The sequence below is a fragment of the Dermacentor silvarum genome, chromosome 7 (genome assembly GCF_013339745.2).
Source record: "Dermacentor silvarum isolate Dsil-2018 chromosome 7, BIME_Dsil_1.4, whole genome shotgun sequence".
In the NCBI taxonomy this organism is placed as follows: domain Eukaryota; kingdom Metazoa; phylum Arthropoda; class Arachnida; order Ixodida; family Ixodidae; genus Dermacentor; species Dermacentor silvarum.
In genome coordinates, this window is record NC_051160.1 from 86208989 (window position 1) to 86281077 (window position 72089).

The 72089-nt window shown below is 46.8% G+C and overlaps 1 long non-coding RNA gene across 1 annotated transcript; it reads right to left on the bottom strand.

The window, feature by feature from the left end:
* Positions 1-18714: 18714 nt before the first annotated feature.
* Positions 18715-35140, bottom strand: LOC125946848 (uncharacterized). Its single transcript, XR_007467923.1, has 2 exons — positions 34974-35140; positions 18715-18951 (listed from the first exon to the last, which is right to left on the bottom strand). It is a non-coding gene; the product is annotated as an uncharacterized LOC125946848 (long non-coding RNA).
* Positions 35141-72089: the final 36949 nt, after the last annotated feature.

Below are 72089 nucleotides of genomic sequence, written 5' to 3' on the forward strand. Positions count from 1 at the left end.
AACACAAAATAACAGCACTAATTACACAAATGGCATACAGATCACGGGCGCGGGGGGAATGCTTCAGTTAGTTTATTCCAGTCAGCTATTGTTTGTGGAAAAAAAGAGTACCGAAAATTGTCAGTTCTTGCGAAAACTGGTGTTAGCGAATGAGAGTAGTGGTGTCGAGTGGGTCTGCTTATCAAGGGGGATACGTATGTTGCGGTGTCTAAGGGTAGCCTATGATTAATTAAGTTTGATAGAAACTCTAGACTACTTTTCTTTCTTCGAATTTGTAATAGTTCAATGCCGTTTGCGGTTAGTAATGCAGTGGGGGAGTCAGTAGTCCTAAATTTATTGTAAATAAATCGGACCGCTTTTCTTTGAATTCTTTCAAGGTTCTTAATGTTAATTTTTGTGTGAGGGTCCCAAACTATAGAAGCGTACTCAAGTTTTGGCCTAATTAAGGAAAAGTAAGAGAGTAGTTTAACACTAGGTGGGGCAGTTTTTAGTTTGTGGCGTAGAAGGCATAGTTTCCGGAAAGCAGCAGAGCAGATGTTATTTATGTGTAAGCGCCACATGAGCATGTAGCACTATTAGTTTTTCTTATCCTATACAGGAAGCTTTTAGTATAGGCAGTGCCTAGCCGAAGCCTATGTACTGTTGTTTCAACCGATCGGTTAATTTTAAACGGAATATTGAATTCTATTCCAAGATCAATATTATATAATCGAGAGTTCTGCGCATCATTTATGAACCAAGTTTCCTTGGACAATTTACCGCATAGTTTGTTCAATAAACAACGCGCGTCACTCATTGTTAGAGGAACTAGTGATAATTCATTCTTTTGATGAGCCTCACGTGCCATTTGATCAGCCGTTACATTTCCTATAATTTCACAGTGACTTGGAATCCACTGGAAAGCTATGTCATGTTGCAGATCTTTCGCTATGGCATATGTCTTCTGTATTTCATATGCCAATGTGCTGTTTCTTTTTCTTAAGCTGATTTCATTTAGGCTCAGCAATGAGGGTTGCGAATCACTCAGAATTACCCAGCGAAGAGGTCCTGAATGCTGACATATGTAACGTAAAGCAGAAAGTATTGCGTAAAGTTCTGCCGTTGTGGACGTTGTAAATTGGCAAAGCTTATAAGATCTTTTCTCTTGGTATGTAGGTATATAAAACGCTGATGTAGAGCTTTGTTTCCAGCATGATCCATCGGTATATACGTGAATGCGATCTACGTAGTTAGTGTAAAGATGTGATAAAGTTAATTGCTTTATCGCAACTATGGGCATATCACATTTACGACCTACTCCAGGAATTGAAGTGACTATTTCTGGAATTGTAAGTCGCCATGGGGGATGAGTTGCGCATGCAGGCCGGTATTCGTAAGCAGGTAGTAAGTTTTTGCACCGCCGTATTTCATCATGTATGCGTGCAGCGGTTCTACCTTGAAGGTTTTGGCATAATGGATGATTAGCGTGTTGTGTTGCTAAACGAAAAAAGTGACGACAAGTTTCCGTAAATCTTAGTGCATGAAAGTTGGTTGGCGGGACTCAGCAATTACCAAAGCACTGGCAGATGCACGGGGAACACCAAGACATATGCGAAGGCCTCTGGCCATTAATCTTTGAATGGTTTCCTCTAGATTACGGGATATTCCATGTAGTACAGGAGCAGAGTATGCTATTCTTTGTCTAATGATCGCCGAGTGAATGCGTAATAAAGAAGAGGTTGAACTACCCCATCTCACTCCAACAAATCGACGAAGAATGTTGATTAGGGAGTTGACTTTCTCCTCTAATGCTTTTATTTGGGGAGCCCATGATAACCGTCTGTCTATAATAATACCTAAGAACTTGTGTTGTCGCACAAGTTGCAAACGCTGAGAGTCTAGCACAAGTTGGAATCTCTTGAGGCATTTCCTTGTAAAAGGAAGTACAGCAGTTTTCTCGAGTGAAATAATCATACCTCTACCTTTCAAAAAATCATTAATCACTGTTAGGCCAGCTTGTAACGTTTGCTGAACGGCTTGAGTACTCGTGTCAGAAGTCCATATGCACAAGTCGTCTGCATATAGTGAATAATTCAAGGTAGCAGGCAAGATATGGGGTAATTCAGCCATAACACAGTTAAATAAAAATGGACTGAGTACACTACCTTGTGGAACGCCTTGATTCACTTTATGCTCTGTGCTTTTGCCATCAGCAGTTTCAATATAGATTTTCCTGTCTCTTAAGAATTCCGCAATCCATCTCAGTGTTCGGCCAACTATGCCCAACTGAATTAACCCATGCAGTACGTGAGTGTGGCTGGCTGTGTCAAATGCACGCTTTATGTCTAGAAACACTGCAATGGTGATTCTTCCACAGCTCCTCTCGTGATCTACGTATGTAACAAGATCTAAATTGCATCCATCGTACACCGGCGCCTGCGGAAGCCCACCATATTTTCGGGCACTGAGTTGGTGCATTCTGTCCACTACTGAAGCCTAGCCTCAATCATCGTTTTCATAAGTTTACAAACGCAACATGTCAGGCTACAGGGCGGAAAGAATCTAACGATAAAGGAGTTTTACCCGGTTTTAGTATCGGAACTACTCGCGCAATTTTCCAAGAAGGAGGAAGACATTCCGATATCCACGCATCATTCAGTAATTTTAATAAAGTATTTGTGGCTACAGGACCCAAGTTTTGGCTGTTCGTGAGCCACCGTGCGGAGAGCAGAGGTCACCTGGGGGTGACCAGAGGCCTAGAGCGACGCTGGTGAGAGGCGCCAGGGCGAAGCCGCGAGCCAAGGAACCAGCACGTGCGCCGCTCAGCTGTAGCGGTCGCACTTGAACGGCCTTCGACTCTCACAGCCTGGGATTCTCATGCCCCGGGTTGGCTCTACCGTGCGCCCGCGTCCCTCGTATGCCACTGCCCGCCACAGCACTACCGCCGACAACGCAAGTGCCGGTGTACGCCGTCAACGCAAGTGCCCGAGTAAATAAGACTCGATGATTTTTGTTTATTTGTTTAAGATTGAGGCTCTACTCGCGTGAACTATAACGTAGCTCGTTTTACTTTTGTTTGTTTTTATGTACTTTCTGTGTGCTCTTTAGTGTTCTCTTGTGTTTTTTTTTTTTTCTTGTAATGAAAATTAATCTTGTTTTGGAGAAAAAATGGCTTCGTCTTTACTGAACTGAGGCTTTGCCTCAGTTAAACAATTCACACCCGTGGAACCTGACATCACACAATATTAGTGCGATTTTCTCCGCACACAAGTTATCGTTGTTGATATGGCGCCGTCGTTACGTTGTCGTCGTGGATGTCACCACTTAGTTGTTTCATAAAAAGCTGAAAAATCTGAACAGTTGGTTCATGTGACCAGGTGAGGGAAGCATGTTCTCTGGTGGTTGGATTGCTATATGGCGTTGCAGTGTACTATAAATAACTGTTCAGGGATCTTCCCTCAGTGAATATGTACAATAAAATTTTCCTTAGTCTCTGCTGTTGTCTTTTTCTAAACGCCTCATATCGCACTGTTTCTAATTATTTTTCTGTAGACACATATGTACATTATACTTATGCCCCCCCCCCCTTTTTTTTCTGTGTAACTATATGCTCTCTTCTAACTGGTGTTCATTCCCAAAACCAATTCACAATTGTATACAAAAGGTGGACGCTTTGACTGCGATATCAAATATCTTGTTTTGCAATCAACCTCCGGCAAAGGTACATATGTCCTCTGTGGCTTCATGTTTTCGCGATACCGTACGCAAGCGAATAGGCTGATGCGCAGTGAAAACAGCGCCCCGGCAGCTACCCGGCTTCTAACACCAATGCTGTGATGAATCGCGCCACCGCCGGCGTGGATCGACACGGGACGAGCGAAAAGCCGCTAACGTTAGTCGAAACAAAATAAAATATTTACATAGCTTTACAGGGACGCGTTCTCATCGTCCTACTCAAACTAATCTTGCTGCTAGGATGGGTAGCTATGCATTATCCGCACCATATTATTGAGAGCAGTCGAAGGCACAACGCTACAAGAGCTTCGCTATCATGATTAACGTTCGTAATTTGCGTAATTAAATATGAGAAACCATGTAGTTGAAAGGTTCTGGATTAATTTTAACCACTTGGCACGATCTTAAATATGGTTTGGTTCCAAGAATAAATTAGTAACCTAGGGAGATTGTGCTGAGCAAAGCCATGCCTCCGAAACTCAGCATCCGCTGCAGTAAGAAAATGAAAGGACAAGAACAGTATAATAATATGCTGAATCCCTTGTCATGAAGGCCCTTTGAATTCTTCAAAACGGTCCCCTAAAGTCTGGCTGTATACGCCATTTCTTTAGTGAAGGATAGCTCTTTATGAACGGCTTTCGAAATCTCCCAAGCGCTTTCATTAACATAAGGTATTTAAGTCTTTACGGACGTAGAGTGTATATACATTGACATTTCTCATCGTGCTCAGCGGCCAAAGGCCAATTGTTGAGCACTGAACTAGAGCTGCACTTTATGAAGCCACACGGTGTGATATATTTGATTTCTAGCCGCTTATCTTTCGTATTACACTATCGCTGCCCGAGGCTCGTTGTTCGAATGTGTTTTTGCAGATAAATAATATTCAGGTGTCAAAGGAGTCTCATATAATGAGATAGATAGCCGGTTGCAATGTAAACAGAGAAGAAAGATCCCGATCTTCAGTCTGCTTGTTATTCAAAAAGTAGAATGGTGCTGCTCAACTTTTTTTAGCACTGCCACAACCTTGAAAACCTTCCAGCCAAACACACTAGATTTATGCTTACGTAAATGATAATTCATTTCGAAAAAACCAAACAAATGACACGTATGTGCTGTTCCGTGCATTAAAAACGCGGGCTTTGGTGACGAAGATATTCTGGTGTAAAATCTTTCTTTTTTTGCACACATTTCTTCCTTAGGATTGTGCAACTCTAAAGTGACATTAACAATAGAAAGGTAGGCCTTGAAAGTGTGCTAGTCAAACGAAAAATATAAAGGAAGCGTTAATACTCTTATTGTACTGCGTAAATATGGAATAAACAATGTGCAATTTGCAACAAGTAACTTTATGCTGAACACTCATTATTACAGCCCACGGGAAAGTTTAGGAGACATGTCTAATATCAATAGGGACAATGCAAAGAAGCGTCATTGCTTAACGAATCCCTCAGTACCCCGCAAATTCGACGGAACCCAGCTTACGATTTCTATCCACGGTAATGCGTATAGCATTTAATCGATATATGCATACAATGTATTGCCCCCGTGAAAACGTGTTACGTATGAGGCATGTGCCGTGTGTTCTTTTGGAAGCGCATAAATGAAATCCTGCAACAGTATATAACTAGTTGCCACGATAGCACTACATTAGGTCACTCTATTGATTTACGGCTTAATGCATTTCGCTTGAGAATCACCGTGACATGGGTCCTGCTGACAGATGCTAACAGATGCACATACTACGCGCTACATGCATCTGTCGCAGAACGTGACAGTCACAGAAGATAGATGCAGGATACATGGACATTCCCTTACCCGCTCATCTCATTAAAAAATTAAAAAATACCGCTGTTTCGTTCAGGAAGGCAAAACACTGGTCATGTTATCAAACTAGTTGACCCCTATACTAAGTAAGGTGCGCTGTTTTAGCCACAGTATACAGTTAAAGTCAACATTCGCATACTAATCAAATGACAATCCTGGTACCAAGCGCTCAGAGGAACACACAATCAGATCTCACTCGATAACCGCCAATACTCGCTGTCACAACCCAGGCGAGATGAACACCGCCACCCTCGGGCTGCGTCTTGCTTCATCACTACGCTTAAGATTATGCGACCTCCAACACTAGGCGCCCTAAGACAGTGCAGCTGAAGCGACCGGTTATCATGGCTCACCACATCTTTGCACCGCTGCATAATTACCTCGAAGATACTGCTCGTGGGGCACGTGTGTGCTCATCTGCACGTACAGTCATGCGCAACCATAGCCGTGGTAAAAGGAAGACGCGTGCTCCCTTGCCTCCTCCGGTCCCCATCCTAATGTGCGTTTGATGACAATACCTCTAGCATTCGCGTACGCCGAATGCTAGAGGTATGGTACTAGCTAGAGGTATGCGAATGCTAGAGGTATGCTAGAAGTATGGTGCCCATGAAGCCACCATTGCTTTCATGCTCACCCTGACACGTTTCCCTTAGCACCCACTGCAATCGGCGTGTGAGGCGCAATCATATCGCACTTGCACATTATAAGAAACTTCACAGTGACACTGATTATGACACGACGGCGAAAAGTCCTCACAATCTCATGTAACTGCTCTGGCAATAAAATTGCATTAAAGGATAACAAGGTCGAGTGTCAGTTAAGAGCCATGGCTATTGAATTGCACACGCAATATAATTTCACTTTGAGGGCGCATCAATGATCGATCATATGCAACTTTGCTGCGCTTAACAATTTGTGAAACAAAAATTTTCTCAGCGTTAACAATCTTTCGCTGCGGAGAAGTTAAACAAACCTGATTATTTAAACTATGTGTACACAGACTTGAAGCAGCTCTTGAACACAAAATAAATTTAATGGCAGAAGCAACGTGCTGTGGCGCAACAAAATAGAAAGAAACCTCGAGGAACAAAATTACGACACCGAAAGAGCGCAGAAAAAAGTGACACGGCACTCTTTAATTACCACCGACTTTTTTTTTTCATTGCTTTCATGTTACTTTGTGCCATAGTAGCTGGATAAGATATGTGCCAAGTTACCCAAAATAGTACTCGGATAATGGCAGACACAGCTACCTAAATTAGCTACCTAAACAGCTACACTTACCTAAATGTACGTAAATTTGACATAAGTACTTACACATACCTCAGTTTTCAATCCATCGGTGAGAACCTATATCTTCAGGGGATCTTTTTATTTTGCTTGGAAAAATAAGCACCATAATTAACCAAATTCCTTTGCTAGAGGTGCCCGTATACTTGAGCAATTTGCGTCTCAACAAGAAAATACAGTAAGCAACGCGAACTGTCACACCATATTGCTATAGCAATACGCGCAACAAGACAGACTTGTTAGATAGCATTGCCGTCTACCCGGAAAAAAGAGGAATGAAAATAAAAATACAACTCTAAAGGATAAGCTAACAAAGTACACTAAATACGAAGGTAACGGTGTGCGGGGTCCGTATCCTGTATGCAACTTTTGTAGATGTGATAGGCTAGAGACGGGGTCCAGCCTTGTTCGACGTTCCGACAGGCCCCTCGCGAGTCGGTGATTATGTATTTTGAATCGGAATGTGAGGCCACGAGAGCGATGGCGACTTCTTCCGCGTGTGTTGCATTGCGGGCTCTAAAGGTGAGGCCGTTAACTGTGCTGTTGTTGTGAACTACCGCCACCAGTGTACCATCCCCCGTGGTGAGGACCGGAGGCGTTCACGTAGTAGACACCTATTTTGTTGCCATAATGTCGGGCTAGAGCTTCCGCGCGCGCCAGGCGCCGGCCATTATGATCCTAATGTGACATGTTAGTTGGAACAGGTCGCACGTGGAGGGCGCGTCTCCACAGTTCTGGGATGCGAAACCTATCATCCATGGGAATGGTGTGTTGGATATGGAGTCGAGAAAGAAGGTGGCGACCTGACTCCGTTTGCGACAGGCGTGTGTATTGGTTTGTGAGGTGCGCTTCCCGGAGCTCCCGGAAAGTGTTCACCACCCCAAGGGCCATAAGACGGCTGTTGGACTTGGTGACGGGGAGGATAGGGCACGCTTAACAATTTTGCGGAGGATGACCTCAAGGGCCTCCTCCTCTTGTTTCCGTAGGTGAAGGTAAGGAGTCGAATAGAGAATTCGACTGGTCACGAAGGCGTTTGCCAGCCGCAAGGCATCCTTACTTCGTAACCCCCCGCGTTTGTTGGAAACCCGGCGGACCATGCGGCTTACCTGGTCCCCCACCTTACGGAGTTTGGCCAATGTAGTATCTGGCCGTCTGTGTTTGTGGATGTAGAGTCCGAGTACCCGGATCTCTTCAGCTTCGTGTATGGGACCACTATCAATAGACAGAGAGATTTTAGTTTTGCACTTCGGCGAGGGTCGGAGGGGCACAAATTCTGATTTTTGGGGGGAACATTAAAAGACCGCAGCGGTGAGCATAGTGGTCTACTATCGTCGCCACTGTTTGCAGGCTGGTTTCAATGTCCGCTATGCTACCCTGCGTGGCCCACAGGGTGATGTCATCGGCGTACAGGGCGTGCTGTACGCCGGCGACACCACCCAGCTGGGCCGGCAGGTGCATCATGGCCAGATTGAAAAGTAGTGGGGAAAGTACCGCGCCCTGGGGTGTTCCCCGCGTGCCGAGTAGGTAAGGACCGTGCTCTCTGTCTTCAATGCGGATGTAGGAATTTCGATCTGTGAGAAATTGGTGTATGTATCGGAATGTGTTGAGGCCACAGTCGGTCTGATTTAGGTGAGTGAGTATGATCTCGTGTGTTACGTTGTCGAATGCCCCCTTAAGATCCAAGGCGAGTACTGCTCGGTCATTATGGGGGCATTCGAGGGGGTCAAGGACTTCCCGATTGAGTTGCAGGAGGACATCCTGTGCGGATCTGTGTGGGCGAAATCCGAACATGGTGTCCGCAAACACATTTTTGTGTTCAAGATATGCAGATAGCCGGTCCCGCACCATTGTCTCCATTAGTTTGCCCACACAGGAGGTGAGAGAGATGGGGCGGAGGTTATCTGTGTCAATTGGTTTGCCTGCTTTAGGAATAAAGGTTACCAGAACCGTTTTCCAGTCTATTGGCAGTGGGGTGTCCCCGCGCCAAATTGCATTGATGTAGTCGAGGAGGGACTGGTATGCCGTGTCGGGCAGGTTCGCCAGAAGCTTCACGGTGACCTTATCCCTTCCCGGGGCAGTGCCTCGTTTCATTTTGGCAAGGGCCGCCCGCAGATCATGGAGCTGGAACGGTTGATCCAGTTCCGTGTTCTCTCTGCCTGCATAAGAGTACGCAGACCCACGGGAGTCTTGGGCTGTGCACAAATACTGGTCCCGGAGTTTCTGTGCCAGTTGAGTTGTGTTGCCAGGGAAAGCGTGCACGGCTCTCTGCAAATGTTTCTGTGTTTCGGTTCGTGTTTGAGTTGGGTCGATGAGGGCTCGAAAGAGGCGCCATGTGTTGCGGCTGGACATTTGTCGCGCGGCCGTGTTGCATCTATCTACCCAGTTGGAGTCAGCGAGTTGGGCCGCGTACTCGGCCGCTCTCTGGGTGAGCTCGGAAATTCGAGCTTTAAGCTTTGTGTTATGTTTCTGGCGTCGCCAGCGGCGGACGAGGCTGCGACGGGCTTTCCAGAGGTGTAGGAGGTGGTTATCCACGTCCGTGACTGCCTCTGACAGCTGGATTTGAGTTTCATGTGAGCGAAGGTGTTTCAATAGGTGTTGGGACTATGCTGAGTAACCCTGCTAGGAAATGGGTGTGTTATCTAGTGTGTCAAAGTTTTGCCTAAATGTGGTCCAATCTGGGATACGGGCTTGTGTTTTGGAACGCTTAAGGGGGCGTGGGTAGAGTGTAGTGTTAAGGATGCAGTGGTCGCTACCGAGGGTTTCCTCGGTGTTGAGCCAGTCTGCGTGTCTTATGTTGCGAGTGAAGGTCGAGTCCAGGCACGTATCTCGTGTCACGGAGTTTCCTAGCCGGGTTGGGTGGACGGGGTCCGTGTGGAGGGTGAGGCCCAACGTAGACGCAAGATCCGCCAGCTTACGTCCGCGCAACTCCTCTCTGCGATACCCCCACAGCTGACTGGGAGCGTTAAAGTCGCCCACAATCAAGAGGGGGTCGCGACCCGTTACTCTTAGCGCGCGGCAAAAGAGGTCCGCAAAAGTCACTCGCTTGAGTTTGGGAGAGCAATACACGTTGAGCACATGCAGTGGATGGTCCCTACGACGGAGTGGTAGGATAGTCACCACTACATAGGAGTACTCGAGCTGTAGGTCGAGATCCACTAAGTTGGCTGTGTATGCTTTGTGTACGAGAAGACAAGACGCAGGATCCTGTTGGAACGTCGTGTAGTTTGGAAGTGCGGCGCCCAGTCCTGGCTCCTGGAGGGCAATCACTGCTGGTAAAGACTCGAAGGTTTCAAGGTATAGGCGGTAATTGGCCCGCTTAGTACGGTTCTTAAAACCTCTACAATTCCATTGTGTTATTGATGTTGAAATGGCCGAATTGGAGGAGGGGGAACGCCTTTGATTAAGGTGTCTCGCCATGGTTAGAATTTTGTAAGGGGGAGGAGGAGGGAGTGGCTGCCCCAGAGCCAGCTCTCTCCGCCACCAAGGCGGTGATGACAGAATGAGCGGGGCAGTTGTCCTCATTCTCCGACTCATTGATCAGACAGTTGAATTTTGAAGGACGGGATACGTCCTTAACGGGCCCCAACCGGCGGAGGAGGCGGGGGTTGTCCATGATGTGTTTTGAGATCATCGCGGGGACGGCAGTCATGACCTTGATCAAGATCTGGTCCATGGCGGTCTCGATCATAGATCCCAGTTTGGAGGTAAGGCGCTCCTCCATCGCGGAGATGGTTGCCACGAGGGCAGGCGAGAGCTCCGCGTCGCTCTCCATGGCGTCCGAGTTCTGCGGGCTCGGAGCAGCGGGCGCCAATTTTGATTCTAAATTTTGAATTTTGTTGAGCAAAAGCTCATTTTGTGCCCGGAGCACGTCGATCTGTTTTTTCTATTCCGCGTCGAGCTGGGAGACGGTGGGAGGGGAGGAGGAAGGGCGGGGGGAGGAGGAGACAACACTAGCCCAGCTGCTCACCTGTTTGCCGTGTTGAGGCGTTGATGCCCGGGCGCCGGCAGCGCCATCTGTCTTGAGGGCCGGGAAGTGGCTGGTGTCCTTGCCGCTGGGCGGCGGCGGTGGGGGCGCCGTCTTCTTCCCGTGCGCTGACGTCACCGACAGGGGAGGAGGTGACCGTGTTTTGGGGTCAGCGCCGTGAGCACCACGCTGCGCTCCGCCATTGGCTTCTGGAGTCGGATGACTTGGTGGCTTCTTAGGTCGCCGGGTTGTTCGGCGTTTATGGCGTTTGGCCTTGTGGCCGGGCAACTTGAGTTGGCGGAATTTTCCCGTGCAGTCGGGGGAGTTGGTTGCATGGGCTTGCCCACCGACTGCACCGGACGGAGTGCATTCATGAGGTGCCTTCACTCCGTCGGCGGTCGGCACCATATGGCCACACAGGCCACATTTCTCGTTGTCCGGGCAGGGGCATGTGTCCGCCCGATGGCCCACAGTGCCGCACCGCCCACAGGCCGGGATGGTTCTCTTGTACGCATGCACAAGGGTCACCTCTGAGTTATAATGCACAAATCGCGGCACCACTTTGCCCACGAAAGTGAGCGCCGCAACGTTGGAATTGCCAAGCTTGCGGATATCGGCAAGCTCTCGAGCACGCCACTGGATCTTGTTTTGGAGAGACTCACTAGTCTCGTGGTTGGCTACGGTGATGACGCCGCGGCACACCTCGCCGGTGAGTTTCAGGTGGCCGTGCATGAGGAGCTGGTCTTTTGATGAGTCAAGTTGAAAGTCACGCAGAAGCTTGTCCGCGACGTGCGGGTTTCGGGTGCCTGCGACAATGAGATTTTGCTCCCATGTGGGGAGCAAGCTGAGCGACGCTGCGGCCTGGGTGCCCAAGTAGGCCGCGAACGCTGCTCCTAGCTCGCCATGTTGGTATACATCCTTAAGAGCGACGGTCACCCGGGGCTTCAGGATGATAACAATGTCTTCGCGGTGAAGCCGCGGAAGCGGCTTTGGTTTCCAAACGGGTCCGGGTTTACGTGGGAGCCCGTCGTGAAGCGCTGAAACGCGCGCACTAGCGTTTTGCAGTGTTGAGTGGTCTGCCGACGTGGCGGCTGGACTCTTGGACTTGGCGTTCCTCTTGCGGGAGCGGCGTTCGACTAACTTGAAAAGTCCCTCGTTCTCGATGGGCGTAGAATCAGGGCTATCAGGCACTGAAGTTGCAGGAATCTCGGACCAGGCCATGGTGTCCGAGGCGGGGCCGCATTGTAGCTCTTGGGAAGCCATCTTGTCGCTGTAGGGCGACTCACTCGCGACCGAGCGTCGGCGCAGCCGTCAGGCCCAGCGCCGCCGCCACGAGACGCAAATTAAAATCGGCCCTAAAAAGCCGAAAAATAGTCCCACCTGGGTGCGAGTGGTGTCCCCAGGTAGCTCTCAATTTCAGGAAAGAAGTTGCAGCTGTTTTGGTAGGGTTCCAGTCGAAATTCCGTGGCTTCAGCCAAACTTGGCGGAGCCGATGCACTGCAAGTCCGCTCGCTCCGTGCGCTGCGTCTCTTCTGTCAGGTTCCGTATGACGTCAACGGCGATGAAATCGTCGCCGCGCTCTGGACGCTGTATGTGCGAGTGAAAGGGCGCGAACGCCCGTCGAGCGCCGTGCTCTCTGAAAGGTTGCAGAATTAAGCGACTCTTTCCTCCTTTCCATATATAGAGAGCAAACGCGACTTTTTCCGTCACGCGAAAGGCTGTGGGGGGACGGGAGGGAGAGAGGAATATGCGGCACCAAATGCATATTTTTGCGATAGCAATTATATGGACACTCTAAAGCGGATTTCTGCCGTCGGCGTCGCCGTCTTCGTCGCCGTCGCCGTCGACGTGAGGTTCCGTATGACGTCAGCGGCGATGAAATCGTCGCCGCGCTCTGGACGCTATATGTGCGAGTGAAAGGGCGCTAACGCACGTCGAAGAGCAAACGCGCGTTCTGCGCCGTGCTCCCTGAAGGGCTGCAGAATTAAGCGTCTCTTTCCTCTATTCCATATATAGAGAGCAAACGCGACTTTTTCCGTCGCGCGGAAGGCTGTGGGAGACAGGAGGGAGAGAGGGAGCTGCGGCACCAAATACATATTTATATACGAACGCCGCGCGCGGTCCGTGCGAACGCGGGCAAAACGCCGACGGCGTCGACAACAGTTCTGCCGTTGCTGGTGCTGCTGCATTTCCAAGTTTATACAGCGGATAAAACTACTATCCTTACTCCGTATAGCTCTCTACTAATATGCTATCGCAATTGATGTTTCGCCTTTCGGGTGAAACTGCGACAATTTTTTAAAATTTGCTTATCAATTGCTATTATACCTGACAAACTTGCCCTATGCTACCCTAAGGTTTATTTTCCGCTGTATATTCACGTGCCAAGACAAAAAAAAATTCGCTCCACGGTTTCCGTTCTTTCACACAATGTAACAGTATCATGCGCTATAAAACAAGAATATGAAACCATAACATTTTGTGCTACGTGTAAGGTTATTAGTTCTGCAAAATAAGCAAATTAAGCAAACGTGATGTTTACAACATTTACCAACATCTCAAAGTGGCAGATTGTTTTACGTGCAACATTCCCAGGAATGCGTTGTCGTTACATTACTGTAGAACACGCTTTCTTTTTCACCAGATAATGGGCAGTTTATGAAATTCCTCTTTCTTGTGAATTTGTTCGCGGTGGCTCGCTAGCCAGGATGTTGTCTAAATCTAAGATTTAAGGCTCAAATGCTCACAAGAATAATGTTCACAAGGAACAAGATCTTACGCTGGCTCGGTACTGCAGAAGGCGTGCTTGCAGTGATTAGTGATTTATTTTTAATTGATGATCAGTGATTAAAGATCGATATTGATTGGTTATTCGTGACCAATAGCGGGTGATTAAATGCGTTTTGTAGGGGAATTGTAGGGGACCCTTAATTGTAGAACCTTAACGCTTGAGCCTAAACCTTCGAGTAGATTGTCGGATTGTCAAGTAGCAATACTTTGACTTTACTCTGGTGATCTGTTCGATACTTGCCCCTGTGGTATTCATGAGAGCGTCAACACCTTCGGTTGACAGATCTGATTCAAAGTAGAAAGCCGCGGAGAGGCCGTCGAACAGACCGCCACGTACTGCCATTACGCCTAACGCAGCTGCAGGATCGGAAAGATTCTGCTTCTCGCGGAGGCCGCGAGGGGAGCTGTGATCGTTGACGTCATCATTCATCGTCGAGCATTGCGAAGCCCACCACGTGGCCCGCGCTTTGCTGCCGAGGGCGCCGCAGCTGTACAAGCGCATGTGCGCGTCTCTTGAAAAAGGTGTGCATTGCTTTCGTTTCTCGCGGGGTCCGCCATTGGGCATTGCGAAGTAAAGACGTGAGCGGTAGGTACAGCCAGAGTGCGCCCTCGCTCTTGAGACGCGTCTGATGGGTGCGTCAGAAAAGTGTCCTCAAATTGATTGGGTGTTTGCAAGCCACAAATCGAGCTGAAGCCTGAAACTTTCTGTGCATGAGCGAACAATAAATAGACTTCGTAGTGTGCACAGACACTGTGTCGTCCATATAGCGTCGTACAAAGTGAAATGAATCAATGTATGCAACAAAGAATTCTATAAAGTGGCGCAGGATGTTGAAGGCAATGAGCACGCCATGGTTGCTTAGTGGCCAAGGTGTTGTGCTGCTAAGCACGATGTCGCGGGAACAAATCGGGACCACGGCGGCCGCATTTCGATGGGGGCGAAATGTAAAAATACTTTTGTACTTCGATTTAGGGGCAGGTTAAAGAACCCCTGGTGGTCGAAATTAATCTGGAGTCCCCCACTACAGCGTGCCTCATTGTCAGATGGTTGCTGTGGCACGTAAAACCCCATCTTGAATGTAATTGTTAAGACAATGGACGTATCGGAGACAACGTATCGGAGACAATATTTAGGAGACAATGACGTATCGAAGAAAAAAATAGTGAAATTCTTTATATCAAAGTATATAAAGTTAACAGCGATGCGATGAGAAGCGAATAGTGGGGTTAACTAAACAACGTTTAGTTAACACCACTATTGATTGTGAGTGATTGTGATTGTAATCGCAAGTGATTGTGAGAAATAAAAGTGATGTACGATACGAAGCAGGTGGTTCTTTGCGTCGAGAAGATTCTTAGGATACTTTGCGCACTTTGCGAGGGCTATCTATCTATCTATCTATCTATCTATCTATCTATCTATCTATCTATCTATCTATCTGTCTATCTGTATATCTGTGTATCTATGTCGTATGTTTATAAGTTTCATTTCTATAGCAATGATATGGAAACTCCAAGCGCATTTCTGATGTCGTCGTCATCGTCGTGAGTTTCCGCCTAAAGTCCAAAACGTCGTCGCCGCGCGCTGTACGCCGTATGTGCGGGTGAAACCTTGCGAGGGCCAGCCGATGATCGCGGCTTAGTTCGCTTTGAAGAGAGAGACAGGACCAAGGTGAATTCGCTCGCCTATGCTGCCGCGCCGCCCCACTCCAGCGTCTTGACAGCAAGTTTTCGCGGTCAGCTGCTATATATATTTTTGATTACAAGTGCGCGCGTGACACCATGCTTGTTAATTCGTTAGTAAGTGAATGTTTACAAGTTTATACGGTCTATAAAGTATTATCCATAGTTCGTATAGCTGTCTGCTAATTAGCAATCGCAATCGATTTTTTGCCTTTCGTGCAAAACTGCGACACTTTTTTATCAAATCGTTTTCCTGCCTACCTGGGTCCTCCGGTAGTGTGTGGTGGAATGGTAAGCGCATCGGGCTGCTGTGCAAGTATAACAGGGTTCGAAAATAAGCACGAGACCAGGTTGGGGGCCAGTGTGTATGAACTATCGACCAAAATATTTACGGACCACGGGACCTCGGAAAACGACAAATATGCGAGCAGCCTTTATAAGTAGCCAGTAATACCTTACATCACAATGTTGTTCGTATATACCAGTAGGGACTGGAAATGGAAACACCAGGCTGCGTTTTGAGGCTGCGGAGATATTCAGCTTTATGTCAGATCCCTTAGTCCATAAACTTTTTTGGTCGGTAGTACGTGCCGCTCTGCAACAAACCTCTTTCACGCAGCCATGAGTCGTAAATGCGGAACTTGATAGGCACCGCTTTTCGAAGAAACTGGTTTACGCCTGGGTGTGTGCCATAGGGTCTGTGCTGGTTTTCAATGAACTTCTTTGATGCCAACTTGCTTGTTAACTACACTGTTAACAAAACTTTGCCGCGATTGGGGTTTTGCTGCTCATATGCTTTGAAAACTCTCTTGCTCTAAAAAAACTACTCTCGAATGCTGGAGTATAATAACGCTACATTACATCGTTTTACTACCACTCTTAAGAAACGTATTAAAGGGTGGCATTACCCGATTGTAAATTTACCCGTTGCCAGGCATGATGGATCGATCATTCATCGTCATGGTAGTTTATGGCAATGGGCATGCTGGGTAATGGGCATGGGCGTTGGGTGGCATGCTGGTTGCCGGATGGCATGTTGGGTGATGGATATGACAGTGGGAAAAGCAGCTGAAGAGCAATCTGTGCGATTAATTGATGCAGCAGATTACACTTGAGCTCATGATGAGCTATATTCATGCCTTCTTGAGCCTCAAAACAGCCTCAAAACGCAGCCTCAAATCGCAGCCTGGTATTCCCATTTCCAGCCTCTGCTGGTATATGTGAACAACATTGTGATGTATGGTTTTACTGGCTACATTTAAGGCTGCACGGATATTTAGCGTTTTCTGAGATCCATTGCGTACGACTGTATAACACTTATTCGCAGATCACATCTAACAAACACCTTGGTGTTTGTTTAAACCACAAACAATGCTGGATGGTCAACTAGCGCCGAGATATTTCGCATAGCATCGAGTCCAATATGCGGGCTCTGAGCAATTATTTAGTTTTCCGTCGGATAAACGTAGAACCTGTTCCAATGTTAGAGTAATCGGGAAGGCCGTACAATGTGACACTGCACCTACCTAGCACTAGCTACTACGATGAAAGCGTGAGGTAGCTGGCGGTAATCGCCACGGCTCGCTACAGTGGCAAAGTCTAACAACGCACTCGAAATTGGCAAGTTCCATGAGGGACGACTAGGAGAAAGTTGCTTGCTCTCACCTTTTTAGGTGACTTCTTGCTTTTAATAGAGACTGGTGAGATTGGGCATTACAATCTCGTTAAATCTATGTGTTTGTGCCCCGAACAAAACGAAACATGTGCCCGTACTCTGCGAGTGCTTGCTCTAACTGTTGCTATGCAATGAGGTGAAATTACCAGCTGTATTAACGAGCTAGTTGTCATAGGTACGAGCGATGTATGGAGGGAAGTGTGGTCTTTATATTTAATTGTTAGGGTATCGAGCTGTTGCGCTTGAAGACCGGGTTCAATCTGAGCAATGGCAAAATAGTATTTTACATCGACAGCATTTAAGTGTAGGAATGCGTCAGTAGCACGCCACGTGCATCAAAAAGCGCCTCCACTTCAATCACGGGCAAGAAGCGTTTTTTTTTTTTTTAAATAGGGGCGCTCTATTTCGCAGCCGCAGATTGAGGGCTCACAAGCTGCATGTAAACGCTTGTGCATTGCATTGCGAGGATGCACGAGGCCAGTGGTTGCGGTAGTGTTGCATTACGGGAATGAAATGCTCAGAAAATCTCTGCTACTGTCCCGCTGCAGTGTGCATAGAAAACATCTTTACTGCTCTATATTGACTGCATGAATGCGTTTTTCAAGAGGATGTGATGATAAGAGAGTGATTTAGTCTGTTAACAGATAAAGCCTTCAAATTCGTTACAGGGTTTTCTGACACATTTAGGGTTCACGTACTGCGTTTTCTTCTGTATACAATATTATCTGACTTCTTTTGCCATCACGTATTACTTTCGATCGCCTTTGTTTTCTATAGCCTTTTCTCTTGATTGATTTACACTGCCTAAATTTTGTTTAAACTGTTCTTGTGCCTATGTTTCTTCCTTCCGGTCCTCTTGAAAAAAATGTTTCAAATAACCTTCCTTAAGCGAAGACTCATTCATTAGCATGATTAGCATGTTCGGTATTCCAAAGCAAGCATCTCCTCGCTGTATATTTTGTGCAGAGAAGCTGGTCATGAAAATTAAGCTACTTCGTTTCGCAATGTTCTAGCGCAGCTTCGGACATTGACAAAACCCAAGAGAACAGTGGTGCGGTTCCTACCGATACCTTTTTTACATTTTACATGCACAAGCGTGTAATTTTTCGTTTATAATGATGATTCTCAGTCAAAAGCGAGCGCTTGTATTTCTGTGCTCTTGTTTTTTTTTTCATGTTTCATGTGGCACATTACGGTAATGTGGACTGAGGTGCCTATGTTTCTTCCTTCCGGTCCTCTTGAAAAAATGTTTCAAATAACCTTCCTTAAGCGAAGACTCATTCATTAGCATGATTAGCATGTTCGGTATTCCAAAGCAAGCATCTCCTCGCTGTATATTTTGTGCAGAGAAGCTGGTCATGAAAATTAAGCTGGTGCATGGTGGGGATAAGATGGCTCCAGCAGGTGAAAAAAAGCATAAATAAAAAGAAGCTCACACATAAGCCCACCAAGAATGACGAGGGTTGAGGAACCCACTAACTCCTTCCTTCAGCTTAGCGCCTACGCCAGGAGAGCTGACACTACGGTGCAGTCGCTGCGTGAATGACCCCGTGAGCTGAGGCGGAAGACAGCTTTGCACAAAGGCACAGCATGGTTGCCGATGGACTTTGATAAACAATCCAGGAACACCACAACACCGCTTCGTCGTTGTGACGAAGAGCCAACTGAAGCTTGCAATTTCTCCATTCCGATGTTATCTTGGTTTTCGGAGATCACCTGCGACATGCAATTACTATTGTTTCAACGAAGCCAGTCAAAAAACGGCAGGTGACAAAAAAAATACTTTTTATTGGTCTCAGATTCCTGTGTGTAACTATTAGCCTATGTCTACAGATGCCCTTCTTTTTTCATTATCGTAAACTAACTTGCGTGAACAGAGGTACAACTTTTTTTTTCTGAAGCAGTTGTGTCACAGAGTGCGTTGAATGCCCATTCTAACGCTTCCCATGCCCACGCACTTTCCGCGCAGCATCCGGAGCTTGCGTCGTCATTTCTACGGCACACACGCTAGCTGTAAAAAAACAACAAAGACGTTGTTTTAATTTACATTTTGATAGAAATGACCTTCATGGCTTAAAAAAGTATAACCACAGCCAATAAAACTGAATATTTACTTTACCTTTATTGTTAATGCTTCAAGAAGTATGGTGTTGCTAGTTTATAGCGACTGTATTCGCAGCCTTTTCTGTGTTTCTATCATACGTTATACGTACGTGATTTACGATATAAATACGGACATTTTTATCAATTCCTATGAAGATGTTGTGTTGAAAGACATGGCTTGTGTTTGTTTGGTTGTCGGTTCTCGTACTTGTCTCAAGTGGCGCTGTTCTTTTTTGAAACCGGCGCAGCATGTCGCCTGATCGTGCACGACGCAAGCTTTCCCACCTGTTACGTCTGTGCAGCAGGTTGTGGCTGCCGACGATTTATTACAAACAAGGGAACATGAACAGGTTAAGCGGCATAGCTTAGGCGTTGGACTACAACAAGATAGCGTTCGATGCCAAGCTCGCGCTCGAGCCATCTCGTCCCGTGCATTCACGTGCGCACTTCGTTGTCGTCTTCTTCTAGCGCGACTTGTCAATTCTTTCTCCCTTAGACGAAGTCTCCATAGCGGTCTGGAGGACGTCTAAGTTCAGGTGGTCGCAGTTTCCGGGTGGTTCCTGCTTGTGACGTCGTGGTCGACGGCTGCAAGGAAGAATTGTCTCGCCTGTCGAGTGAGTCAGGCCGTTGAACCACAGAACTCGACGGTGTCTCTTCTGACGTGTTGCCTGAGAGATCGTCTGCTATCCTCCAATCTATCGGTTATTGGGTGCTTGTCCGGTCTGGCTCGTCTTCTTCATGTGGTTGAGGTGACGCCGAACCTTTCCTTGGTCGCTTTTTACCAGCCAGGATCGTGGTCCGACGCGGCACATTATTTCGCCTTCAATCCAATCAGGCTTTTTCAAAAATTTACGAATGAGTACTCTCTTTCCTATAGTGAAGCGACGTGATTTCGGTAATGTCTCCTGGCTTTCAGGAATTTGTATCTGCGTCTCCCATATGAGCAGATCAGGAGGGCATAGAAGTTCTCGCCCGAACGTGGCTTGCGCAGGTGTCATCCCTGTGGCAGTGTGTATAGTTGTGTGTTGTCGATGCAGGAATCTTGCAAGTCGGCACTGTATGGACTTGTCTGTATCCCTCAGGAGTGCTCTCTTCAGCTCTGCTACATAGCGTTCTGCCTGGCCGTTTGTTGCAGGGTGGTACGCTGGTGATGTTATAGCCTGAATGCCATTTGCCGTGTAGAACTGCTTTATCTCGGTGGAAATAAAGGTTTTTCCGTTGTAGGAGACGACCCTTCGGGGAATGCCAAACGTTGCAAAGAGGCTTCGGAGCACATCGATGACAACCGCGGATGTTGCTTGCGTCACGTGCCGAACTTCTACCCACTTTGTGTGTGCGTCCACAACAACCAAATAGGTGCGCCCGAGTAGTGGCCCTGCGAAGTCAACGTCCACCGTGTGCCATGCTGTCTGGGGACGGTCCCAGGTGGGAATAGGAGCTTTGCGTTGGCTCCTTCTGCGTTGAACGGCATTCACGGCACTGTTGCACCGTTTCTTCGATCACCTTGTCGATTACGGGCCACCATACGTAGCTCCTTGCGCCCTTTTTCATGGCTACCATGCCTCGGTGACTAGCATGTAGAAGTGCCAGGACGTGAGATCGTGCTGCGTTTGGTATGATCACCCGTGATCCAAGTGTGATGCACTCACGATGAAATGGTAGTGCGGTCGCTCTTCATCGCTAAGGAGCGAAGTTATCTCCAGTGAGTTTGCTACTGTGCCATCCTGCACTGCCTTGTGCAACCTCTGCAGGATGATGTGTTGTTTTGTCAGACGTGTTATTCATATAGCAGTAAACGGAGGTCTCGAAAGAGCTTCAAACAACAGTACGTCGACTAGTTGCCAGGGTTCATCGAGACGTTCTGGTAATGGTAATCGGCTCAACGCATCTGCATTTTGATGGTTCTTGCCATGCCGGTAGACGATGTTGTAGTCGTACGCCGATAACTTGATACACCATGTGGTCATCCGTGGTGAGAGGACTTGAGTCGTTGGCTTTCCTGGACCTAATATGCCGAGCAGCGGTTGATGGTCCGTGATGCAAGTCACCTTTCTTCCCGCAATATTGCGGGAAGAAAGGTGACTTGCATCACGGACCATCAACCGGAACTTGTGGAACATTTGTGGAACTTGTGCGCTGCAAACACTACAGCGAGGCCTTCTCTGTGGGCTATGGAACGAAAAATCTTAGGACCAACGTTAAGAGACAGGAAGAGAGTGGTGCGGATCAGAGAACAAACGGGGATAGCCGATACTCTAGTTAAAGTTAGGCGGAAAAAATGGAGCTGGGCAGGCCATGTGTAATGCGTAGCATGGATAACCGGTGGACCATTAGGGTTACAGAATAGATACCAAGAGAAGGGAAGCGCGGTCGAGGTTGCGAGAAAACCAGATGGGATGATGAAGTTAGGAAATTTGCAGGCGCAAGTTGGAATACGCTAGCGCAAGACAGGGGTAATTGGAGATCGCAGGGAGAGGCCTTCGTCCTCCAGTGGACACAAAACATAGGCTGATGATGATGAGTGGCATAGGAAACGGAAACAGGTCTGCTTGCTTATTAATCAAACGATAATCTGTAGAAAACCTGAATGTTCCATCTTCCTTTGGCACTATTGTAATGGGGGAAGCATAGGCCGAAGTTGATTCTCTGGTAATTCCAGCTGCAAGCATTTGCTGCAGTTCCTTCAGCCACATCTTTTTCTCGTGTGATAGGCTGTAAGGTTTCGTGCGGACAACAGTTGTGTCTGGTAGGTTAAATGGTACTTCAATAAATTAATTTGCAGGAGGGTAAGGCCCAAACTTTGCAGGAGGGTAAGGCCTAATACATACCAGTTCTGCGAAAGTACTGGGAACATCCTCTGGCGTTTTCACAACTCGGAGACTACTGCTATCTTCATCTAGCTCGTGATCGATAGTCAGTTCGTCCTACCAAGAGATGTTCACCCTCAAAAGTTTCATATCTGGCCTTGACAATAGGAACTTGAATTCGACGTCGCTCATTACTATTGCATCAGTAGGGATAGTCACACCTTTAAATTCAACTTTAATTGTTGCCCAGTCCTGTATGATGATTGATGATTATTGTGTTTTTTTGGCGCAAGGGCCAGATGTGGCCAAAGAGCGCCAAGACGATGGTAATGATTTGTTAGTAGTATATAAATAGTCAATTATATGAACATTAGGTGTCGCATGGCTGTAAAGGGGCCTAAAAACAGTCGCTGTAAAGTGCGTAAAATCTATACGTAATAAGATTATGGCAATGACTAATGATGTGTACTATAGACATGAACAATACATTGGAAAAGAATGATATGACTTAGAAAAAATATTACAGATGCAAGAATTGGCCCGAAGCACAAGTGCCTAAACAGAGCCCTTGAGACACAAGAGCCTGGAGCTCTTGTGTCTCAAAAAAACTATCACCGCAACATCCTCTGGAGAGAGGATGCGCTACGAACTTATTGGGCGAATAACATGTAGCACAACATCTTTCAAGATAGCGAGGACTGCTTTGGTCTTAAAGAGGTTCTTTACCAAGAAACATGGCGGGATGTAGAGGGACACAATAGCGATATGCTAGAGGAAAGTGTTTCTTCTTTCCCTTTCGGCTTCCCGACACTCCAGGAGGACGTGGAGGACGGTGAGCCTCTCGCCACATCTACCACAGGTTGGAGGGTCATCACCATTCAATAGAAAATTGTGAGTACCATATGTGTGTCCTATTCCGAGACGACAGAATAGGACATCAGTTCGTCGTGTCTTAGTTGTACAGGGCCAGAACCCTAACTGTGGCTTAATCAAGTGGAGCTTATTGTTTGCTTCGCCGTCCCACAAGCGTTGCCAGTGGCTTCGCAGTTTCTTTCGCAAGAAAGGTTTCAAATCTGTTGCGGGAGCAGCAGCTGTAGGGTTAATAGCGGGTGATGTGACTGATGTGGCCATTTGGTCGGCAAGAACATTGCCCTCGATGCCTCTATGCCCAGGCACCCAGCATATAATGACATGCTGGTTAGTTGCGTATGCTCTTCAAAGAACAGAATAGAGCTCAATGAGAACAGGATTTTTCTGTTTACAGGGTGACTTCAAGGCTTTTACGACGCTTTGGGAGTCTGTAAATATAATAGTTTTTTGAAGTTTTGATTTCTTGATATGCTTTACAGCTGACAATATTGCGTATGCCGTAAAGATGCTTGTATCGGGGTGGAGTACGCCGGATTCCGAGAAGGACGGACCGACGGCTGCATAAGATACTCCGACATGCGATTTAGAAGCGTCTGTGTAAAATTCTATGCACGAGTACTTGGACTGTAATTCTAGGAAATGCATTCGGATTTCGACCTCTGAAGCGTGCTTTGTAACCTCTACAAATGATATAACACATGCTACTACCTGCCACTCCCAAGGTGGTAACAGCTTGGCTGAAGGCATTAAGCGATGTTCGAGGAGTGGGATATCCATTTCTTCGCTAAGCTCCCTGACACGCAGTGAGAAAGGCTGTCTTACAGAGGGACGATTACGGAAAAGTGTAGCACACGTCATATCGTTAACGGTATTAAAACACGGATGCTGATGATTAGAGTGGACTTTAAGGAAATATGTGAGGCTGGTGTATGTTCTCTGCAGATGTAGTGACCACTCATTTGATTCGACGTATAAACTTTCAATGGGGCTTGTTCTGAAAGCGCCGGTGGCCAGGCGGATACCTAAATGATGAACGGGATCTAACATCTTTAGCGCGCTTGGGACAGCAGAGTGATATACTACAGCGCCATAATCCAGTCGCGATCTAATGAGGCTCTTGTAAAGATTCATTAAACATTTCCTGTCGCTGCCCCATGCTGTGTGAGATAGAATCTTCATTAGGTTCGTTGTTTTTAGGCATTTTCCTTTGAGATATTTTAATTTTATGTGGGGAATGAAAGTTAGCCTAAAGTCAAGTATGATGCCTAAAAACTTGTGTTCTTTGTTCACAGGTATTTGCTGTCCATGCAGTTCTACACAGGGATCTGGGATCAGGCCTCTCTTTCTTGTGAAAAGAACACAAGAACTTTTGTGGGGGTTAACTTTGAACCCGTTTTCGTCTGCCCACTTGGACACCTTGTTCAAGCCCTGCTGTACCTGTCTCTCGCACACTGCGAGGTTACATGACTTGAAGCCTATTTGTATGTCGTCTACGTAGACGGAATAAAAAATAGCCGGTGGTAAAGAGGCACGGAGTGTGTTCATCTTAACGATAAAGAGTGTGCAGCTGAGCACACCTCCTTGGGGTACACCAGTTTCCTGTATAAATGGACGTGACAATACATTGCCGATTCTGACACGGAATGTATGATTAGACAAATAGCTTTCTATTAGGCTTAGCATATTGCCATGGATGCCCATTCGCGACAGGTCTCTCAGGATTCCGTAACGCCATGTTGTGTCGTACGCCTTCTCCATATCGAGGAATACCGATAAGAAAAACTGTTTATGCACAAATGCGTCCCGGATATTTTCTTCAATGCGCACAAGGTGATCAGTTGTGGATCGCCCTTCTCTAAAGCCACACTGATAGGGATCATGCATTTTGTTGAGTTCAAGGAAATGTATGAGTCGTCGACTAACCATTTTTCAAATAGCTTACATACGCAACTTGTGAGAGCTATAGGACGGTAACTTGCCACCGAGGAAGGATCTTTACCTTGCTTCAATACAGGGACCACAATCGCTTCTTTCCATGCGGACGGAAGGTATCCGGAAGCCCAAATAGTGTTGAAAAGTGCGAGTAGTGTTAGTTGTGTATCAGGGTGTACGTTCTTAATCATGTCATACATGACTCTGTCGGGTCCCGGTGCAGAGCTCTTACATGCGATCAAGGCAGCTCTCAACTCGGCAATACTGAAAGGACGGTTATGCGGTTCATTCTGTCGACATTTGCGAACGAAGGGCTTACATTCTTCTTTCTCTTTAAATTTAAGAAAGGGTTGCGAATAGTGGATTGAGCTTGAAACACGCTCAAAGTGCTCCCTAAGAAAGTCTGCCTGGTCCTGCAAGGTATTCCCTTGGTCATTCACCAGAGGCAATGGATCAATTTGGTGACCCTTTAGCTTTCTTAAGCCGTTCCATACTTTCGCCTCCTGTGTGTATGAATTTATACACGATAGAAACCTCACCCAGCTTTCTCTCTTTGCCTGACGTCGTGTCCGCCTTCCCTGTGATTTAATGCGTTTAAATTCAATTAGATTTTCTGCACTTGGCGATCTACGCAATATGCCCCATGCCTTATTCTGTCTCTTTCGCGCCTCTCTGCAGTCTTCGTTCCACCAGGGGACACGTCTTTTAAGTGAACCACCATTCGTTTGTGGGATACCCTTTTCAGCAGCATTGATAATAAAAGCAGTAAAATATGCAACAGCATCGTCGATACTAAAATTGTTTATAAAATCTCGTGGTAAATAAGTTAAATCTTTAAAATGCTCCCAGTCAGCGGATGCTAATTTCCATCGAGGAATATTGGGAGGGTTATCGTGCTGCGTTATTAAGTTTAAAATTACAGGGAAGTGGTCATTTCCAAAAGGATTGTTAATGACATTCCATTCAAGGTCAGGCATAAAAGAAGCAGATCCAATTGCTAGATCTATTGATGAGTACGAATCGTGTTGGGCGTTATAGTAGGTCGGCTTCTTCTTATTAAAAAGGCATGAACCAGAGGTCAGAAGAAAATTTTCGATGAGTCGACCTCTCGCGTCGCATCGCGAGTCTCCCCACAACGTGTTGTGAGCGTTAAAATCTCCCACGAGAATGTAAGGTTCGGGAAGCTGGTCAATGAGGTTATGAAATTCAGTTTTTCCGAGAATATAATTTGGGGGTATGTATATACAACATACAGTGACCAATTTATTAAAAAGAATTGCCCGAATTGACACTGCCTCAAGGGCCGTCTGAAGGGGCACATGTTGACAAGCTACAGACTTGTCTACAACTATTGCTACACCACCGGACGACGCAAGAGCGTCATCTCGATATTTCCGGAAAATGGCGTATTGCCGGAGAAGGTGGGATTGTGTAGATTTGAGGTGTGTCTCTTGAACACACAGCACCTTAGGATTAAACCTGTGTAGGATTTCTTTGACGTCATCGAGGTTGTGTAGGAGTCCTCTGACGTTCCATTGTATTATTTGTGTATTCATGTTGAAAGTGTTTTTGTGCTGTGTATTAAAGAGACTAACTTAACTTACAGAGCCCTCGTCGGGCCCTGTGATGCGGGCTTTTTCTTTTTTGGAGCGATCGCGAGACTCTCGCCGCTTCTTAGGCGCTGACGGCGCCGTCTGGCCAGTTGTTGTGTCCATCGCCTCTTGCGAGGCGCTGGACACGCGCTCTTGCGAGCGGTTGGTTTGAAGGGAAGGCCTCGTCTCGAGGGACGAGGCCCTGGTGGCCACCTACCCGGAGGTCGATGGCCCCTCCTTGTGAGTTGGCGGAGCAGTGCTGGCTGCAGCCGCCGAGGGGGCGGATGGCGTCGCTGGCGGCTCACTGCGTGCGGGCCGGACAGCTGCCGGAAACCGTTGTGTCGCTGCCCCCTGACGCGCCACATCGGTGAAGGTGTTCTTGGGCAGGGATAATACCCGCCTTCGTGCCTCCTTGAATGAGATGTTTTCTTTTACTTTGATTGCGACAATTTCTTTTTCTTTTTTCCATGACGGGCACGACCGCGAGTACGCGGCGGGGTGCCCGTCACAGTTCACACAGTGGAGGGTGTTTTCACATGATTCAGAGAGGTGTTCCTTGGCACTACATTTCGCACATGTTTGTCGGCCTCGGCAGTTTTGTGAACTGTGGCCGAATCGCTGGCACTTAAAACATCGCAGAGGGTTCGGGACATATGGTCTTACCCGGAGCTTCACGTACCCTGTCTCAATACTTTCAGGAAGCACACTTGAACCAAATGTAAGTATTAAATGCTTTGTTCTCATCTCTTTTCCATCGCGCCTTAGCATAATTCTCTTCACAATGATTACCTTTTGTTCACACCAGCCTTCTAATAGTTCACTTTCTTCCAGTTGCATCAGGTCGTCATCGGAGACAACACCACGGGTAGTGTTCATCGTGCGGTGCGGGGTAATTGTCACTGGGATGTCCCCAAATGAGGCTAGGTTATGGAGCTTGTCATGTTGCTTCTTATCGCGGAGTTCCAATAGGAGATCACCGCTAGCCATCTTTGATGCTTTGTAGCCTGCGCCAAATGTTTGTTAGACGTTTTGAAACTAGAAAAGGTGAGATCATTCTCACCGTCTTTTCGGGTTTTTCACAATGGATTATGTGGAATCGAGGAAAGTTTTCAGTTTGCCGGCCAAAAAAATTTGAAGACGTCTTCGGTGCGCCCACGCTTGAGGGGGCGATCGGGTAACGCGGGGAAAGAAAAAGTCATTAAAACTAACGATCTTTCGGCAGGAACGCCAGCCACCCACCATGGAGCCCAACGAGGGGATGCTGTAGGACCTGTTAAACACAAGCCCCCCAAACGGCAGTTGTAAGTTCCCGCTATAACCAAATACGTATAACCAAGGGCGGTTATGACACACAAGGTTAACCCTTGCTGCCAGGAATGTTGGAAGTAAATGGAAGGGAGAAGAAGACAGGAAAGATTGAAAGTGAGAGGGAAAGACGAAGATTGCAGAGGGAGACAGGAAAAGGCAACTACCGATTTCCCCCGGGTGGGTCAGTCCGGGGGTGCCGTCTACGTGAAGCAGAGGCCAAAGAAGTGTGTTGCCTCCGTCGGGGGGCCATAAAGGTCTAAACTCCCGGCGTCGGCTCAACCCCCAGGATCCCCTTTTCCCCGGACACGGCTAAGCCACGCACGGTTAAGCGTGGGAGGGTCCGACCCTCGTGTGCTCGGGTCCGTGGTGTCGCAACACACCAAACGCCTGCTGACACAGACGCCCCTGCGGGGGCCCAGTCCTGTAGGAGCCTCGCTTTTCTATCATGTCTGCGCACCTCAATAATCCAATAATCTTGTCTTTGCGGACTTGACGTTTCTCCGCCAAACTTGAGTTTATCAAGCTCACAGACGCTCCTGTATCCACAAGAACACCTACGTCCATTCTATTTACTATCATTCTCGCACGGAGATTGTTGTTCTTCATCAGATATACAGTCCCATATTTTTCAGGTACTGCGGGTCGCTGAGATGCACCATGGTTCGGCATATTCGGCGGTTCCACACTCGGACTTTAGGCCTATGTAGTGCATTTGGTGGAGTTATGCGATATCTGTTTGGCTGTCTGATGGCCAGCTTTCCACGCTGACTACCGCATGATGTGGTTTATACAACAATGTCTTTTAGACAGCAAAGAATAACTTCTGCAGTCTTCACTTGTCGGGCCTGTAGTTGTGTTTGACGCTCTCTACTCATCCCAACCAACAGAAGAGGAACGACTGATGTTTCTGGTAAACTGAGATCGGCGAGTTGAACTAGTCTCCTTTCTTTCAAAATAATAGTCACGGACACTGCCACTAGTGTGCTTATGTGTTATTGGCTTATCCCATTGCTGAATATATTTATAGCAAAACAGGACAGCAGGCACTTCTTCCATTCACTCCACTTCTCGCTAACCAGTTCCACAATTCGAATGTCGTACCACTTCCTTGAGTGCCATATAGAAAGAAGCGTAAGTTAAATATCTTCTCTTCGTCAGTCACCCACTGGTTCTACACACAAGCGTACTGATAAAAGTCCCGCCACGAAGTTGGAACTGCTGATGTGCCATCGAACATGTCTGGTTTTATGGTGTCACCTCACTGATAATTCTTACGCTGCATCGTTTGTACTATAGCAGAGCTAAACTGTGTCTGGGTTTCTAACTGTTTGCGTTGAGTCTGGATGAGCTGCAGAATTACTGCGGTGAAGTCTGGTTGACGATATATAGCCCCTCTTAGGTGAGCTGGTTGGAAGAACTTAATGTACTCTTCCATCTTGACAAAAATCTTCATGGTACTTTGGATGAGCTGCAGAATTACTGCGGTGAAGTCTGGTTGACGATCATAGCCCCTCTTAGGTGAGCTGATTGGAAAAACTTAATCTACTCTTCCATCTTGACAAATATCTTCACGGTACCTTGCTCAAGAAGTCCGGCCACAGTTGTACCCGACATGGTCGCGACCCAAGCAAGGAACTCCGTTGAGCTGGCTCCAGGTTCCCAGGTGACTGGTTCTTCAGCCGTCGATCTGTAGCTCTGGACGTATCCGTGTCCATCATGATGTCGGCCGTTTTTAATCTGGACCCACATCAGCTTCAGGTTGTAGCAGCTGCGCCAAAAATGTAAGGAAATAATAATGAGACGGTCTGTTTATTCCGCCATTTCAATGAACTTCTTCTTCCTCTCAGCCCCCAGCCCCAGTCTCGGTCGTCTCCTTCCTTATCTTCAGAAAGGTTCCGCTTCAAGCTCTTGACATGAGTTATGATGGAGATTGTAATACGTGGGTTCCTTGTTATTGAAGAGGTACGCAACAGAGTTCACAAGAAAGTTTTCTATAAGTCGACCTCTCGGCTCACATCTCGAATCTCTCCACAACGTGTTGTGAGCGTGAAAATCACGCACAAGTATTTAGGGTTCCGGAAGCTCATCAACGAGATTTTAAAAATCGGTTTTTCGGAGGTGACAGTTTGGGGGTATGTATGTAGAACACAGTAAGCAATTTTTACAAAGGATTCCCCGAATTGACACTGCCTCAACGACCGTCTGAAGGGCTACATGCAGACTAGCTACGGACTTGACTACAACTATTGCTATACCACCGGACGAGGCAACAGCGTCGTCTCGGTCTTTCTGGAACATGGCGTATTGCCTGAGAAAGTTGGATTGTGTAGATTTACGGTGTGTCTCTTGGACACACAGCGCCTTAGAATTAAACCTGTGTAGGATTTATTTGACGTCATCAAGGTTCTGGAGGAGTCCTACGACGTTCCACTGTATAATTTGTGTATTCATCTTGAAAGTGTTTTTGTACTGTGTGTTTTAAAGAGGCTAGTTAGATCACAGAGGCCTTGTCGGGCCCAGTGATGCGCGGTTTTTATTTTTTGAACCGATCGCGATAATTTCGCCGCTCCTTAGGCGCTGGCAGCGCCGTCTGGCAGGTTATATCCATGGGCTCTTGCAAGGCGCTGGACCAGCGCTCTTGCGAGCGCATTGTTTCACGTGAAGGCCTCGTCTCCAGAGACGAGACCCTCGAGGCCACCAGCCCGGAGGTCGATGGCCCCTTCTTCTGGGACAACGGAGCAGCGCGAGCCGCACCCTCCGAGTGGGCGGATGGTCTCACCGCCGGCTCACTACGTGTGAGCCGGACAGCAGCCGGAAGCCGTTGTGACACTGCCCCCTCACGCACCACATCGGCAAAGCTGGTTTTAGACGGGTAGGTCTTCGTGCCTCCTTAAATGCAATATTTTCTTTCTCTTTTATAGTTACAATTTCCTTTTCTTTTTTCCAGGATGGGCAGGACCACGAGTATGCGGCGTGCTCCTCATCACAGTTCACACAGCGGACAGAGTTTTCACACGATTGAGATCTGTGGTCCGGGGCACACAACACTTAGCACAAGTCAGTCGGCCTCGACAGATCTGCGAGCTGTGGTCGAATCCTTTGCACTTGAAGCATCGGAGCGGGTTTGGCACGTATGGCCTGACACGTATATTGACGTACCCGGCCTCAATGGTCTCGGGTAGAACACTTGAACGAAAAGTAAGAATGATGTGTTTTGTCTGAATCTCCTTACCATCGCGCCTCATTTTGATTCGTTTTACAGTCAAAAGATTTTTTCCTTGAATCCTTCCAGAAGTTCACCTTCAGTGAGCTCCAACATGTCGTCATCAGAAATAACACCGCGGGTGGTGTTCATGGTGCAGTGCGGGGTTACAGACACAGGAAAATATCCAAACGACACTAGATTCTGGAGTTTATCATGTTGTTTCTTATCCCGGAGTTCCAGAAGGGGGTCACCGCTGGCCATCTTTGTCGCCTTGAAAGCTGGTCCTATAGTCTCTGTCAGAGTCTCTGCAAATAAAGGGTGAGATCACTCTCATGGTCTCGTCAGTTTTCTCTCTATGTACCACGTGGTAGCGTGGAAAGTTCTCAATTTGATGGCCAAAAAAATTTAAATAGTTCTTCGAATCGCCCCCTCCTTTGGGGGCGATCAGAAAGGGCGGGTAAATAACTAGCCATGCGAATGTTAGTATTTCAGCAGGAACGCCAGCCACCTACCATGGAGTCCAACAAGAGGATGCTGCAGTGCCTGTAAACACAGGTCCTGCTGATGCCAGCTGTACGTCACCACTATAACCGAATGCTGGCTACTCACACAAGGTTAACCCTCGCTGCCAAGATGATCGGAAGTAATATAAAAGAGATGAGAAGACAGGAAAGATTGAAAGCGAGAGAGAAAGACGAAGGTTGAGAGGAGGATAGGAAAAGGCAACTACCGATTTCCCCCGGGTTGGTCAGTCCGGGGGTACCGTTCTATGTGAAGCCGAAGCCAAAGGGGTGTGTCGCCTCCGCCGAGGCGCCATAAAGGTCCAAGCACTCAGCCTTGGCTCAACCCCCAGGATTCCCTTTTCTCCGCACACGGCTAAGCCGTGCACGGCGACACGCGGGACGGTCCAACCCTCATGTGCTCGGGTACGTGGTGTCGCAACACACCAAACGCCTGCGTGAACGAGATTCGTCGTTAGATTTGAAAGATCCAGGCGGTTTACCCTCAACACGCAGAGCAATCTCACAAGCGGCATGCTGGGACTCACGTCATAGCAACGCTCATGAAGTGCACGCGTATTCCGCTTAGGTGATGTTTAAAGCCTCCTAACAAAAAAAAAACAATGCAATTACCAGACCAGTAACTATACCGAAATTCCTATAGGGATACATACTAGTCATATAAAACACTTTCTGCCAAGGTAACTTTTTTGCAAATGAACTTCATACAGATATTTCAGGAGAACAGAAAGAGCTTTAAAGCATACTGTCGAAAACAAAGTAACACCAGTATTTTAGGTTTACACAATCTGAAAATACGACGAGAAGGAACAACACCCAGGGTCACTATATTGGTCAAATCCAGGAAAGAAAAGACGGCCACTGCAACTATACGTGTTTCGCAAGAAGGCTTATATTTCAGTTACGTTCGCGTTACTACAGCTTGGCACACTAACCTCCTTTGTTCAATAATGTTATGAGGAGCCCCGCTTTAACAATAGCCAACGCCAAGTAAAGGTATTGGGTTATAACAGTCACAGGCCTGCGCGGAACACGCAGCCAGTCACAGCGTAAGCTGGGGGAGCGGCTCAAGAGTAGCTCCAATTTGGGCACCACGTACAACAGGGTCTTCGCGGCAGTCTGTTCGCCTCGTTTTGATGAGAACAATATGAACTGTCTGCGCGGCGTTGACGGCAAGCTGCGGCTTGTAGTGCTATCTGCACAGCAGTCTGCTGAGCCTAATCGAACTTTACAAGTGTAACTTACATGTCGAGCGCGCCGCGTTTGCAGGCACCTTAGCTAGATGGCGCCACCATACTGGCGGAGGCTCGGCAGCTCGGGAGCGCGATGATTGAACGCCTCGTCCGAATCGCATATCGTCGTCTGTGCCTGCGGACGCTGCGTTTGCAGGCATCTTACCTAGATGGCGCCACCACACTGGCGGAGGCTCGAGTCGTCTCCCCCAGCGTTTGCCTTATAGGGTATTTTCCGCGGCCCGATAACAAGAGCTTTTCGTGGCTCAGTGGTAGAGTATCCGGCTCCCACGCAGCGGGCGCAGTTTAGATCCCGGCGGGAATATTACTTTCTTCGCGTTTCCGGCGATAGCGGTTACATGGCGGACGCCGCCGGCAGCGGCATCATCGCGACCCGAAACGGCTATTGGAATGAGCCCATAACAGCTTACGCTGTAATAACAGTAAAAACGGAAATAACGAGTCTTGCTACAACATTTGAGTGTTGCCCCTGCATCTGTTGCAACATAGCACTCAGAGCGTTGCATTGCTCGTATGCGTATGTACTTCCAGCAATACCGCAAACGCATTAGATTTACTTGCGCCGTCTCCAATTTATCGGGTGCTTGCTACTGGTGTTGGTTACAGAACAATGTCCACTAGGTAGTTTAACTGAGTGTCTGCATGAGTGAACAACTTTGGCAGCAGGGTAAGGTGGAGCTGTGCCACTGGGAACCTGTGAATTCTCGACCAATATCCCAGAACGGGTAATGAGACTGCGTGTGTGCCGGATTAGATAAGTAGAAAGGAAAGAGAAGAACTCGGCAGCGAAAACACTTGAGCGTAGAAAATGAAGTGACGGGGACAAAATGGGTTGAGAGCGTGCATTCAGCATGAAGCGAAACAGCAAGGAGGACGCGGGGAAGAACGCGACAATGAAGTGGTTCACTGCTAAAAAGTCAAGAAGTCGCCAACGGATGCAACTGAGCGAGAATATACTCAACCCAAATGAAACCAGCGCGCGCACTGCCACGTTGCAGTGAATGTAGAAGGAAAGCAGTAACTAATTCATGCTTTATTGGTCAAACTTCTGTCCAGTGGACACAAATCACAACGACAGCCGCGAGCTCAGTCGTCGATTGTCGTAACCTTATCCAAGGTTCAAACGCGGCAGCTATTATTGCATGACTGTATTTCAACTCATAGGTAATTTTTGGTGCACGCGTTAAGTTCCAGAATGAACACCACTACTGGCGTCCCGCATGCGATATGACTCCAAACAAGATTACTTTGCTATCGAATCAGTGACATTCAAGTGCGTTCGCATGTATGAAGCAACGTCTCGCACCAAGCGATAAATTTGTAACAGCGGCTAGCCAGTGAAAAGCGGTCACCGGAAAACTGGTGACCACGAAAGAATGCATCGTGTGAATGCGCGATTATGAGCAATATCAGAGGAAAAATGAGAGCGTTTATCATTAGGGCTCAAACCCTTTCACGGGTGATGTGTGCAGGCCCACCCCCCGGAATGGGGGTGGGCGCTCATGTACTAACAGCTGGCCGTGCCAACGTGCGTTTACTTCCTAGAAGTGCTTAAGTTCAGAGGTCCCATGCACAGGGATAACACTGAAGAGATCTTCGCTTTAGCTGCACTTTCTGCACTAGTTCAAGGAGTACAGCCTCTTCGTTTTGATTTTACCAGTGTAGCACGCGCAGTTGGCACATTCCTATTTATTTTTTTTTCTTTTGCAACAGTTCACGCTGAATTCTCGGTGAGCTCGTGAGCAACCTACCCTCACTCAATAGGAAGGGCAGCCCAAGTGCACTAGGCTGTTCACGTGGCAGCCAAGTTCACGTGGCAGACCACAGTCGCCAGTTTGCGGCTTCGGGTGAAAGGGCCCCTTACTGAGATCCATTGCAAATTTTACTTACTAATAATAATTTTTAACTTGACACTGTGTTCATCCATACACAAATAAGCTGGTCCCTGCTCTGCATTTTAGTAACATAACGAAACGTTTGCTGATTCAACACTAGTGAATAATAAAATAGGGCGGGCAGTGGACGTTGTTGGTTTGGTGTGATAAGGGCAGCCAGAACACAGAATTAAGAGGTAGTTTTTAAGTTACACTTTTTTGCGCGGTGTTAAATATTGATAAAACTAGCCACACGACAAAATGAACAATGGAAACGACAGCACCATTAAACAGAAAACAAGTTTAGTGTTATCAGACACGACTACGTTTCAAAGCAGGTGTTTGTAATACATCAGTCTTTCAGTTCACTGTCTTTGTCGATACGTGAAGACCCGAGGCAATCAATCTGCAGCACCATGGAGCCAGAGCAGAAGCAGAAATATTTTTGTGGCACAATAAATTTGAGCATAATGCAGTGACAAGTTTCTTCACTGGATGGATTCGTTCATGTAGGTAATTTCTGAATTATAAATCATAGGCTTTGTGATAGAACCAATATTTGACTTACTGTTGCACTTTTGGTTGCATTCCTCACAGCTCTGAAAATCGTTCTTAACACCACCACAATGTGTGTTGTCATTAGGAAGGCACAATCTCAAGTGCCCATTGAAGTGCCAACCACCGTATGAGGCAGAGCCAAAGCACTGATCGGTGCATGTTAAATTACCGCAGGCCAAGGAACCTGTAAAAAATAAAAAAGAAGATGTATATTACCTTATGACCTTATTTTTCGCTGACTGAGTGCAAAACACGTTTTTCGTGATGGCAATGAAATGCATTGATTTCCTTGCCATGTGTTAATGTAGGAGAGAGTTGAATAATCCAAGTACAGCCCCATCAAAAATTCTTTAAGTAGCACAATACCCGTCGAGCGGCAAAAGCAAGGAAAGTGTGTTCGTGCTAATGAGTATTATGGTTCTAATGTTTATTGATGAAATATTTTTCTAATCCAAAATACTGTACTTGGTAAGGCATGGTCAGATTACAGCAATTTTGAGCCCGTGTGTGAACAAACACATTTAAAGCCCCTTAGTTCGCTGAATCCAGTTTAAGCGAAGCATTTTACAGGTTGCTGGCAACAAAGCATCGTTAGTCCTTCCCCAAAGCATTACCAGATATGCCAAAATGTTCGCATCAGGCGAGCAATTAGATGAGTTACGTGTTGGTGTATGTGACCTTAGAAGCAAGCCGACAACAGCGACGAAGTTATTGAGACGTTTTTGGTGCTGCAACTGCTTGATGCGAGACAGTTTTTCTTTTTTAAGGCACTTTGCAATAGCCATGCAGGTTCCTGTCTCGCGTGGTTTGATGACGCTTTAAAAAAATGTGTAACTGATCTGCCTTCGATAAAAACAGCCCTATGAACTAAATATTCCGTGGTAATAGTGGGCATCCTTTCTCGTGCGAAAAGTGACTAGGCCATTGAGACGTTTGGCGGTATCGTCAGTTGTCAGTTTATGGCAAATTTCTATTGTGACTGGTCATGCTTTGCAGTGCTTCCCTAATCATCAACGTCTGCAGAACCAGCCACATTCCTCAGTTGTTTCCTTGTTAGCAGCTAACGCTATGCAGAAACTATGCGACATTCTAACGCGTTCTTTTCCTCGCCGGTGTACGAATATCGTAGTTGTTTTAACGTGCAGCATATCGTCATGTTTTAGTGACGGCGAAGAACCACAGTGGCACAATCCCAGTCCCGAAATGAGCTGTTTAATGGGCGAACCTGTAAAACCAGCAAAACAAGTAACACTCAAGCACAACAGTATTATGGTTTTGGGCTCCTGAGCACGAGGTCGCGGGATCGAATCCCGGCCAGGGCAGCCGCATTTCAATGGGGGTGAAATGCGAAAACACCCGTGTACATAGATTTAGGTGCACGTTAAAGAACACCAGGTGGTACAAATTTCCAGAGTCCCCACTACGGCGTGCCTCATAATCAGATCGTGGTTTTGGCACGTAAAACTCCATAATATGTAACTTATATGTCACTATAATATAACTTATAGTATATGTCTTGTTATTTATCTCTGATGTTTCCTCCTACAATAATGCCCTAGAGGGCGCTGTAGGTATTGTATATAAATATAAATAAATAAATAAATAAATAAATAAATTTTTAACCACTACCGTAGCGGTGAGCACATGTGGCTATCGCTAAGATATTATCTTCGCGTCAAGTACGTCGGTTTTTATAAAAGACTCGTCAAAGGGTTCAGCCTAATCGCTAGAGCCCACGTGCCTTCCAGAATGTACTACGCAGTTCGTGGCGCGCATAAAGTCAGGATACAGAGTACCATGACAGCGGAGAACGGATAGAACCGGTGATAACCTTTGTCATACTTCTAATACAGAAGGTGAGGCTTGTGCTGTGCGACAAGTTTGTAACAAAGATTGGCCCGGAAAATGGTAACCGTAAACATGCGCAATGTATGCGCATGTCAATATGATAGAAATATAGGTACTATCTACCAAAATTATTTACGGACCAAGGGATCTGACAAAAAGCTGAACATCTCCGCAGCCTCAAAACGCAGCCTGGTATTCCCATTTCCATCCTCTACTAGTGTATGCGAACAACCTTGTGATGTACGGTTTTACTGGCTACTTTTAAAGGCTGGTCGAATATCTAGCGTTTTCTGAGATCCCGTGGTCCGTACACTTTTTTGTTCTACAGTACTTACGATTGTATGACACTTAGTCGCAGATCACATCTAAAAACACCTTGGTGTTTGTTAGATGATCTGCGACTAAGTGTGATATGTGTTTGTTTAACCACAAACAGTGCTGGATGGTGAGCTAGCGCCAAAATATTTCAATTAGCATCAAGTGCTACCATGTGTGATTTGCGCAATTATTTTGTTTTGCGTCGGAAAACCGTAGAACGAGTTCCAATATTAGAGTGATCGGGAAGGCCGTACAATGTCTCACTGTGCCTACCTTGCGGTAGCTATTACGATGAAAGCACGAGGTAGTTGGCGCCGATCGCCATGGCTGCGAAGTCTAACAAAGCATTCAAAATTGGCTAGTGCCATGAGGGGAGAATAAAGTTGAAACTGGCTAGCTCTCAATTTTTAGGTAACTTCTTGCTTTTAAATGAGACTGGTGAGATTATATATTACTATCTGGTTAAGTCACTGTGTTTGTGCCACAAACAAGACGAAAACGTGTGCCCGTGCTCTGCGAGGGCTTGCTCTAAGTGATGTTATGCAACGAGATGCATTTGCCAGCTGTATTAACGAGCTAGTTTAGTTGGCATAGGTATGAGCGATGTGTGGATGGAAGTGTGGCCTGATTATTTATTTGTCAGGTTATTGAGCTGCTGCGCTTGAAGACCGGGTTCAATGTGAGCAATGGTAAAATAGTATTCTACGTCGACAGCAGTTAAGTGCAGGAAACAATTTTCGTTGTGTGTCCGTTCATTTGTTTACGCTGGCGGTAATTGCTGTTGTGATTGATTTGTTTTTGTCCTCGTCACACAGCCTCTATATTCCCAGCTTTGCAAGAGCCAACGGACGAAGAAAAAATTGGTCTCGCCAATAAGATAAACTATCCAGTACGATTCCAAAGTATTACACAACTCCCCGAAGGGAGGTCGGTAGTTTTATCGGCCGTTTAATTGCGGTAAACATTGCCTTGCCAATTAAATAAGCAGGCATCATGTCCAGCGTGCAAAGAACAAGCATCAACCGAACTCACTTGCTGACTGCGAACACACGCTATCACAACGCTGACGTGAGGAAGAGCGAACGCTTCTCTGCCGCCCTCTTCAACGCGGCTCCGAAATATTAAATGACGCAAACTCCATGCACTGTGCGGATGTGAAGACAGCGCTCATTTAGCCACCAGCCACCTCTGCTCCCTTTGGCCCCGCTGGAGATTACCTCCAAATAGGATGCAGTGGGGCATAGCTTGGGTAAAGGAGAGATGCGCGCTACGCGGTGCGTTGCCACAAACTAGAAATATATTGCACGCAGCGTTTTGCGTTACGAATAGAAGCAAAACAAAGTGCCACGTCTACAGTTGTTTAACCTAAGCAGGAAAAACTGACATATTATCTAGGGTTGGGTATTAAAGGAGGCGGCGCTTTGTTTATGCGTGTAAGAGCAGTTTTCTGAATGATTACGAGTGATTCAAGAAAAAAATTCATTCTCGGCATCAGCCGTTAGTACCCACTTCATTGCATATATATATAGGAGATTCACTTCGCAACATATCCCAGTGAGTACTATGTATTTGAAACTTCCGGAAGCATCTTTTTTAAGCTTTAAAAGGGATGTTCATGAGATAACGAAATTTATCGTTGCATGAAAGTAAAACGTCAGCCGTTAACGTGGCCGGATGAAAACACTAATGAATGGCACGCACATCTGCTGAACAGCAATAAACTATCATTTATTTCATACAGCTAACAATCTGTGTAGCAGAACAAACATGTAGAAGTACATGTACAACCGCATCTACTGTAATTTCTGTGCGAGGGGAAATGCGGCTTAAGAAGAAAAAGAGCATGCACCTCAACAAGTGAGTGAGTGACTAAAGAGTATATTGAAAAACGAGGCTTAGACGATAGAAACATTTAATTGTCACTGCTTCTGGATCAAATGATTCGTTAAGGCATGCTACATTTGAAGCACAAGAGAGAGATAATGACAGTCATGCTCTTTTAGTAAGATTCGGGGTGTTCTTGGTCCATGATGAGAGAAAAAGCACATTTTTACAAAACACGCCATGATATCTTAACAAGCAAAACACAGCTCAACGTGTAACAGTTTGAAATGTTCGCTATGCATTTGTAGCAGGCAACTTGTCGTTTGCCATTTTGCATAAATTGTTTTAAGCGTGCGTCCCCTACACTCAAAACTTACTGCGTGACTACTTCAGGTACATGCCTAAAAAGAAAACATGCAGGTCATCAATATGATCGATAATGCCATCAACAGCGACCACTGCTATTTGCTGCTTAGGAAGAGAGAACTGAGTAGCGATGTGTGGGCTCCTAAGCTTGTAAAGCACTTTTCCTGTTTTAAGTACAGCATTTAAAAATTCACGCGGAAACTTCAGCCCGGTCTGGGTCATGTTCGTAATAAGGACATTTTACCAATGTCTGCATCTGACATCCATCACAAGGTTTTCTTTGCACGATTGACTCTACAGCTTCTTTAGTGGTGCTTTAGCACAGTAACCTGCAACATAGGTTACAGCTGGAAGCCTTGCTACTTTTTTTCATTATCACTATCAGTAACTGTGGCATTAAACTAGCTTAGCTTCGAGTTAGTACTAATGGAAGGGACGCTGCGCAACACTTCAGTGTCTGGCAAGTTGAGGTCTTTCTGTAGCCGATGTTTTCTCTCTGGCTCATAAATCTGTCTGATTACCACATGATAGTCGGCACCAGAGAGCTGACGGTACCGAAAAAAAAAACCTCCGCACAATCTGTCCGGAACCTGGCTAGCAAACGGTCGTATTGCATACCGAACCATTCAAGGCAGTAGATAGTGATCTCTCACAGATCATGTGTTGTGTGGCACAAAGCTGGGTGCCTTTTCTTTGTGAAATGTCCTGCGTCGTGTTTGAAACTTTCCCAATAGTCCAGCCTCGCCTCTATTTTGTGTAAAACACATAACTTGGGACGAGATTACAGGCTATAGGTCTTTGCACCTCGTCTGAGAGCCCTTGCGTGGAGTCCTAATGTTCACAGTATTCCAACATGTTAGCAGCGTGCAGAAATTCTGCGCTGTTGCAGCAGCATGCTGATTGTTGATATTTTGAAGTGCTCCCAACGTAAGAGCTTGTAATATTCGTACCGATAAATTTACATTTCGCCTCTCCATGTTAGAAGGATTGGATGCCTTCAATAAAAATGTCGGAGCAATATTCAAGGGGCCATATTCTTCTTTCTGGGGTTTTACGTGCCAGAACCAGTTCTGATTATTAAGAAGCCATTGTTCGAGCTCATGCTGCTAACATTATGTGTTGAACGTTATCATTAGAACTTTAGTTCTGAGGTATGCATTTGTTGGATCTGGTACGCACACACATCTGTTGTTGATTTACGCAAGTATTTCCGACATATGGAAATAAATGGACAGGCTCAACGGCTAAAGACAAAGGCTGCTATAGGTCAGCTGAATATTGCTAAGCTGTCTTTAGCCTTGGGGAGGGGGGGGGGTGCAAAATACCAGCACGTCGTCTTTCTGTTGATATATTTGTTGTCAGAGATGATGGCAATCATTTGAAACCCACTATTCTCATGATCAACAACAAGCATTCGCAAAAATTTGCGCAAGGCGTTTCCATCAATTGTCGCCACTTTGAAAATATTTACACGTTTGCGATTAGAAAGGAGGCTCGGAGTCACAGACACATGCTGTTTGTAAAGCGAAGCTGTTAGCGTCTGCTTGCTCGTGATCTTTCGTGGAGTGCTTGCGCAAAAAACGGCAGCTGGAAAGGGGGTTTGTGTTCTAGTTTCCCTGTAATATAATTATGTTTTATTGTAGAGATGCTATCGTGTCTGTACGTTGTGTGTAAGTCGTACTTTGCCAGTTTTCTGCAAGATTTTACTTCGAGGAGTTCAGTCACTTCAATAACGCCCTGGCGCTAGCCAGCGGGCCTACAAGAATGATGGGTGGATGGACGGATGGATGGATGGATGCTATGAGCGTCCCCTTTGAAACGGGGTGGTGGGTTGCGCCACTAAGCTCTTGTTATCATTTTGCTTAATGTCCTACCTTTATTTCTGAGAAACACACAAATACAAAGAATTCCAGGCATCAACCTTTTTAAACCATTACTGGGATCTCTGTTTCTGTACGTCTCCGTTGTTTGTGGTGTCCCTTCTTTTCTGCCACCAAACCTCCAACCGCCTCTTACTAATCTCTACAGCGGACATGTTTACTTTGCCCGTGCTATCCCTGAACCCAAGGGCTTCAAGGACATCGGAGGAGCCTAGACTTGCAGCTGGGTAGATTTCTTCACATTCCAATAAAACATGCTCCACCGTTCCTCTAGCTTTACCACAGCAAGCACACGCTGCTTCGTCCTTGGTGTACTTCGCTTTATCACTGCGCTTTATAAGGCATCCTGATCTCGTATCTTTTCGATGAATGAGAATGTACGAGGCACTGCCACCTAGCAGCCGCGTCCACTCAGACAGCTCTGAAATGGTAACTGTAAAGGGGCTCTACCTTTCAGTTCCCGCGTAACAGATTTATGTTTTCTCGCATATTCACATAACAATCTGAAGCTAATATGTCTGCAGCTTGTGTACAAGTCCTATTTTACGCATTTTTGACGCAATCTACTTTTGAACATTTATTTACTATACTAAGGCACTTGCTGCAAACTTAGCGGACGGCCTAGAAAATGAGGATGTATGCGGCACTTCGGTACACGTGCATGCGCGCTTGACGTACGTGGCTTGTAGTGGCTGTGCATGTCGAACGTCATCTAATGTCAGTTGGGGTGGTGGTATTTGTCTAACGTTCGCATCAGCTTCGCTGTACGTACATTTCCTTCTGCAGGGTGGAATGGAGGCGGATTTCTTTTTGCAGTGGTTGTAGTCATGACAGCTGCGCCTGTTATTGATCGAGTCTTGAAAGCAAAATATTCAAGAGCGAACTATATAATGACAAAATAAAGCAACATAAAAACGGGACCAGCGCTGGCTTTCAACCCACACCAACGCGGCGTCACCAACTGCCCCGTTAGGCGGTAGTCCGTCCTGTCAGCCCAATAATGGATAGATCGAAAGGGAGTTTTCGCATTTGGCAATAGAACGGCCACGGCTATTCTAACAAGAAAATCCCTCAGCAGTAGTTATTCAGCCCTTTGTCGGTCGAACCTCAGGTCGTTGATCTCCAGGAAACATTAGTCTCCGCCGCCTCACTCCACGGCTGCATGGCCGTGTCGGGCCGGCCAAGTGGCGAGGGATTTGTACCTTGATTGATAAAAGGCTTAGTCATCTCACCCACGACATCAAGCTGGCGTGCGGTAGAATCGAATCTATCATGGTTGGGATGATGCTCGGTGCACCGCAGCGAAATTATCGCAAAAACAGCGTCTTCGTCCTCAGTATCTATAGAAACCCCAGGGACTCGCGCGAGGAGTTCAGGACCATCCACCAAAAAGCGACCAACCTGGCAGGCCTTCAAGCCTTGGTCGTCGTCGGTGACCTCAACGCCACGTAAGGCCTCTAGGGTTGCGTCTACGACACTACCAAGGGGCGCAACCTGTGGCACGACGCCAACGAGGTGGACCTCAATCTGGTCACCAACAAAGCTTTTCCCACGCGCGCTGGAAGCTCCGTCACCCGGGACACGACACCCGACCTCGCCTTCGCCAAGAGCGTCGAGGACATGGGCTGGGAGAACACCGCCATGGGTTCGGCAGCGACCACTGCATTCTGCAGACTCACATCAAGGTGGCTCGGAGTAGGTTCAGGGAATTCATGTTTTCGACTGGGACCATTTTTGCAAGATTCGGGAAGAACCCTGGAGAGTGAGGGCACCCGCCAGCCCTGCCGAATGGTGCGAAGCCATCAGCAACGACGTTTTCGCGGCCACCAAGAAAGTGGAAACCGATCTCACCGCCGAGCGAATGGACAACAGCCCCGACCACCTCATCGAGGCCAAAAAACGCCCTGCTACGCCTATGGAAGGGTCAAAGGCTCAATCGCAGACTCAGAAAGAAAATCTCGGAGCTCAAGAAGGTCATCGATGACCACTGCAAAGCGCTATACCAGCAGCAGTGGGATGATCTCTGCGAATCCATCGACAGACAGATGCGAAACGGCAAGTCCTGGGGTATGCTGAAACACCTTCTCGACGAAAGCGGCTCCAAGTCAAACCAGAAGCATACGTTGGCGCGGGCCCTTCACGAAACCACCAGGTTTCGTGATGAACTCGCTTCCATTCTTATACAGAAGCCCCTACCCGTCCGGCGCGACGGGGATCTGGTGACCCAGCTTCCGAACTATCGAGGCCCTCCTCGCCCTTAGCTGGACGACAACTTCTCTGTTGCCGAGGTCAGAAAGGCGATCTTCGCACTCAACCGCAAGTCTGCGCCGGGTCCGAACAGAGTCACCGACAGAAAGTTGAGAAACCTCGATGACCGTCGATCGTCTTTCTGACCGACAGGATCAACGAGTCCTGGAAGAGCGGAGTTGTTCCTGCAGTACGGAAGACGGCACGCACCGTGGTCATTCCCAAGCCCGGTAAGGCACCGGACATACAGAACCGCAGGCCAATTTCTCTATCGTCCCGCGTCGGCAATGTCACGGAGTGCATCGTCCTCAACCGGCAGGACAAGTACCTCGAAGATAACGAGTTTTACACGCACAACATGATCGGCTTCCGCGCCGGGCTCTCGACGCAGGATGCGAAGAATTATGAAAATAATTAAGCATCAGATCGTGGACGGCCGTTCCACAGACGTCAAGACTCTGCTCGGTCTGGACCTCAAGAAGGCTTCCGAAAACGTGCTCCACACCTTCATTGTCAAGACTATTTCGGACCAGGGTCTCTGCTCCAGATTCCACAGCTACGTCATCTCTTTTCTAACGGGCAGGAAGGCCAAGCTTCGCATTGGAGACTACCGCTCTGAAGATTGTGCCCCTCGGAGGACGCGGCACTCCTCATGGCGTTGTGGTCACCCCCACACTGTTTAACATCTGTATCATTGGTCTTTCCAAGAGGTTCGCACGCATCGAGGACGTCTGTCATTACAGGTTCTTTTGTTTAATGATTCAGACGATTCTCTGAAGCGGAGCCTACGAGAACCCAATTGAGGACAGACCTGTTTGTTGGAGAACAAACACACACTTTTAATGAAACTGAAACACAAAGTAACCCATCAAATTAAACACTCAAAGAAAAACTCATAATACGAAACACATGGAGCTAGAACACTAACGATAGCAGGCAAGTTCGGGCTGGCCACGAGTGTGTGGGCGCACACCATTCTCGGTGCGGAGAAGCGGAGACTATTCAAGATGCGGCGTCGATCTCATCTCACCAAAAGTCGGTGTATTGGACTGTTGGATGGGCGACCAGAGCGTGGTAGCTCTTGCTTAGAGAGAGAAGGCAGCTGGCTTGGCGGCACGGGCAGACGGCGGGGGGATTCTCTCCAGGCGGCTGGGCATGAACTCGGGCCCGTAGCCCGATTGCTCTCGTTCTGGCCACGGGTGCAGAAGCTCGCAGGCCTCGTGCAACAGTTCACGAACGAGTGGAGTGGTGACGCCCAGGAACGGGTTGGCAGGAGGCCCCGGTCAGGTGAAGTCCTGGTGGCTCAGGTCTGGAAGCCGGCGGCCCGTCTTCAACTCCCGGTCCGGTGGCCGGCCTTTTCCTGGCGTCGCTTCCTGGAACTCTTCCCCACTTCTGCCAGCGCGCCTCGCTTTTCTGCCGCTCTGGCCGATTCGTCGTTTGCTCATTGGCTGCTTGAAGCTCCGTAGTTTTTTCTGATTGGATTGGCTTTTTTAAAGCGAAGCTTTGTACCTCTACCAGCCAAGGGTTCTGTCGTGTCCGTCGTTGTAATCAAAAAACGATCCCGACGAACCGCTAACAATTGCAGGTATAGCAGCATAGCTTACTTGAATTCAGGCATTCAGCGAACAACTAAGCACTCGTTTTCGCAAGAAAAACCACAAAAACAAGCTTCAAAGTGATGAGCCAACATGATGGATGATAAGGGCTGCGGGCAAACAACGGAAACAGGCTCGGCGCGGTCCGTAAGATTAGATTGCAGCTGTTGCAAAGCTTATGCAGCTGCTTGAAAGAGGGTTGACGTCATTCGAAACCCTTCCAGCCTAGTAACTGCTTCGGTTCATTTTCTAGACTACCCCACTATGGGGTAGTCTTGTTGTGTATATCACACGGATCATAAAGCAGTAGTGAACATTGTGAACAAGTAAATAATAATAAAGGCCGTGGTTAAAGTTACGTTGTAGTGTGTGAAATATCAAGTGCGCCGCAGTCACCGTGAGGGTGGCATAAAAAACCACCTTCACAGGGTGGATTGGCGGGCAATTTTTTTTTAATATGAAGCATTTCTTGGCGACCATTTGCTACTTTGACAGTATCTATCTATCTATCTATCTAGCCGCCTACTTCTTTGTGCTCTCATGGTAGTTTCGTTAACTTGGTAGGTACCAAAATTGGCATAATATTACAAGATTATATTACGAACCTAAATGATATGTCACGACATGAATATCATGACATGCGTATCATGTAGCTCATGAAACAGCCACCTACGTCTTGGTGCTCTCATGGTCGTTTCGTTAACTTGGTAGGTACCATAATTGGCATAATATGACAGCAATGCATGACAAACATGAATGATAGGTCATGACATGCGTGTCATGTAGGTCATGACAATGACCCAGCGAAAAAGATTAACACTCAAAACCCACTGAAACGTGTTCGGACGTGGGTACTAAGTGAAGGAAACACTAAAGGATGCTGGTAGAAATCATAGTCATGAGCATCACTCAGCAAAAATGACAATGACTCAGCGAAAAAATATTAACACTCAAAAAGCACTGAAATGGGTTCGGACGTGGGTACAAGGTGAAGGAAAACGTAAAAGATGGTGGTAGAAGTCATAGCCATAAGCATGACTCAGCGGAAATGAGAATGACTCAGCGAAAAAGATTAACACTATAAAATCAATGCAATGAGTTCGGATGTGGTACTAAGTGAAGGAAAAGGTTCATGGTCGAAGTCATAGTCATAAGCGTGACTAAGGCTTTCGCCTTAAGGTCCCTTAGGTGTAGCTAAAGGGACTCCTGAGGACTCATGAAATGAATGTCATGACATGCGTGTCATGTAGGTCATGAAAGAGCCGCCTACGTCTTGGTGCTCTCATGGTTGTTTCGTTTACTTGGTATTCTTGGCACACTGCTTCGCATAACATTGATTCCCACAGGGCTTGGGATCTGCCAGCTTTTTTCTTTTAGCTCCTTTTCATGCGCCACGTGTTCACGTGCCAGACGCTCTTGGACGTTGTCTTTTTCCATCCAGCACGGAATTCGCTTCGGCGCACGCATTACTTGTCGTCTGCTTCTTTCCAACCACTGCACCGTGTCGCGCACTCCTTGTCGTCTGCTGCTTGTCTAATCCACCGCACCATGTCGCGCACTCCACAGACCACAACGTCAAGCACATCATCTACGCCCATGACATCATCCTCTGGGGCTCCGGTGGCTGCGAGAGCAAAGTCGAAAAAGCCATGCAGGTGCGATCTACGTGGTCGAGGAGCATCCCCGCCCCACCGCACTTCGACTTTTCCCCGCCAAGTCAGAGCTTCAGCTTTGAAGAAAAGAGAGGGAAGGGAGACCCAAAGATTGGAAGCCAGTCTCCGAAAGCAGCATCAATCTTCGCACTTGTGACGGAGGGTTGGTACCCAGGCTCGACGTCATTCGGTTCCTGGACATGTTTGTTGAGTTGAACGGCAGGAACAGAACGGCTCGCCGCAAGATCATCGCAAAGACGGACAACAGTTGCCGCCTCGTTCGCCGAATCACAAACAGACACCGAGACGTGAAGGAAGCCAATCTCCTCAGGCTGATCAACGCCTCCGTAGTAAGAGACTTCACGTACACGATGCAAAACTGGCTCAGAGTGAAGCGAGATAAGCTCAACGCTATCGTCCACAAAGTATTCGAAACGGCTCTCGGGCTACCGACCAGAACTTACACCGAGGATCTTCTCAAGCTGGGGATACACAACACCGCTGAGGAGATTGTTCAAGCCCAAGAACGCGCGCAACTGGCTCGCCTGACCACCACAGCGGCAGGTGAACGCATCCCGGAAGAGCTCGGTTACTCCATGTGGGATCCTCGAGGGTCAGTAGCCCAATCGCTAGGTGCATTCGAGAGAAGTTCGAAGCGGCTCTCATGCCCTGAAACGTCCATCCCGTGCACAACGAGGGCAGACGCAAGGCCAGAGCAGTAGCGATCTTCAAACAGATTAAGCAACAAGATATCAGAGCAAGCTTCGTCAACTCCGCAGAGTAAAGCGATGGGAAGACCCTTGCTTTCGTCGTGGACAGTCAGCACGATTCTCAATAGCGCTTCGACTCGCACTTCACACCCCGAAGTCGCTGAGCAAGCCACCATCGCCCTCGCCCTGCTAGAGGGTCGTGTGTACGAGCTCTATAGCGATTCCAAAACGGCCGTTATGGCTTTTCAGAAGGGTCGCATCGGCGAGCAAGCTGATATTCTTAGCGTCTCGAGTCCAGATGCCCTCACGCATCATTTGATTCACTTGTTTCCCGAGGGTCGGTCGAGGGTGCTCCCCCGAACCTCAATGAGTCTGCTAACGAGGCTGCACGCGACCTCACCGACCGCGCTTCCTCTGCAAGGAGCGCCGACTCTCCTCCCCCCTACGGCCACAGGGACGCTCCCGCTATTGCAACAAGGTATTACATGTAACGAGGTATAACTTGTCCAGCCCCTCAACCCTAGTTGAATAGCGCACAAGTCGTTTGTCTTAGACTCTTACAGACCGGCACATAGCCGTGTCTGGCCGTTCTACACGAAGTTTACCCCGACGTATATCGCCACGACGCCAGCCCGTCCAGCGGGAAGACCTTCACTCTAACACACATGCTCTAGGAGTGCGGGTTTAGATACCTCAATTTGAACAAAGAGGAGTGGGACTCGCTACTGCGTAGCTTCGCTGTAGACAAGCAAATCCTGGCTGTCCGGCGTGGGCTAACCCTGCTGGTCCCTACGTGTGACTAGCAGGGTGCGCGACGAGTTCGCGTCCTCGCGGCACCTCCAATAATGTTATTTAACACACTCACATGTCTATATATCGTAGTTGTCTAGTTAGCGCTGAAAAAAAATCGATTAGTATGTACCAACTAGCCTATTCCTAGATTCTTCTAAAACCGAAGTATGAATGAATGTGGATTTCACCCATCATTAAATTTACTACGGTTTATTGTTTTTTTATTCTGGTAGCCACCTTCGCACTATATGACAGAAAACATGAGATTTGTTGCTCTGTGGATGGGCTCACTTGGTGAGGTGCGCAAATGGGTCTGATAGTTTCAGGGTGAGGCAAGTTTACCCTCAATTAACCTCTAAGGAATCAGTGCGCATGCTGCTGAACGGTATAGAAGAGACTTGCAAACACGAGCTTGTTTAGGACTTCAACTTGGGATCTTAAGATTTTTACTTCCAAGGGACATCATTTTTGTTGACGTTGGTGACACTACCAGAAAATTTTTTTTTTTGCATCTGCTGAGCCCACTGGAAATTGTTGGTCGAATGATGACTGTGTAGACACTCAACGTGCAAAATGAAGCCACTTAGTTGCCGCAATTCCTGAAGGTGTGGAGGCACACTGACACCATCAAGTTCTACAGGGAGCGCTTACCAAAATATACTTCAACACTCTTGCTGGATGAAACTATCATAAATGAACGCACAGATTCAGCCCTATGAACAAACAAATCCAGGAAATAAATGTTGGAGCTCATGTTTATTGATCACAGACCAAATCTGTGACGTATTAAAGTTTGGCAGAGCAAGAAGTAAATGCGCAAAAAATAACGGCGGTACTCATTTCACAGTGATGGTTGACGGTGATGTAATTAGCTTGAGAGCATTGTACCAAAACACCTTATTTCTGAAGTCTCGGTTTTTACGGTCGTTATAGAGTTCCTTTGCACCGGTGTATGCGACATACTTCAGTTTCTTTCCGTTTTTCACTGGAATACACTTGCCAAGTTTGCACATGGGCATGGTGACATAAAGAAGACTATGACGCCGACACCGTGACAGCGATGGTTCGACGTTGGTGGAACGACTAAGGCAGTATGATGAAAATGGCATAACGATTTTCAAACGATCACGATTGTATACCGATGACATCGTGACGATGATAATATGAAGACAACGATACGACAACGAGCTGCGAGGGCGATGGCCCGGCAAAGCCGCATGACAACGAAAGTTTCACAACAGATGCGTTATAACAACTGTCTGACGACGACTTAATTATGGCGATGGCCCAACAACGGCAACATAATCAAGATAGAATGATGACAGCGTGATTGTGTCAGAAATCTGAAAAACAAGTGACGTTGACGAATTGACGAAGGCGGCATAACAACGATGGCATGAGGAGGGTAGAATGCCGTTACTGAAGTAATGGTGACGGTATAATGACAATGTGACTACGACCACAGAGGCAGAATGGTATGATGACGACTTTGGAATGACGACGGCCTGAAGAGGACAGCAAGACGAGAGTCGGATGTCGAAGGTAAAATTCTGACGATGCAACGACCGTGACGGCATCACGACGACGCTTTGACAACGGTGGGATTATGACAAGTGTGTGACGGCAATAGCGAGACGACGACTTTATCACGAAGCCTGTGCGACGACGGCGTGATGACAGCGGCATAACGAGAGTTGGATGACGAAGCTATAGAGTGACGACCATGTCAGGACCGCGACTGAGTCGCGGCAACTGTATGTCAACGGGTGCAAGACAGCGATTGTCTAACGGCGATGAAATGACTACAAAGGCAGCACAATGGCAACATAATTATAAATGAATGACAAAAACATCAATACGATGCAATAACGAGGAAGAATTGATGTCGATAGAACAACAAAGGCGGTATGACGACGATAGCATAACGGCAATGGCACGATGTTATTGAAACGATAACGATGCCAAAACAACAGCGTGATGATCACGGCATGACGAGAATAGTATGACGACTGTTTTATGACGTTAATGTGACGCTCACAGCGCAGTGAGAGTCGTATGACTAAGTTAGAATGAAAATGACGGAATGTCCGCGATGACACTATTATGGCGGTAAGACAACCATTGCATGACGATGACAGTATGACGACGACACAGTGACTATAGTATGAGGACACGGGGATTACGACGAGCGTATGATGACAATTGCGAGACGATAACTGTACAAGACGCCTGTATGACGACGATGTCATGACGACCACTACCTGACAAGTGTCGGATGCCAGAACGGTAGTGATGGCAATGCAACGACCGCGACGGCATCCCGACGTTGGTGGGACAAAGAACGCATTACGACTGTGTGACGGCAATGGCGCGACGACGATGACCTAACGACGACGGTGTGGTGTGATGCGGTGTATAGATTCTTTAATGGCGACGATGCAACGACCACAACGGCACAACGACCCCGAGCAGATGCCTACTTGCCCAAGCAATCATCAGCTCGTGCCACTGCATCGGCATAGAATGCGTGACACCGACGGCATGACGAGAGCCAGATAACAAAGCTGGAATGACGGCGATGGAATGAACATGACGGCATCATGATCCCGAGCGCATACCTAGCGGTCCAAGTTGGTAGACAATACGGGAACTGGGTCGGCATAAAAAGATAGATAGATAGATAGATAGATAGATAGATAGATAGATAGATAGATAGATAGATAGATAGATAGATAGATAGATAGGCTCAAAACATCCGAAGTTGGCAAGTCATGCTGATCGCATTCAGAATCAGAATGGTTGTTAAGGTCCAACTCCAGGAAACAAGGATGACATCGGTTAGAAATGACTCATTTAAGATAAAAATCTGTTGTCACGTTTTTCCTTGTTTTTGTGCTCCTTACGACGTTTGTGCTCGTAAAAATACTGAAAATGAACACAAACAAATAGGTTTCTTTAGGTGCAAACAAAGATGTTCTAAAGTTTCCAAGTGCAGAACATAGCAGCTCTGCAAATGTACATGAACGAAACATCCATCAAATGTTGTACCTGGGAATTTGTCCCTTCACTCGTGGCTAAAGTTGACGTAGAGGTATTGACCTCTGATTTCATTGTTCCGCATCCTACCACGAGGTAGTCCATAACCTCCACGAGGGTCAAAACGGAGCACATTAGCTTAAGAAGTACGCTTAATGAAGAAAATTGCCTAGGGCAAATAGTCCTTATCCGACTGCGTTCCCAATTGAGGTCTAGCACAGTTTTTTCAGTGTATTACGCATTTGTGATTTCAAATATGAAATATGATGTGGTGCTTAAGAGAAACACAGGCGATACACTGACTTTCTTGGGACAAGTAATTGAATCAAGTCCTCAGATTTTCCTTGCCGCTCTTACATTACTGGTGTAAGAGAGCGGCTCATAAATATTGTCATGCTCACTCTATCTTGGACACTTGCCTCTAACTTAGCAACCTTGTTTCTATGGTAATAATCAATCAGTACAGTTGACCAAATATCAAGTTTATTTTTACTAAGTACCAAAACTACCAGACTTTCCACTTAACAAGTGTCTCTTACATGAATATTGCATAAATTATGTTGAATTTATTTTTCATGTTCCTTGTATTTCTTTGCGGAACCCCTTGACAGAACCTAAATTATGTACCGTAGGGTCAATGTTGACTTCTGGTTACGCCATGAGTACGTGAACGCCAATGTTATGTGCAAACCACGATTTCTTGATGCTTACTGATATGCTGGGTGCTCCTTTTCTGCGGTAGTGGTGGATTGCAAACAGCGACTCACGAACTGTGCATCTGTACAAACCGGAGATCCGGCGATAGCCGAGCAGGTGGCCATTGCCTTGGCGATGCTTGATGACAGCGGCGACGTCATCTACAGTGACTCACGGTTGGCCATTAGGGCATTTCAATGTGGAGTGATCTCAGAACAGGCCTTTGGGCTGCTTCGTAAGGCAGGTCCGGATAGAATCAAGCATCACTTGCTTACTTGGTTCCCAGCCCACGTTGGGCACATGGTGGGCGTCCCCACGAACCTCAATGAGACGGCCCACGCTGCCGCGCGCGCACTGACTGACCGCGCTGGCGCTGTAACGGCCGAGGAGAGAGTTACGGATGGTAGGGACGCGCCCGCCACTTATAATGAACTTATTAAACACTTCTATCTTTCGCGGCGACAATACCCTCCTCCTCACCCCAAACTCACCAGGCCTCAGGCACTGACATTCAGACTTTTGCAGACAGAGACCTATCCCAATCTGTTCACGTTACATGCGATATATCCGGAGATTCACACTGATGATGCGTGCCCTACTTGCGGGAATAGATCAACACTTTCGCACATGCTCTGGAGATGTATCTTCATAGCAAGCCCTGACCTCAGCTCAGCTAGGTGGGAGGCGGCTCTCCGCAGCCCACTCCTGGCTGAGCAACGTTGGGCTGACCAGCAGGCCCACGATGCGGCCGGCAGGCTAGGCCTGTCGGTCCCGACGTGGGAGCGACCCGCGACGTGCTAATACGCGTTCTGCAGGACTGACACAATAAAAGTTATTCAATCAATCAATACTGATATGCTTCCCTGTGGCCTGTTGTATCGCATCTGCCCACCGTGCACTGACGACGCTGTTTTCTGTTGCCTTCCACTTTAGCCAGCACTATACTTTGAACAGAAAGCCGGTATGACATTAATAAAACAGGCAAGTTTTTGTTTCAGAGCCATTGCTATCAGAGAATACTCGTGCCTAACCTCACTTATGATTTAATCAATAGTTCATTAGGTAGCCTATTCAATTGTCAAGACTCTACGCCTGCACCGGAGCTCAAAGCGATTACATAGTTTCGTTTTTATATATTCTCAAGCTCCGTTATTCGCACCAATACATCACCACAGGAAATCTTACAGCGCAAACAAAACGCACTTTTGCTTCATACACGCAACTTTCCCATTCGTAAACATTGCAAATCAATCACATACTATCTTTCCTTGCACCTTTCTTCTTGCACGTTCTACAAAACCTATAAGTTCTCTGTTCATCTGAATGAACTGTTACTCACCTGTAGTCATACGTTTAGCGTTATTTCTGTTTAGGACACACCAGTACTTTCGCGTTCTCATTTCACCTTAGAAATGGAGATGTTTAGGTGTTTTATACTTCCTGCCACTGAAGTAGTGTCCTCTGCCTACTGGGGGTAGGTTAGCTTTGCTCATCCACATTGACTTTTATAGCCTAATTTTAATTGAGACTTTCTGAGTACATAATCGGTGCATAAATGTAAATAAATCTATAGAGAAAACGAAACCTTTTCTGGCCACTTTTGCGCCTTGTCCAAGCTTGTTACCAAAATGCGGCTTGACAAGTGCGTTTTGTTCTATGAAAACGTTTAAAGGTCTAATTATAAAGGTGCTCCACAGTTCGCATTAAAATATAATCAGAACATGTAGCGACCAATCCAGTGATATAGATCGCTGTCATCTATCAAACAAAAATAAAAAGATTATGGTATACAACATTGGTTCTTATCATCTACCTAGTGTTCCCGATGTGGTGCCTGGTACCACGCACTTTCCGGTACCATCTGTGTTTCCATCACCATCTGTCTTTCTAACTCTTGCTCTAACCTTTCCGGCATTATTTTGATTAGTAGATCCCTTATTTGAGGGACTGACGAAATTGTTCTATGTTGGAACATTGGTTTCCATCTTCATTTTTTGAAATGGAAGAAGAATAAACATATTTCTACCTATTGGCAATTGTGATGTCTCTGAACGTTGTTTATTTCATTGAGTTGTAACGTTTTTTTTTTTTTATTCTGGCGCAGATGCGGTAAAGATTTCAAGGCAGATGCTGTTTCGACAAGTAGTTTTTTTTATGCCGGTAGCCGCTGTAAAAGCCATGAAACGTCCTATTAAACTATTGGTTGTAGCTCCACTTTTATATGTACACCCCCCGAGACTCTTCCTTCATTTAATTTTATTTCAAATAATTGTATGTGTATTTCTTCCGTCTGTTTTTTTTTTCTTCAATGAGCGTCAGATGCACTATTGCTGCGTGTTCATGACAACAATATTTTAGGTCGAAAAACATCTGTTATTGCTGAATAAATCTCCTGTTCTAATTTTCTAATTCCTTTTGACGATATATTGACAGCGAGTACTTAAGTACTCTTTCTTGAAATTCATGTCTGTTGTCGAAACTTTTCAGTGTTCTTATGTAAGCTGTGTTACCCTTCGCTTTGACCAACCTACTTTCTTGTGCTATGCTAACGGCTTCTTCTGTAAGTCACGGAGTTTTTTCTCTCTTTTATATTCTAGGAATGCATTTTACGGCTTCTTCAGTACGAAGCCGGTTGTTGGCATCCCCATTCTCTTTAGAAAGCACATACTCCAAGTCGTAGCTAGCAGGTGTATGTTTTTCCTTTTTCGTGGTCTAATATATGAAGTGCGATTAAAGCACTAAGTGGAACCACAGTACATTTATTGGGTGTGTATGATGGCGCTGAATGTCTGACTAGCTTAATTGTGAAAATTCATTCTTTGTGGAGACGCCTGGCACTGTTCCCAGATTCAATTCATATATTGCAAATTGTGCAGTAATGTAATTAAATAATAATGTAATTAGTGAATTTTATTAGGCAAATACGTATTTTTATTTCTCGTGCGAGTAATCTTTGCCTGTCTGAGTAATCCAGCTCAAGGACTAATATTATCTTCAAAGTGGGATTTTTGCAAATTCAGGAAAACATAAAATACATCACCCTGTAATGTTCCTATCGATGATCCACTTAACATGTGTCTCATTGTAGGTACGATAATCTTAAATGTCTGCAGAAATGTGGCATGATTGGCCCTTGCATGGAGTTGACGAGCCTCCATAATCTCGCTGAGTTTTTGCGCATGAATATCAATATGAGTGAAAAAATATCTGCACTTTACCTTGATTATCTTGGGAACGGCATCCATGTTGATAATCTGAAAAATTATCGTTTAGCCTAGTATAGAGACGGCGAAGTACTATTCTTTATCAGTGCTTGAATAACATTTGAACTTCTAAGGCTTATCTATCTAACCTGTTCGCCTTTTTTGTTTGATAGATAGACTTCGAATAACTGCAAAATTGGTTATTACCCACTTTGACATTGATCAAATTGCTAGAAAGTTTCTGCATGCACATAATAACATTAGAGTAAAACATAGCAGATGAGGTGAATTCAAAGCCGTCAATTACAGGCATAACACCACACCATAGAAATCACAAAAAGAACACCAACAAAAATTTTAAATGTTTTGTGGCGTTCACCCGAGAATGTCAAATACCACAAAAACGGCATGCATAAAAGCGTATAAATTTCTATTGTTTGGACGGACTTTGCCTATTGCCATTCTCGTAATGTTCGTACACACTTAACATTTTTTTACCATCACCAAACTGCAAAGGCTGGGGCCATCACGCCGGCGATCACCATATACCATGTTTGAATGGACTTCAGCTTTTCTTATTATTATAGACGTTACAATTACCACACCCGTCACACCCGTAGTCTAAAGGCACGTCAACATGGTAGCATCACATGCAGTGTACTGAACAAATCATCGTTCTTCCTAGAATTTTCTTCACGGGCATCGCGGTATTATAAATGGTACCTGCGGATTCCTAATGATTTACCAGAACTTAATTGGCATTAATGCTAAGTAGGGTATGATAGATATGCTTACCAGGAAAGCAGTTCTCGTTGCCGCATGGTAATGTTCTTAGTAAAGTGCTGAAATATCCATTCATTGATTTTAAATTACAACCCCCGGCGATATCATAATGTTTCTCTCATATCCCAAATACGAACACTGCTCTTCAAAGCAAAGCACAATGGCCTTCTCGATTTGCTTTCTATAGTTAAGCTATTAGATGCGTATCAGCTTATGGCGGGGGCTTTGTCCGTCCCTCCTTCCGTCCCGCGGCGTCCCACAGCCCCACAGCGCATGCGCGTCCCCTCCCCCTCTCTCTCCTCTCCTACGCTCCCCCCTTTCTCTCCTCTAGGAATCCTCTACTCTATGGAGCTGCGCGCACGACAGGTGGTGCGACAGCTGCATACTCCGCTGGGGGCGCCACGGTAGTACCGCGGTGTGAAAATGACGGAGCGCGCGCGCCTCATTCTCTCCCTGTGCAGCGCCTCGATGAGCGCTCGGGCCGCTGCCGCGAAACAGGAGCGGCGACGAGGCGATCCTGAACTTCGGGCTCGCGAAGCCGAAAGGAAACGTGAACGGCGGCAAGCGGACCCTGAACTCCGGACTCGGGAAGCCGAATCGAAACGTCAACGTCGAGCGGTGGATCCCGAGGCGGTGCGGCAACGCGAAGCCGTATCACAACGCAAACGTCGAACGGCGGGTCAAGCTAACCATCTCCCAGCTGTTTCGCATCCATACATGGTTCCCTTTAGCGGGAGATGGAGTAATTTTTTATGTCAACTCTCTTTTCGTTCAAGTTCCGCAACCATTTCCGAATTCGTGTTTATATCTATGTCTATATTCTAACTGACCTTTAATTTTAGCCAATTTGGAATAACGCTCGTAAAATCTGTCCTGAATCAAGCGTGGTTCCGGATTTTTTTAACATCAAAGCAAGTAATTCCTGAATATATTTACTGTCCAATACACTCAAGGAACACGGTGAGTTACCCCCGTATTCAGAACTGCAACTTCGCTTCAAGTCCGTGCTTGACTTAAGTGACGCCTATTGTGAACGTGCCGAAACAAACGCAATGAGTGTCCATGGCATGTTCACGCCAGGCGTCCTTTAAATCAAGTCAAGCATGGGCTTCAAGTTAAGTAGCATTTCTGAATACGGCGGTTAATCAACCAATGATAATGAGAAAGCATTAAATGTCGCATGAGCCAGAAAAATTGCAGACGGCGCTAAAAGTAAGAACATGTCAAAACAGCTGGGATTGACGTCAGACTCCTCAGGGACGTTCTTGTAAACGAAGTAAATTAATGGCTTTGAATAGAAAATGTGCTAAATTTCGGCCTGCGTGGCAATCGAACGCGGACCTCTGGGCTGGGATACAACTGCGCTTCCACGAAGCCACGGCGGCTTTTTTTTTATTAGCCGACCCCATGGAGGCTCCACGGTTCTCGTTAAAGGTGCGCCTAGTGCGCGCGTCATTGCACACGTCACGTCTCAGCCGCTAACTAAAGTTGTGGTCTAGTGTGTGCGTCATTGGGCACGTGATGTTGCAGCTAATGGGGAGGAGGTGGGGCCACGTCATGAGTGTGTAGTATGCGTATAATATCAAAAGCATTAACGCACAATTGAACACCGCTGAGCGCGGTACTTCGAGTTATGAACTTCTCGGGGGGAAGCGGGCGCACTGAGAAGCTTGGCGCGTTTTGATTTTCCCTTACCGAGGCGCTGTTCTGACGCAGGCGAAAGCTGGCGCGGATAAGGAACGCGCAGAAAGACGCATTTTACCAAAGGGACTATAATTCTTTCGCCTTCCTACACGTAAGCAGTCATAAGTGTCTCCTAAATTTTACATCATTGCTGTTAGCCTCAAGGTGGGCGCCATTTTTGGTGTCCGCGTGCGCGGCTCTCACTCACGCAAAAATGTGGGCCGATCCCGGCGACAGTGAAAAGAAGCGGGAAATGCACAGTGTGCTGCTTCTCCAAGAGGCGTCACATGACGTTATCAGGTGACATCATCACTTGACGAAGACGCCACCTCGTGAAATGGCGTTTCACGTGATGACGTCATCCGGTTACGTCATCAGGCGAAATCCTCACGTGACGATGCCGTTATTCTTGTATACTTCAATTACATTCCAAAACTGTGAAGTCTGCAGCTTGTTTGTAAATCGTACTTTACGAATTTTCTGAAGCGCCTTACTTTGAAAAATTCAATTGGTTCAAAAACGCACTTGCGCTTGGCGGAGGGACTACGAGAACTAGAATGGATGCTGCACTTCCGCGCACGTGTGTGCGCACGTTGCGTACTTGTGTGCACAATATGCCTGTCCTTGATGCGTGGGCGCTCTGCCCATTGCATGTGTCGAACATCGTGGACTGCGACTGTAATTGACATTATGGCAAACACGGTCCAAGAACCGTACCTCCACCTAGCGGTAGCGGCAGCGGCCACTCAGACAGACCTCAAATGGAAGCTTTATATTTATTTATATTTATATTATGTATATTAGACTTTATATTTGAGTTTCCGCGTAACAGAAATATGCTTTATTGTATATTGTAATTACAATCCGAAGCTATCATATCGGCAGATTGTGTGGAAGTCGTGCTTTACGAATTCTCTGATGCAATTTACTTTCAAAAATGGAATTAGTTCAATACGGAACTTGCGATTGGCGGAGGACCTAGACGAATGAGCATGTATGCTGCACTTCCGCCAACGAGCATGCGCACGTGATACACGTCGTTGTTGTGCTGGTGCTTGTGTAACGTCGGTCGTTCTTGTGTAACGTGCTTTGCTGTACATACACTTTCACAGGATGGAATGGAGACGGATTTTTTTTTTGCATATGGTTACCCTCCATAACATAAGAAATACCCTACGGATCACACAGTGATAAATTGTGGCATGCAATTTTCATTGTAATATTTTACTTTCCTTAACATGTAAAAGCCAGTTGAGACATTTGTTAGGAATTATATATCTTTAGCACTGCTTTTCTTATCTATGGCCCCGCTCTGCAGCTTACACGAGGGCTTTAAAACTGCGCGACGTAGAGAGAAAAAATATCACGCGTGATCGTGCGATAATTGCACAATGTCAGATAGTGTGCTCACCCATGCGTTGCTTTTCTGAAAAAGAAGATGCAGTTAACACAAATATTAGTGTGACTTCTAACAACTAATTAAACTACATGGCGAGTTTATGTCCTATGTTTTACCCCTAGTAATTCAACTCACAGTGCGAGAAGTTCGGTGGCTCAAACTAGGGAAAGGTCCAAGGTGGGTTTTGGAGGATAACGTTCACTGCCACACCTGCGCTCGAAGCCATGCCGTGAACAACTCAAGCATCATGTTTATACCTGACCATTGAACTCAGGAACTGTTTTCCCGGTGGAACGCTAAACCTCCCTTGAAAAGTTTTTCAAGCGTAATGAAATATGTTGCAATTTCATAGGGCTTTTATGTTATGCAGTTTTCTTGCATGTTAGCATTTGCTTTCTTTTCTATTTGTTATTTTTCCCATTGTAGGGGAGAGTTATTAGGAGCGTTGGGTTTAGCGTCTTTCATTGCGTTAATCTAACGTTTCTACCAACCTATTCTTGCGATGGTCTTGACGGGATGCAGTATATTTATTTAAATAAATAACTCACAAAAACAGCATGAACAATTGGGAGCTCTGGACTTCTATACACCATCAACTAAGCTGAAGGACCACACTGCCTTCTAGTTCTCGATGTTTATATGCACAGCCACTAACCGCTACAGCCAAAAGGGGCATTCTATGTATGTATATATGTATGTATGTATGTATGTATGTATGTATGTATGTATGTATGTATGTATGTATGTATGTATGTATGTATGTATGTATGTATGTATGTACGTATGTATGTATGTATGTATGTTCGTACGTACGTACGTATAGTTTATGTAACGACCATACAAGGAGGAAGAGCAAATTCGTGAACGAGAAGAAAGAAGAACAGGGCAAAGAAAACGACGAAGTATCATTTTCTGACTGTTAATGATGGCAGAATACGCGGGACATTATATTTGGCGCAGTCGCACACCTTTGGACTCTGTGGGTGTTGTTCGCGATAGACAGACGCCGAAGACGGCCATCTACAACGGAAGACATGCCCGGGAAACGGAGATGTTGCCATCGACCTTGCAGAACAGGTCAGCACACTGGACTTTTTCACGTTCCTAGCTCACAAAGCTAACATCACCCCTGTAAAAATGGGCTCCAAAGGTTCAGTAAGAGTTGATCTGCAGGTTACCTGATTTCGATCCATGGGTCCACAGATCAAGTAGCCAGGACGCAGTGACAACCAAGGAGCAAGTAGTTAGCCTAGTTGTGCAACCCTTTTCTAGCGAAAGGTACACTGTCCGCATTCTCGCCGTTTCGCTGTGGCCGGTGGCAGCACCGCGAGCTGAGCCATTGCCTAGCAACCACCGCAGTTGGCAGTGTTTCTTTCACTATGGTCTGACCACCCCGCGGTGTCTGACCTCGCCGCAAGCGGCGTCTGAGACGAGTTTTTCGCCCGGCGAACTGCTTCACTGGAGCGGGTCCGGAATGCCAAGCACGAAGCTAGCGTCGCAGACTGAGGAAGAGCTAGCCGTTCTGCTCGCAAAACGCTTGGACTTGTCGGCTTATAATTTATACCTGGCTTATATCTATGAGCGTATACCTAAGTATAATATTTACAGCTAAACCAAAGGCTAACCGAGTGAAACCAAGACTTAACCAGGCTAAACCAAGCTTTTGCTTTGCACATCCAGGGTTAGCTGAGCTAAGCCACAGCCAATTTTTTGCGTACGCAGGAGCAGCAAGTGCAACAAAGTAAACAGCTGTTGCAGATTTTAACCACAGCTTCAACTCCCCAAGGCATGCAACACTAGAAGTGGTTATTCCTAATTTGTTTACGAAACGTAATCGAGACCCGCGGTCTGGTTTCAGCTTTTTTGAATACGCATGCTCGCAAAATAAGTGTATGATGACTGTGATAGCATCAACAACATGCGTCGTTGTCTTAGTGGAAACGATAGGAAGCAGTTCTATTTGCGGATACCAAGCCATGCATGAGCCATGGGTCGAATGGAAAAACTGTTTCGTTCGTGCAGTTAGCCAGAATTCTAATGAATGTTCGGGCGAGGCGACTTCTTGTTTTTTTAAGCATGGAGAAGGAACAGCTGTCGACTACTACTTTGAAAAACGCCGACTCTTGCAACTTGCCGACGCGAACCTATCTGAATCATCCATAATCGCGCTAATAAATAATGGGATGACGAAGACTACTCAACTATTGCATTACCTGAGGAATACCTCCAGCAGTGTGTTCTCACCGTACAACCAAACAAGTAACCCCAACAGCCGATCCTCTGCCGCAAGCTTAATGTGCGACCATAGGTGCTCTTGCTATAATGGTTCTCGTGGACATGCCCCAGTGCAAGAATTAGGCTTCAAGGGGAATCACAAGCAGGAAGACGGGGAAAATCAGTGTACATTATTCTACTCGGCAGGGCCTGAAAGATACAGTTAATTTGGCTAAGTCAGCCGAAGGTTTGCTGTATGTGAGAATGACCATCGGGCATTGGTCAGCATTGTGAACCCCCAACAGATTTCTCTGGAAGAGACATTCATTGGCAAGGTTGTTAACATGCGCAGCTGTGATGAAAGTTCTGGAGTACTTGATAGATGGGCTTGCGTATGCGTGGGATACCAAGGCACGATGACGGATGTCGAGGCACTGATTGTACAGGATGCTGCATACAGTTTTCGCTTGGCTTCTTCCTGACATGAAAAGGATGAGAATAAATATATTGTGGCACGACGATGTAGAAGTGGAGCACTCGCTTGAAATAAGGCACACAGGTGCTGGAGGGAAAGCGAAGCTGATAACTGCAAGTGAAGATGTACCGAACAAGTATCCAGGGGTGCTATGCAGGATGCGCCGAGTTTCTCGTTCGCCCGAGTTTTACCCGAGTTTGCTCGATGGCAGTCAGTGAACGGAGATAGCAAGGAACGTGCGATAATAGCAGGCAAAAAGAAATGTCGAGATAAAGCCGCGTATGACAAAATAAGCGCACCCTGCGCTGCACAGTGCTTCGGCGCTTCAAGCACAGAGGACTGCGCAACAAAACGCGCCAGCGCCGCGTATGGTTATCAACGTATTATCGCAATTTAGCGATACCGTCACTGTCCCGCTGTCTATCTGTACACTTGCCGTGAGCCGCTTGCCACGCCTTTCTCGGGCGCGTCAAGGGCGTGCCTCCTCTTTCGAGCATTATCTTTCTATCTTCCGTCGAATGCGAACAGGGCACATGCGGTGTATTCTTGCACCCACACTTTCCCTCAATCGAATACGTTGAAATACAGCAAATAAAATAACAAACATTTTATTTCTTAAAGTATCGGTTTTTCGTTTTGAATGCTATAAATTTGTGATGACAAACAGACATCCAGTGAATTAATAAATTTTGCACTTTTTTGCCGCGAGTGGCGAAAGTGAGGCGAAAGCTTACAAGCGGATACATTCTAGAAGGTCGCACGCACGAGGGAGTTCATACGGGGTGCAGTCGCCAGGGGCACTGCAGCGCTTTTCTCGATAAAATCGATGCGATAATGACGCATAAAGTCAGTGGGCGCGTTGGCGTCGCACTCGAGTTGGCGTCGCACTCCGAAGGCGTCGCACTCGAGTGCGACGCCTTCGGAGCTTAACTTAACGGCGATATTCGCCGACTGCTTTCGGGCGCACGAACGCGCCGCGCCGTCTGGCGAATGTTATTTTGCTTCCGCGACCGCTATCGCATTGCGCGCGCTTTTTGAAGATGGCGCCGCCGATAAACACCCTCCTGCAGTTTTTGATAGACGATGAACAGCTAGAAGAACTTTACGCGCAGCGACGGACGCAGCAGCAGCGGCTTATGTATGCGATGCAAGCTGTTCGTGGTGTTCTCAGAGGTACCCTGTCAGAGGATTTATTTCTGCTCCGCGGTATGCTGACTGATGGCGCGTTCCTCGCTCGCAAAGATGCGAGCGAGGAACGCGCTCAATTGCCGATCGCAAGAGGACAGGAAGCCTTATGATCCGAGGCATCCAGGATTATGTGACCAACCTTGCGCCCAGATACACATACACACAATTCAAAGAGCAGTGCCCCAACACCTTCCATGATACCATGAGGACCTGAAGAAATCATACACATGAACGTAGCGACGAGAAGGCGCCAAACTGCGACTGTTCGGTTACGTACCTGAGCGTCTGGCAAGTAATGATCGCGCCGTCATTTTCGGTTCGTGATAAGCTCAAACCGCGCCAACACGCGAAGTTCCCGATCATGCCTTGGAGCAGACGCGCGGCTGCGCAGCGGCGGTAGGAACGAGTGGGCAAGGAGCACGGACTTGCATAAGTGGAAAGAGCCGGAAATACGTCATTTTTCCGGAAGTCGTAGCAGGCGCGTGCTCTCGCGCACCGTCTCCAGGGTGGAGCGCGTAGAGCGCGCTCCGTAATCACGCACCGGAAGTCGCTTTTTAGCCGTTAAGTTTAAAAGAGCGCGCTCTGCTGGCTAGAGCGCGCTCGAGCGCCTTAACTTAACGCGCCCAGTCAAAACAATGATCTGCCCAGGCCCTGTCTATCAGGGTAATGGGAACGCAGCGCTGCGGCATATGGCTGTTCACCGCAGGTGCTTTCACTGAGGCGGCTATTAAGGCTGTCGCTTTACCAGCTGAAACGACACGGGGGCAACGGCTGTCGCAGTGAAAATGCACCAGTTTATCTGCGTGCGCGAAGTCTCTGCGATGCATTGCGAAGAAGAGCGTGCTGCCCAGCGACACAATTCATCGCTTGTCACCGCTTGCCCTGTAAAGGTGCCTCCGTCCGCATGTACGCAGAATTTGAGTGTGTTGTTCACTCCAATGTGCTTGCCGATTTCCTCTGCTGATGAGCTAACAGCGATCACAGATGGATATCTTACGACAGCGCAGCAATCGCATTTTGGCGGGACTTCGAACGCAGGAAGGTGTTGCAACTGTTTAGTGTGCCGTGCTTGTGATGAAGAAATGCCATCGCTCTGGCTATGTTTGCGCTGACCGCTGACCGTGTTTGCGACACTGTGGCTCCGATACATCACTGATGACAGAGCAGCCATCTCAAATGACAGCTGCGATACTTTGTCGTTGGAAAACGCTACGCACTGCTCATGATCGTCGTCCACCGTGGCGCATCGACGCCTTGCAAGCAGCTACAGTGACTTGCCGATAATTATTTGCTGTGCGCTACGTCCCCACAATGCAAGCAATGAACCGTGTCGTGGGGCCATCACTGCCCAAGAAGATATATATGCCTAAGCCAGCGAAAGTCGACGCTTTTTTTTTTTTGATAGTGGTGCAGTACATCACCGATGACAGTGCGTAGTGCGTGTTTTATTTCGCCGGTCAAGATTATTAATGCCTTTCTGTTCCACACCACGTCGCTGTTGCCGAAAAATAAGTTGGCCGTGGCCCAACCGTGGTGGGCGCGCACAAGAGTTACATGCCTCGCGCGGGGCGTGACCTATGGTTTTGATTGACAGGCGAACTCGTGACAAACTCGTACATGGCGAAACCACCCTCGAGTTGAACTCGTGAACATGGCGGCGGCAGCAGCAGCCTGTGTCATCGCATCCAGCGGCAGGAAGCGTCAATATGACCGTCTGGACCCGTCCACCTACATGACCGACGTAGAGTTTCGCGTCATTTTTGCCTTTCCAAAACGTCAGTGAGTTGGCTGTGTGACGAGTTAAGTGAAGGCTGTTGTCTGCGGAGATAGCGTGGCGGGAAAATTAGGCTTTCCGAGCACAGATCGGTGTGAGTTTGCTGCGGAGGAAAAATTCGTGCGATAGCTTAGGTTCTCTCCTGTTTCAAGCGCTGCTCGTCCAACGCGCCCCAGCCCCAGGCCAGGTCCGGCGTCGTCATCGGAGTATTGGGGCACCTGCGAGCACCTGGGGTTCAACCGGGACCAACCAATCTGCGCAGGCGAAGTGGTCACATTCTATTGGAAGGCTCAGAATGGACGCCGGGCTGCCTTCCGGTGCAACAGCTGCCGAAATCAGTTTTCGCAGTTACACGGTACCGTTGCACTGCGCGGGCAGAGAGGCGAAGGAAGTTACTGCGCCAACACGGACCGCCTCGGCCGTCCGAACGACCACCTCTCCACGCGGCAAATGATTTGGCTCGCATACTGCGTGAGCCAAAGCGTAGACATATGGCTGTTGAAGGAGATGACCGGCGACTTGTTTCCTCTATCGGAACACGCCATCGCCGACTGGAGGAACAACCCCCCGTAAGTTCGCGAGGGACGAGCTGCTGGCGCAACCTCCACTCGGTCGCCCCGAGTAGATAGCGCAAATTGACGAGTGCCTTCTTCACGGCGAGCAAAAGTACAATAGAGGCCACCTAAAGTCGGGCGACAACTTTCCGCCCAGCCGCCAAAATTACGGCGGTGTTAAAGATGGCGGCGCATGGGTCTTCGGCGTGTTCTGCGCTACCCGAGGGGTGCTGCGACTTTCAAGGTCGACCGACGAAAGGCGGCGACGCTAGGCGCCATTATTGCAGCCAATGCTCAACCGGGGACCATTATTCATAGTGACGAATTGGCCACATACAAATATATACCAAATTTAGTGGTTGCTAACGGGGCTATGCCTCAATCTGCATTGGGAGATAGTCAACCACAGCATGAACTTTGTGGACCTCATCACGGGCGTTCACACGCAAAAAAAGAAAAAAATAGAAAGTGATTGTCAAAAAGTGAAGCGCCGCCTCGTCAACGATGGGTACAGGGTAACTGCACCGATGCTGAAGTCCCACCTGGGATATATGTGGTGGCACTGAACGGCCACGTGCGCTGCAACGACCCTCTCTTGCGTTTGTTAGAAACCACGGATCGCTCGGGCTACCCAGTATAAAGAGTCTTTCCTGCGGTTGTTAAAATCCATCGCTCGAAGCTTGCCAGTGTGAAGGGGCATCGCAAAGTAAAAGAAAATAAAGCGTAGTTTTCTGGCCCTTGTATGAGTGCTTTCCGGCATTCCTGAGTGCTTACACGGTAAGCGCACGGCAAACCACTTAGGCGCAAGCCGATGCTGATTTCGTCTCGCAGCTGGGGCAGCTGGGGTGCCCTCATTGTGCACATCGAGGCACCCTACTCGCAGCCTTTCTTTAGCGCGAGCAACGAGCGATCTGTAAAACCTCAGTGTGAAAACTAGGCGCGCACCAATCTGTGCTCGGAAATGGGACCGCAAGCACGTAGCGAGCCGCACCCATCCAATCCAGAGGAAAGAGAAAGAGCAACGAGCGATCTGTTGAAACCCCAGTGAGAAAACCGAGCGCACACCAATCGGTACTCGGAAATGCTAGCGCAAGTACGTAGCAAGCCGCTCCAATCGAATCCAGAGAAAAAAAGAGGAGGACGAGCGTCCCCTCGTGCTATAACGCGAAACGTATTAAACTACAAATTAGTCTAATACGCATTCAGTGTACATCTTGTAAGCTTTAAAATGCTTATAAACCACATTAATGTGACTAATAATATTGTACTAAATGCATTTATTTTATAACTTGCTTGTGCCTGTAATGCACTCGGTGAAACGACAAACAAGTTAAAGAAGGCACGACCATGCACCGGCCCTATCATCACGTGAGCCCCAGTTAGTCGACCGCCCATATGGCAACGCCCTAGCGTTGATAGCCACCCAGAGTGAGTCTAGATAAACCAATGAAACTGGAGGCGTACCGACGGACAAACTTCGTCTTGTTACCATTTGTTATATATTTCATCTTGGGGCGTCGCTAGAGCTCGTGAAGATCCCGAGTTTCGCCAAACTCGGCGCATCCTGCATAGCACCCCAGGCCTAATATGCGTCGGGCAGTATCCATTAGCAGCCAATGTTCCAATGGTGTCTTTCAAGCTGAGTGACACTACTGTTGTCCGAAAGAAACGATACGGCATGTCCTACGGAAAGAAGAAAAAACCTGAAGCAAATATTTCAAGGTTTCCTGGATGCTGGAATTACTCGACCTTGTACAACTTCGTTTGCGCCGCCGATTACTACAGCACCCAGAAAAGACGCGACTTGTCGTGAACAGTCAGACTGATTTAATTCTCTACCCAATGATAAGAATCGATGTCATAACGACGAAACAGGTGGCTGTTCTTCGTTTTCCCGCATCGATCTTTGCAAGAGATACTGGCAAGTTCTACTCGAGGAAGAGTTCAAGCACTTCGCAACTTTTGTCACTCCTTTCAATGTCTTCGATTATAAGAAGCTACCGTTCGGGTGGAATAATTCTGGAGCATGGTTCCCAAGAATGATGAACCACGTGCTTCACGATTTCACAGGTAACTTCTGCGACGTCTACATGGTTGACATCATTGTTTACTCGAAAACACCTCAGAACATTGCTCACACTTGTGCAAGGCGTTCAATGCACTGAGTAAAGCCCGACTGAATATCAACACGAAGAACACGAATTCTTCAAGAATCCTGTGGTTTTCTTAGGGACATATTTAGACGCACATACAAAGAGCAGAAAAGAAGAATTTGTTAAACACATGATTCCGCTGACAAAACCATATGATGTACACTCGCTTCGGGTGTTTTTAGGCCTGGCAGGACATTTCACAACGTTTATTAAAGACTACGGTTTAAAGACGAAGTCCTTTACAATGCTAACGCAAAAGAATACTCCATTTGTGTGGACACAGGAGTGTGAGAAAACATATCAAGAACTCTTCAGAGTAATATCATCTGACCCAGTGCACACTATTCCACATTTCACAAAGCCGTTTTAACTAAGCACTGACGCATCACATTACGGGACATACGTGGTACTACATTGAAGGGACGAGAACGAGCTTGCCAAACGATGACTTAAAGCCATTGGTTACTACTCATACACATTTAACAAGGCAGAGATCATCTACCCAACTACTGAAAAAGAGACCCTTGCTGTGTAATTGCACTTAGGTACTTCTGAAGGTACCTTTAAGGAAGTAACTTCAAATGCACAGACAGTCAACTCTTAATCTATATACTAAGACTTCCTGAATCGAACGAAAGACTGGCCAGGTGGGTCTGTGCAATACAGCAATTCGCGTTCTACTTTGCTCATACGCCAAGAGAGAAGCTGCCTGACGCTGATCCAAAGTGAAGGCTACTGCTACCTCTGAATGCTGAGAGGTGTGTGAACCAACTTCTCTGTGACGGCACGGAAGATATGACTTTCAAAAATGTTAGACTGCACATTTCTAATACAGGCGTTGCAATAATATTGCAGCTTTACCTGGATTCCCCAGATTCTGACGGCTAAGATGGTTTCAGGAGGAAATACTGGAATATAAAGCAAAGATTATTCTTATGCACTACGAAGCAGGATATATCCGATTATATTACAACTTGTCACCAATTCCAAAACAGCAAAGCGAAATTCAAGCCTCGCGGAAGGGCAATTATGCTAACAAAGTATTCAAGCAAGACTTTTGAAACTGTGCTCCTTGATTACGCGGAGCTCAAGAAAAAAGCGGAGGGAGTGAGAAGAACTAGACAAGCATTTCTTTTGGACATAGACGAATCCACAAGAAGGGTTGCGGGTCTATAGGGCAGGACAAGCAGATGCCAACAGTGTCATATCGATACTCAGTCGGGAAATGTTCAAAAATGTCAAAGTGACTGTGGCTGACAATGACCCTGTTTTCAGAAGCGAGCTCTTGAATCCATGGACTGAACAACAAAACATACAACATCGTTTGGTTGCACCCAATCATCTGAAAGCTAACAGGTTGGCCGAGAGAGCGACGGGAGATATCAGTTTATCACACTTCATCCGGAGTTCCGAAGTGGTTGGAAGTGTGCTCTTGAAGCGGCTGCTAATCACAAGTAACCACTTTCAGACAACTGCTTTGGAATACAGTCCATATTTTGCTTACCACGGGAGATCGAACTGACTTCCATATGATCACCTTCTTGGCTTCACAAACGTGTTAACCGCCCTAGAACGCAAGGAATCGGTAGGAGAGTACGAGAAATATAGGTCGCCATTAAGCGTAACTACGACCATGCTCATGCCACAAAGGTACCTGACATCACAGTAGGAGATATTATTCTGGTTCGCAGGGGTTTTGAAGGCTCAAAAGCTCACTTCGTGGATCCTTATAGTGTGCTGAAGACAGCCAGCCAACAAGGAGTCTTGATATCAATTTGGTACAGGGGACCACAAAAACCGACTGAGGAGGCATCGGTGAGTAATGTGGTTTCTTATCAACCCAAGAGGTTTGACGATCAAGGGGGGGGGGGGGCTGTGCAACGACCATAAAATGAGGAAGACCGACTTCGTGCATAAGAAGAAAGAAGAAGGATAGGGCATAGTAGAAGTATCATTATCTATGACTGTTAGTGATGGCAGAATCAAAGGAACATTACATGTACGTACGTATGTATGTGTGTGTGTATGTATGTATGTATGTATGTATGTATGTATGTATGTATGTATGTATGTATGTATGTATACGCGTATGGTACGTACGTAAGGTTTCTACGTATGCAACCAATTTATGCAATGAGTAAGAAAGACGGGGCTATTTTAAAACACACTATTAGGTTTTTACATTCGATGACCATCACCTGTGCTTTGCAAAAGCATTTCCAGATTCTTAAGCCCGGCGATTGTGCACAGTGTCGGCTGGAAATATCGACGACCTAAGGGTCGTTTACCCCGTAGAGCTTCCTGTAATAATTACTAAAGAAAACACTGGCGCTACAATCGTTTACCCACTATGGGAATGAAGGATAGTACGTAAACTTGTGTGATCTCCATGCTCGTGGATTGAGACTCTTGGCATTGTTTAATGTGCTTTATTTACGTAATTGTCAGAGCAAATCACACTTTCTAAGCGCAGAAGGCCTTACGAGCACCCACAATCGCTACTAATTGCAGTGTTTCGGCCAGTCAATGTGGCCAAAATGAAACGGCCAGGCGTCTCAATGCAATCACTTGCCCACAAGAAATAGATAAGTGGTTTTATACCACTCATCGATGCATGCGTCCGCTATTTTAGGCCCCTTTACAGCCCCATCAGATCTACTTCTCAGAATTAATCACTTCACTGCGAACTAACAAACACTGACATGGCGCTCTTTGGCCATACCTGGGCCTTGCGCCACTAAACAACACACATTCATTCATTCATTCATGCGTCCGTGGCGTCATGGTTTCAGTATCCGGCTTCTGTTCTAGAGGTCATGTATTCTACTCCTGCCGTCGGATACTTGTAATAATGTTCATTTCTTTAATACGTATTACTTGAAAATGACAAGTTTACACTCACGAAGCCGTTTGAAGCGAGAATGACGAAGTTTAGGTAAATCCACGTACTGCAAATCATTGCCTTGCTGGCTGCCTTGCTTGCAGGTGCCATAAGTACTAGCGCCAGTCCCCTCTAGTGTTTATTTTTTTGAGGAGGAAACACTTTATTAAAGACCCGAAATGAATGCGCAAAACACTGTTTGGACCGATAGCTTAATAGCTAGTAGCCGGTCGAATATTGACTTTGCATACAGGTTATGTACAGGTATGAAGCTTTAAGGTTTAGCCCTTGTGTACTATTTTGATAGCGTCAAAATTGCGGATACATTTTACTTCTACATTGAATATACCGACAAATCCATAACCCGCCGTCTGAGAGCAAGAGCGCTGTATTTGTCGTCACATGGACGAGGTTGGGTTCGTGGCGAGTCGCCAAATTGGTAACCCTTCTCTTGAGCGCTCACGTCGCACCGCGGTGTCAAGAAAGCTGGTCATTGTCTACAAAGGCGCTCATCACTGGCCGTCATCTGAGAGCTGTTGGACATATGGAGATAGCGTTGCATAGGCGAAGGCTGGTTTTCTCACACTAGGTAAAGGTACACCCACATGCAGGAATTTGTACGGCATGTTTTCGAGTCTTCTGTTTCTATTAGGCAGGCATGAGCCCGGGCAAAGGGCACAATCCAGAAATGGAAAGGAATTGCTTTTACTGGTTATATTTCTGAATCTCGTTGATGTTTATTGGCTGGTTTGGGAGTTGGTTTTGATTTCCCTGGTGTGAAGCCACAAGTTAAGAAGTGGCCAACGGATAGCAAACCCGAATGAAGAGGACACGAAATATGTAATGCGCAAAAAATTGAATCAATGATTTGCTTTACCAAGGATTCATGTTAGAGAAGTGTGCATGTAAAGCCTCTAGCGAGTGGTAGAGTCCTTGGCTTTACGGTGCTGAGTGGCGGACAAGTTTAATACTTGCTGAAGTAAAGTGCTTAAATATATGCTTAGTTTTTTTTTTCAATGGAGGTCAGTGGTAGAGCTTGCGCAGCTATGTCATTTGGCTTTGGATTTTTGCATTTGCACTAATGTTTCTATACTAAGTTTAGCTGTGATATCCGTTTGCATTCTGTAGCCTGACAAACGAACTAAGGATACAGGACCGAGAGCCCGAATCAATATTTCGAAGAATCGACAATGTTCTAATACATGCAGTCAGGTCTTGTGCCGAGCGATAACGTTTAACCTTGGTAGCCTGAGAAAAGCGGTCGACTGTAAAAGATAAACAAGTACACGTGTTCACATACCCGCGACGAGGGGGCATCGTTGCAGTGGCGCTAGATGAAACAGCATGCCCCAAGGGAAGCGCTAAATACCATTCCGGTGGCATAACCACCTCATACATTGCATGTTGCCGCGGTTGTAATACGGTGTGTGAATACATTGCTTGAATGCTAATCGCAGTAATGTCGACTTCCATCGACAGATAGATTCTGCCATATTTTATGTCGAGTAGGTAACCAAACATTATATGACGTTGAGTGGGAAAGTGTAATCCATCTCACTGCTTCATTTACATTATGCCTAAGTGTGTATCACCTTTGGAGCTGCTGTGTCCGCCTGAAAAAAAGTAAATTATACTAACATTAGTGTCATGTCAAACCGTGACGCAAATTATGCAGTGAAACTATCAGCGATATTTATTAGCCCTTGTCGATAAGCTAAGAGTAGCATCACTCTTTTTACGTCAGCCTTTTTTTTTTTGCTTCGGAAACTCAGTTAAAAATTGCTCAAGACGACGTGAAGCACCAAACGCCTCAGCATAAATTAACCAACCATAATCACAGTACAGATGTTGTTTC